Here is a 72089-nt window from a genome sequence, read left to right on the forward strand (position 1 = left end):
CCTCTTTCCCTTTTCTTCCTTCCTTCCTTCCTTCTTTCCTTCCTTCCTTCCTTCCTTCCTTTCTTTCTTTCTTACTTTCTTTCTTCTCTTGCTTTCTTTCTCTTTCTCCCTTTCTTCCCTTCCTTTTTTCCTTCCTCTTTCCACCTCTCTCTCTCTCTCTCTCTCTCTCTCTCTCTCTCTCTCTCTCTCTCTCTCTCTCTCTCTTGCTTTTCTTCTTCTTCTGCTTATTCTTCTTCCATGATGTTGCATAAACCTTATAGAGATGACAGTTTTAAAAAGAAAGAAGGAGCTGATGGGAATGTGGACTTGGCATCTAACAGTGACAGTATGAAAAGAAAAGAGTACACCTCTAGTCTGTGCTAATGAGTCTCTCCTAGGAGCCAATATCTTGTAACACTTGAAAAACTAGACAGAGATGAGGAAGGGAACTGAAAGTCATAGACTTTCATAGGGTTCATAGGGTATGAACTCTAACATCTGAACAAAGTGATGAAACATGTGAGAAACAGTAACTCACACTTCCTTGGGATAAATGCTGCACCATGGAGATGTTGCATATAAAATAAGGCCTAACCATATAAGGAACTATCATTAGGGACATTGATGATTATTAGTGGTAAGACACTCATGAATATGAGATAATGGAAAACAACAAAGGAAATGTATTGCTGGCAAGACTAGGCAGAGATGTTAACTCAACTGGAACCATAGAGCAGAGATGGGTTGATCCCATGGCTTTACAGATTCACATGATGTGTCATGATATTTTTGAGCTAATATTGCTTCAGCAGATCTTTGTGTGGATTGGCTTTGTAAAGAGCTAAGGCAATTTGCATCAAACTATGCTTCATAGAGGAAAATGAGAGGAAGCCTATTTAAGTTAGGGGTTTTTTTTAATTGCTATAAGAAACACCATGACCATGGCAACTTTTATAGATGAAAACATATAATTGAGGAGGCTAATTGACAGTTTCAGAGGTTCAGTCCATTATCATCATGGTGGTAAATATGGTGGCATGCAGGCAGATATGGTTCTGGAGCTGAGAATCCTACATCTTGACTCAGATGCAACAGGAAGTCAACTGTCACGCTGAATGAAGCTTGGGAAAAGAACTCAAAGCTCAGCTTCACAGTGGTACACTTCCTCAAACAAGGACACACCTCCTAATAGTGCTACTCCCTTTGGGGGCCATTTTCCTTCAAACTACCACAAGGCCCAATCAGTGTTGGTGTGTCTTTGGAAGGCTTAAAACATGGAGCAATAGTCCACCAAATGTGGTAAAGCAGGGAGAAGTTAAGGTTAGAACCACAATGTTTGCTTCAGGACTGAGCAACTTACCCCTCACAGTATGGTATATACTTTTCTCTCTGTCAGAAGAATATTCTGGGGTTAGAGATTGTTTATCTGAGTCAGTGTCCTGTTAGTATCCAGGTTTTGTCATTGGAGAAGCAGAAGAAAGCTTCAGCTCTATGCAAGAGACTCTCATGTATGTGGAGACTCATATACAATATGTACAGGGTTAATATAGCTGAGTCCATCTTTTTATTAGGTCAGTATTTTTTTTTCCTTTTTTAAAAATTATATTTGTGTTTTAATTTTACATAATAGCCATGGGTTCCCCTGTCCTTCCCCCTATTGCCCGCCCCCCCACCCCCTGCCTTCCCCCAAGCCCCTCCCCTCCATTCTCATCTCCTCCAAGGCCAAGACTCCCGTAGGGATTCAGCTCAACCTGGTAGATTCAGTACAGGCAGGTCTAGTCCCCTCCTTCCAGGCTGAGCAAGGTGCCCCTGCATTAAGCCTAAGGTTCCAAACAGCCAGGTCATGCACTAAGGACAGGTGCCCGGTCCCACTGCCTGGGTGCCTCCCAAACAGATCAAGCTATTCAATTGCCTCACTTATCCAGAGGGCCTGATCCAGTTGGGGGCTCCACAGCTTTTGGTTCATAATTCATGTGTTTCCATTCGTTTGGCTATTTGTCCCTGTGCTTTTTCCAATCTTGGTCTCAACAATTCACGCTCTTACAGTCCCTCCTCTCTCTCGACAATTGGACTCCTGGAGCTGCACCTGGGGCCTGGCCAAAGATCTCTGCATCTACTTCCATCAGTTATTGGATGAGAGTTCCAGCACGACAGTTAGGGTGTTTGGCCATCTGATCACCAAACTAGGTTAGTTCGGGCTTTCTCTTGACTGTTGCCAGTAGTCTACAGTGGAGGTATCTTTGTGGATTTCTGGGGACCTCTCTAGCACTTTGCTTCTTTCTGTTCTCATGTGGTCTTCATTTACCATGGTCTGTTATTCCTTGTTCTCTCTTTCTGTTCTTGATCCAGCTGGGATCTCCTGCTCCCCAAGCTCTCTTTCCCTCGAACCTTGCCCTTCATTACTCCTACTGTCATCTAGGTTGTTCATGTAGATCTCATCCATTTCTCTGTTATTGGGTGATCCCTGTGTCTTTCTTAGGGTCCTGTTTATTAGGTAGCCTCCCTGGAGTTGTGAGTAGCAGTCTAGTCATCTTTGTTTTACATCTAGTATCCTCCTATGAGTGAGTACATACCATGTTTGTCCTTCTGAGTCTGGGTTACCTTACTCAGGATGATTTTTTCTAGATCCATCCATTTGCCTGCAAACCTCATGATGTCATTGTTTTTCTTTGCTGAGTAGTACTCCATTGTGTATATGTACCATATTTTCTTTATCCATTCTTCAGATGAAGGGCATCTAGGTTGTTTCCAGGTTGTGACTATCACAAACAATGCTGATATGAACATAGATGAGCAAATGCCCTTGTGGTATGATTGAGCACTTCTTGGGTCTATACCCAACAGTGGTGTAACTGGGTCTTGGGGGAGATGGATTCCCAATTTTCTAAGGAAGCACCATATTGACAACGTAAGACAATAAGGTCAGTCTTAGGGAGAGCCAGCCTTGCATCACCTCTATGTGTGGACAGATGTAGATCTGTTCTTTGGCAATGTTACAAGAGGAGGAAACACGATGGGTAATGTATGATAATTGTGGATTATAAAGAAGTTAATAAGGCATTTCCTCCCATTCATGCCACTGTGTAGAACATTGCTCAGATGATGAAAAACTGATGCAAGTAATGAGATATACTCATACTCTGTTGGGTATTTCCCACTTGATTTTTTTTTGTTTCCCCTTAGCTGATTAATCAGCAGAATAGCATGACAATTGCATTTCCTGAAGATGGATGGCTATCAGAAACACTGTCCCCAGATTTTATGAAAGTTTTATTATGTAAATATTATGATACCTACTAGTTATTTTAAAAACTTGAAGAAGCATGTGAATTATGTAGATGGATGCCAAAGGGAGTAAGGATTGAGAATTAACTCACTAAAGTTTGGGACAGGGCATAGATGTCAAAATCTTGCAAGTCTTGTGGTTGGATTCATCTGGTAGTAAGGGTGTAGGCTGATGTCTTCAAGTTTTTGGCCTCTTATTCAAGAATGAAATGAAAGTTCACACAGCAAGATAAACTCTACTTAAACAATGTGATAGAACATGTCAGAATTCCGTGCAGGATAAGTTGATATAAGTGAAGATGCTAAAATGACTCGATTGTTGTCTAGGTCATACTTTCATGGTATTCAAAAGAATTTTAATAGGAGCATAATTTGTGTGGTTCTCTATTTTACCTTCCTGTCTTGGATTACATATGCATTATTCACAGTGTACATGTTCCTTCCCAAGATTTACCTGATTTCAACTATATTCAAGTAGAACTTTTTAAGAACATAGAGGTTTCTCCACTAAAGTTAACTTTCTAAAAGATTTATATTTTAATTGTGTGTGTATGTGTGAGTGTGCATTTTCATGCATGTATACATGCAATTGATTGAAGGTACCTATATGTGATAGTTTGAAGGTAATCACCTCTCATAATCTCATAGAGAGTGGCACTACTAAGAGGCATGGCTTTGTTGGAGTGGGTATGTTCTTGTTGTAGGAAGTATGTCACTGTGGGAGCAGGCTTGGAGTTTTCTATGCTTATGATACCACCCAGTGTGTCATTCAAGTTCTTGTTGACTACAAGATGTAGGATGTTCAGCTATTCCTCTAGCAACATATGTGCCTGTATGTCATGATACTCCCTACCATGATAATAATAGACTGAACCTATAAAACTGTAAATGAGCCACCCAATTAAATGTTTTCTTTAGGAGTTGCCATGGCCATGGAGTCTCCTCACAACAAAAGATACCTTACTAAGACATTACACATGCAGCAACCTGGGTGCTGGGAACTGAACTTAATTCCACTACAAGACCAGTCTATACCCTTAAAAACCAAGCTACATCTTAACTCCTTCTCATAAAAGTTTACTTTGAGGACAAGTTTTCCACTTCAAATATGATATTGGTTTGTTCGGTATATCAAGACACTAAGATAAGTCACCTTAGATACTGCACCCTTTTTGGACAGATGAATTTCTTCTTGCTGTCTGTCTTTCATAGTGCTAGAATTGCTGCGAACACCTCAATTTATTTATGGGATTGTGTGCCTTATTACCTATTCCAGCTGACACGCAGCACAGGTATTATGTGGGGAATGAATTATATGCAATGAGATTTAAGACATTCCAAGTGGAAAGCAGAAAACAAAATCTGTGGGTTCAAAGTTAGCAAGGAAAGCTTTTTTTGTTCTTTTGTTAAATGGATATGGTGTGCCTGTCACTATGCATTGAAGCATTTATTTTTATGGCCATATAATAATAATAATACTGCTGCTTTCCCCCTTCATAGCAGGACTATATTTTCCAGTGGGTAGTGATAACTGTAGAGACTCAGAACTCTTCAAAGTTTATATTTATATTTAAAGTGACTTATACGGTTTGGTTTAACATAGTAATTTTATTTTCATGGCAACTTTATTTGTTTATTTTTTTTAAATCTTGCTGGGTTTATACTTAAATTTTTTCTCACCTACTAAGGACTTATAAGAATGAATTCCTAAGGTTTAAATGAATCCCCAGGGGTGTCTTGGTCCTGGAGAACATGGGAATGGAGGGGAGGGTCTTGGGGGAAGATGGGGGTGGGTGCAGGAGGGGGAAGGACAGGGGAACCCATGGCTAATGTATAAAATTAAAACACATAATAATAATAATAATAATAATAATAATAATAATAATAAAGACTCGAGATCCAAAACAAAAGAAAAGAATGAATTTCCAACAAGTCCTTCACAACTCATCAACAGACATGGGAGCAACATGCACTTCCCTAGATATTCTCATATAGGTCAATTTTCCCCAGTATAGACAGGTTGTAGTTCATGTTGGTTTATTGTTTTACCAGGTGTGCCAATTTCCCTCATGTCTGACCTCAGAGCCTACCTTCCAAAGAACCTGCAATCTTATTTTCATGTATTTTTTATTTATACTTCTTTTTTTCAGAACATGTCTGAATATTATTTTTTCTTTTGTTAATAGTTATGTAAATTTTTATGTATTTAATTTTTTTAAAAAAAAATTAAAACTATTTATTTAAATTTTACAACCCAGGAACAGTTTCTACTTCTTCCTCTCCTCCCAGGCCCTCTTCCCAGACCGCTCTCTGTCCCTACCACCCATCCATCCACTCTCCCTCAATTTCTGTTCCAGGAAGGACAGGTCTCCGATGAATATTAACAAAACATGGCATACTAATTTTCAGTAAGACTAAGCACCTACACATGTATTTAGGCTGGGCAAAGCAACACAGCATGAGGAGTAGGGACCAAAAAGCCAATAAAAGAGTCATAGACATCCCCTGCTTCCACTTTTGGGAGTCCTACAAGAGGACCATGCTATACACCTATAACATTCATGCTGAGGGCCTAGGTCAGTCCCATGCAGGCTCCTTGGCTACTGGTTCAGTCTCTGTAAGTCTCTATAAGCCCTGGTTAGTTGATTCTGTGGGTTTTGTTGTGGTGTCCTTAACCCCTCTGGTGCTTACAATCCTTTCTCCCCCTTTTCTTAAAGATTTCCCAAGTTCCTTCTAATGTTTAGCTGTGGGTCTGTATCTGTTTCCACCAGTTGCTGGATGAAGCCTCTCTGATGACAAATGGGTGAGGCACCAGTCTATAAGTATAACATCATAACATTGACATCACCTGCCGCCAGTTTTATGTTTGGTTCTATCCTAGGAGTTTGGGTCACCCAAACTGTGGGTCCTAGTACTCCAGATAGGGTCAGGGGTCATCTTATTCTCTGTGCAAGGGTTTTAGGCTAGATCCTTCATTGGTTGGCCACTCTCTCAATCTATACTTCTCGACAACAATTATTCTTTGATGTTTGTGGTTTAGAAGTCAACTATTCATGGTTTGGTGATCCAGAATACATCTTGCTCTTGCAGAGAAGCTGGGTTTCATTCCCAGCACCCACATGACAGATCACAACAGTCCATGACTCCAATCCCATGGAATATTGCACCATATTCTAAACTACACCACACCAGAAATGCACATAGTACACATACATACATGAAAGCAAAACACATAAAAATAAATAAGAAATAGTCAAAAATTAGCAGTATCTGATAAGCTGTATTTTAATAATCCCATCGTTTCTGATCATGTCATGTGACATCTAAATACTCACATAAATGTGAAAAACGTAGCATTTCCAAATCTGACATGATATTTTCACAGAGTTGGTCATTAACCATCAGTATATGAGAAAGACAGATTCTAATCACACCCTAAATTCTGTGTTCTGTACAACACGAGCGAACTATAAGTGTGTCCCACTGTCACCACTCTCTTGGGCATCTTACACAACTGTTCAGAATAAGTTTGGGGCTCCAGTCTTCCTTTAGGATGATGGTCTAGCTAAAAACGAATGTCTGTTAATTTTGTCTATACAACATACCAGGAAATGACAATCAGACCTTTATAAAAGATCATAATAATCACAACAACCTCTATACCCCAAATATTGAATTAATCTAGTACTACAATATTCTGGATTGAAACAATGGACAGCAATTGGATTCAAGACTGTGTCCTAAGAATGTCAGGAGATACTGTACCTACAGAATGGATCTGATGTGAAGGGGTCATATTGAATATAAAATACTGTATACAGTCTATGCTTTAGAGTGCTCTGACTTCACACAAATAAATTGGTTATTGATAAACTAGAGTACTGCCTGGATGAGAATCCTTGATATGGTGTCTGATGAGCAGAAAAGGTGAGGGTGCTGAGAAGCATGCACTCAGAGCCACATTGGCATTGACCAGCCATGTATCTGTTCTATCCTGGAAAGAAAAATATACCATTAAGGTGAGTGAGGACACATAAAAAAACACAAAGCTGCTCACTAGGGCAAGATTTCTTTGTGTGGCTTTGGTCTCAGGAAATGATTTAGTAGATATGGATTTGTGGATATGCTGGACCCTCTGTTTATGTTTGAACAAGATTAACCTCATGAAGCCACTGGCTCACACCATGAGTCCCAAACAGATAACATCATTGGAAGCCAATAGGATTGCATATACTTTGAGAGATTGTTTGGAAGATTTTACTACTATACAATACACAAATTGTCCAAATTCAGTAAGATTTCCTTTATCCCTCATGTCAGTCACTGCACTTAAGAGAAAGATATGTGTAAGTATATACAGGGCCCAGCACAGGCCTAGGAAAGGACCAATTACCCTAGGGGCTTTGACCTTGAGCTGTGCCCATTTGGAATTACTGGGGCTGATGATGATGGCCTGAAAGACACTCAACAGGGATGTGGAACCAAGGGATACTCCTCTGGCAACTCGATGAAAATAAAAGACAAGTTTACATGAATTATTATCTAAAGAATATGTCTGATCAAAAGCAGCCATTATCTGAGGGATTCCTTTGCAGAGAAGAACCATGATGTTAGCACAGGTCAGGTGTTTGATAATCAGGTCTGTTGGTCTCACTCTGATCCCACAGTTAGAAAAAAATGAGATAGAAAAGCAAAGCTAAGTTACTGAACATGCCCATTGCAGTCTGGGATAGGAAGAAGATCCCCATGGCTAGGTCTCTGGATGCCATTGTGTCATTTTATAGGAATGACACTCAGTATCCAATCCAGAGAACTTTAGGATAGAAATGTAGGACTATTTTCTTCATTGTACATGAAATCCATGCTAGCCAAATAACCACTACTTTACATTCAGATATTAAGATAAAATATATTTAAAAGATTTTTTGTTGTTATTGTTGTTGGTGGTGGGTTTTTGTTTATTTGTTTGTTTGTTTGTTTTCCAAGACAGTGTTCTCTGTGTAGTTTTGGTGTCTGTCTTGGATCTCGCTCTGTAGACCAGGCTGGCCTTGAACTCACAGAGATCCTCCTGGCTCTACCTCCCAAGTGCTGGTATTAAAGGTGTGCACCACCTCTGCCCTACTGTTTAAGAGTTTTTAAAAACTTTAACTATGTATATGCTTTTGTGTCTTGGTGTGAGAATATTCACTTTAGTGCAAGTGCCTTTGGACCCAGTCAGGGTTACAGTCAGTGGTGAGCTACCAGATGTGTATGCTGAGACTAAACTTGAGTCTTCAGTAAGGACAGTATGACTTCCTAACCCAGAAAGTCTTCTTGAGAGCCCCCAAGTTTCTAGGTGCTAGAGCAGTTATGGGCACTGGTTGCTCTACCAAAGGATCTGGGTTCAATTCCCAGCACACACATGGCAACTCACAACTGTCTGTAGCTCCAGATCTAGGGATTCCACACCCTCACACAGATGTAAGTGCAGGCTCAAAGTATTTCCAATTGTTCCTACAAATAGACACCAGTCACAGGACTGTAGTTAAAGGCAAAGTTAGTACTTCACCTGTTGGTTTTCAGCACTTTCCACACGGCTCTATAGATGATGCGTGTTTTCCAGCTCACAGCAGCCTTGTGTGGGGGCTTCTAATGATGAGACAGACTGTTATAGGATGAGCTTTGTGACACGGCAGATTCTCTGGATTTTACCACTGGCAAACGGCAGACGTACCACAACCAACACCATTTTTGAAAGAAATTAATGTCCTCTAGGCTGTATGGTTCAAAACTGTTCTCTTCAGGGGCTCCTCGTCATAATTTCAAAATGAATGTCATTTACACTGCCATTCTTGGATCTATTTTACCAACTCTATATTTTTGAAATATGCCATTAATTCCTAGCATATGCCATTGGCATACATCTGGTATTCAACATAAATATCAAAAGGTGATGACAATGCTAATCACACATGAAACAGATCAATTTTATACAAACATTGAACTTAATAATTTGCAAAGGTTGATTCAGTGATGGAATGACATCCATGAGAACTTTCCCATTTACTATATTACAGTATGATTAACACCAGAATACAGTCCCTATTCTACCATAGTTGTGTAAACATATGCAAAACAAAATTTTATGCATGCCTACATGAATAGTGTGTAATATTTTCTTTGAGACAGGAAAACATAAGTGATATATGTATACATTGGTCCAATGGAAAATCTGGAGATCAAGGACATGTCTGCAAGGTAGAAACCATAGCAGTGGAGATATAAATATTTAGTCCTGCCCAAGTGATGCTAAAATATACAAGTCATAGAAACCTCATTGATTGACATTTGAATCACATGTATCTGATTTTGTCCACACTCTTATGCACACAAATATAGCATGAAATCACTATTACTGCTCTTGCCCCCTGAGGAGGAAAAATTACCTTTTGTCACTGTGCCACTTGACACCTGTGTTTCCGAAAGAAAACTGCCACCTGCTTCTATGACTCTGTGTCAAAGAGGCAGCTTTCAAGGAAAGCAATGATTCTCATATCTTTAGGTTCTGCTCTCTGGCATTTGTGATCATAACAGGCATTACATTTCACTGAGTAGGCCTAGTATTTGTCCAAAGAAAACATGTGTGTGTGTGTGTGTGTGTGTGTTTGTGTGTGTGTGTGTGTGTGTGTGTGTGTTGAGGAGGGGGGTCTGTCTGTCTGTATCCCTTGAATACTGTGATAAAGCGTTTTAGATGCAAAGACCTCCACCCTGCCTCCTGTGACAGCAAATCCCCCTTGCCAAAGATTTTTAGGGAGAGGAGACTAAGCACACAGGCCTCTCTGGCAGATTCCCTCCACCCGTGGAGTGTTCAGGACTCAGATGATCCACCACAGCTCTGCAAGTATCGATACAGTGCAGCATTCTGTCCCTGAAAGAGAAAGACAAGCTCAGAGAGCTGCACTTCCACAGCTGGCAGCAGGATGTCTAGCTTCTGCTAGGAAAGAAATCAAGACTCACCTATGAAAGCAAATGTCTCTGTGATAGCAGATGCTCCACAGGACCTCAGTGGTCAGAGGGACAAAAAGCCTGTCTCCATAAAGTCAAGGACACAGGGGGGCCTGTTCATATGCTGATACTTCATCTTCACTGAGGTCAAGAGGATGTCACAGGAGGCAGCCATGACACTGTCTGCTGAGGGAGTTGACTTCACCGCTGAAAGACACAGGAAAGTTTTCACTGTGAAGTGAACAGCAGAGGGACACACTAAAGATCTGGAGGAGATGTTCCTCTCCTGGGATAGTGGATCACAGAGGGAGTCCAGAATGTCATAGCAGTGGGATAGGTTCTAAGGAAGAGCAGGTGAGGATGGAAAAGAAAGTTGGAGCAGGAATTGAACTTTCTTGAGTTAGTCTTCCCCACACTTACTGAATATAAAAACAGCAAATTACCAGGACACATGCAAATACAGAACACTGACCCCAAACTTTTAGACCAGGAAGCCAAACTACCCTTCTGAAGCCTTGGTAAATAGGGTAAGGACTTTTCCATAGTGATATTTTTCTTATTTTCTGACACAATTTGTGGCAATATAATTACTCATATTTAGGACTACCCAAGGAAAGGTAATCATGCAATAATGAATAATAAATAGTTAAGTCTCCATAGGTTACCTTGCTTGCAGTTAGCATGTCTGCTACACTCATGTGTCCACCACCCTCATTCAGGCACAATATAGCCATTCTTTTGTCGTTGTGAGGATTTCTGACTCCTCTGCATTCCTCAAGTATGTGACTCAGGTGTGAATCTTGCTAAAAGTTAATGGCATTAGATAAATTTGGAATGTCCTCAACATGAGCTCATGTATTTGAGACCTGGCCCAAAGAATTAAGTTCCAACTTCTGTACATCACAAACTTACAACCCCCACTTAGGGATTTGGACTTGTGACAAACAGCTGACTTGCAACCAGTCACAGAAACAGAGTTTCAGTTACTCACAGGCAGTCAAGAGTAGTTCACAAACCCATCACATATAGTAACTAACTGCTGCGACACAACCAATGGCTTTCTCTGAACCCCTCCTTTGCATAGCTTCCCAGTGTCTGTATGTGAATGTTTTTGTCCTGCGTTTACAAACAGACATCTTCCTCAAAGCTCCTCTAGTTCTGGGAACAGCACAAGTTACAAATGCTTCTTTGCTCAGTACAACTCTGGGTTTAATAGGTTCCATAACTTTCTTTTAACAATAATTCAAAATTGACAACCAGCCTTTCAGTATTCACAAACAAATACCAAAAGAGACATAGAAAGAGAAATGGAGAAAGAATAGATGACAATGTTGTTCAAAAATTAGACACATCATGGAGCTGGAGCATTTGTTGCTCTCACAGAAGACCAAGATTTGGATCACAGCATCCACATGGTGGCTCACAATCATCCATTATTCAAATTTCATGGAATCTGGTGGCTTCTTCAAAATTCCATGAACACCAGGCATGTACATGGTGCACACATACACATGCAGACACAATATACTCAGATTCAATTCCCAGAACCCACATGAAATCTCTTGATTGTCTGTAACTCGAATTCCAAGAGACCTGATTTCCTCTTCTGACCCTTGTAGGCACACACGGAACACACACACACACACACACACACACACACACACACACACACACACACACACACACACACACACACACACACACACACACACATACCATTCACACATATCAAATAAAATAAAGAACACATGTCACAAACTTATGTGTTACAAGCATGCTGACAGTGGGTAATTCATGCATATATATGTATGAATTTCCATAAAATCTATATATATGTATATATATGGAAAAGGTTTGTTTCAGTTTTTTAATATTTTATTCATTTTAAATATCTCCCCTCCCTCCCCTCCTATAGCTCTTCTCTTCTCCCTCCCCCAGATCCACCCCTATCCAGTCCTCCAAAAAGGTAAGGCCTCCCATGGGGAGTCAACAAAGCCTGGTAACATTAAGTTAAGGCAGGACCAAGCTCCTCCCCCTGCATCAAGGCTGAGCAAAGTATCCCATCATAGGGAATGGGCTCCAAAAAGCCAGTTCATGTACCAGAGATATATCCTAGTCCAGACAGTGAGTAATTTATAAAGCACCCAATGGTATATCAGTCACAACACTATCTACCAAACAAGCTTAAGGTTAATGTACTAAAGCATTCAATCTGTTTCTGGTAATTTTTTTGTTGTCATTCAAATGTGACATTTTGTGTTCAATTCTTATTGGTAGGAGAAGCAAAAGGGCTCCACAGTCCTCTGTATAAGTAATGGCAGATGGTGAGGCTGTGAGTGTGACTCTGCCTTCTTGTAGTTATTTACCTCAAATTTTAACTGATATTTTCTCCAGAGGTACCTTACAAAATGGATAAAACATGAAGTAACATCAGTCGTAAAATAACTGTTCAGTTGGCATCAGAAGTTGTAACTATCAGTTAATTTTTTTCATTATCTTCCTCTCGCATTTGGTAGACACCTAACATTGACAGTACATACACAGGGAGGTGAGATCAATATACATATTGGTTTTTCTATGCAAGGTTATTCCATGCAGTCCTGGCTGTGCTGGAACACTATCTGTAGACAGTCTGGCCTCAAACTCAGAGATACACCTGCCTTCTCCTCCCAAGTACTGGGATTAAAGGTATGTGCTGTAGTGCCTAGCTTTGATGCAACTTTAAAATGATTTATGATGCTGGATAAGAAAATGTTAAATTTTATTCTATTAATAATTAGAGCTCATTATCTTTTTGCCCACAGGGTGTTCTTTTGGATTTTTTTCAACATTTTAAAGGTTGTTCCCAGCTGCTTCTGCAATTTTTAGTAGAGTGTTATAATTCTGAATTGGTTGTTGTCAATCATTTGTACAATATGTGTTTTGCAAACATGATCTCACTTACTTGTATATGTACTGTCAACACTTCTAAATGTGAAACAATAATCAGTAGCCAGGAAGTGTGGGCTCAACAGAGCTGAGCTGCCTCCTCCATACCTGAATACAAGCTGCACTATTACTAGGCATGCTAACTGAAAATGCTATTTGGTAAGTTTTTACTTATAGTTTATGAACATAAAATGTCTGGTCTAGACAAGGATTAGATCACCAAAACCAGTAAAAAAAAAAAAAAAAAGTGGGTGTGTTTTACTGGGAATGATATAAGCATACCTCTATACTTAGAATATTACCCCTGAGAACAACTGTGTTGTAGAGCAATTTCCTCCAAATTAAAACATTCCCTCCAGGAAGAGGGGCATTTCAGACTCACAAAGTAAACACATTTTAGAAATATAGGAAAACTCAAACATACAAGATTTATGAGGGCCCCTCCACAGCTTATAGAAGCAGCATTTAAAAAAATCTACTAAGGGGGGATATTCTGACCTACTGAACTACCTAGAAGAGATTCTCAGAACTGTTGCCCTAACTCATGCAGAGATACAGAGATGCAGATTCCTTGAGTCATCACATCCCTGTGAGGATGGACTTTTCAATGAGACAGCTGCATGTGAGTCATGCCCACTCTTGTAAGAAATTCTGCAGCCATACTCTGGTAAGGAAGTCCAATAAGAGTTTAATGGTTTACCATCTGGGACTTGGGTGTTATGGTTGCTTTGGTCTGTTTTTGGTTCCCTAATGAGTAGACTCATGTGCATCATATCATCCCCAGGAAATCTCTCACTAGAAAATGATACCCAGCAAACTGATTCCTACAATCTGTAGGGCTTCCTCATCTCTCTGTTTGGTCTTCACTCCCATAGCTTTTAAACCTTTCAATGTCTTTGACTGAAGAAGCTGGATTGCCCAGTCTTCCCTCTGAATATTTTATGAGGCAGATATTTGTCTAAAAATTAAATGCCCAGTTCCCATGTCTGAAGTTCCCTGGCATCTGAGTGTCAGTTGTTCCTACACTTTTCATTCTGTTCTATTTTGTTCTGTGCCTGTTGTGCTAACAAGCATCAGTATCTATGATCTATGAATTCCCTGTCACCAACAGAAGAGTGAGAGCTTTGACTTCTGGAAGAACCTTAAAACTACCATCACTCTTTATGTTGACTTTTGTGTGAGATTATTCCTAGGAAGAAATACCGAATTCACATCTACTCACCCCAGAAAGGGAACTCATGACAAGCCAAAGCAACAATTCTCCCAAAGCCCAATTGTATGAACCATTAAATTTTAGTTGGGGCTACTTAGGGGGGTATCCGTGAGCAGGTACTGAGAGCAGCAGCTGCCACATTGAAAAGCCCACCTCAACACATTGGTGACAATGTACAGGAGCTGCATCCCTGGAGGTATCTACATGACTTGCAGGCAGCTCAACTGGTCAGAGATCTCCTCTTGGCAGCTGGACTGGGCAGTCTTCTTCTCTAGTGTTGCTGCCACAGAGGTCCTTGTACTCACAGAGAGGCACAAAGAGAACCAGGAATGTTAATCACCCTGTGGTGTCTTCTCAATGGAGAAGATCAAATCAAATGCCACCATCCCATCCAGAAACCTAAAAGTGGAGGTTCTTAACAACCTGGTGACCTTTCTGATATCTGTGGCGGCAGGCGTCATGCCAACTCTCCAGAGCAATTATGTCAGACTCTTCCCTCTCTAAACCATTGTCCATCCTTGTAATGGACCAGCTTCAGCAGTTTCGGGAATCTGAAGGACAGGATACCTGGAAGGCGTTGTAAGAACTCAGACACAGTGCAAGCTGACAGGTCATTTCAGGCTTCCACAGTTGCTAATTAGCTTCTGCTTTTGCCTTTGTAACCTCAGTCTTTTATTTTCATGAGCAAGGGGAAACAGAAAGAAAAGGGGAAATCACCCAATACAGAGTGTTCACATGATCCAAAAGTTGTTCTTAGAAAATCACCAATATATTCTTCATCATTTTTAATTAATCACAGAAACTATCCCAGGCTTAACACCAAAGCAAGCATAATCTATTTTTGTTATTAATGATTATACAATCTTCTGAGCACTTAACCCAGAGTCTAGCAACGTGCAATTTTGCAAAAGAAGGTAAAAATAAGAACAGTGGTTAATACACCAGACAGTCATTTCCTTCTCACACAGCCTGCTCCAAATTCAAGACCTCTGCAGCTGCTTAAGTTCCTTCTCAGCCCTCTGCAAACACCAAGCCCCAAGAATGGTGGGCCACAATGACTTCAGACAAGAGATCTGTCCCTGCAAGTCAGGAACTTTTGTCCTTCTTATCCCAACACTTCCAAGGAAGACCTGATCCAGTTTTCAGAGCTTCTATGAACAGAAGCTCACCTTTCCTGGCAGCTCTTTTCAATCTAGGAACCCAATAAACTTGCAGCAATCACTCCAACCACTGCCACATTGTCTCCACACTCCTTCAGGAGGAATCAAAATATCTGGATTAAAGTTGCCATCTCCCTTTCTTGGTGGAGGCCAACATTTCCCTCCCATTCTAGGTTGCCACACTACTTGTTTATCATCCCATTTGTTTGATACTCCATCCACAGTTTTCAGCCAATACCCCTTAGGGTCTCAAGTTTTACACAATGCCCTTGGAATATCCTCAGAAACTGCATTATTCATCATGGCCAATGTGAGTCCAGTGTGTTAATGCACATCATACCATGTGCTATAGTTGACCACACATTTGGTACATTTTATCCAAGCCTGAAAAGCTTCCCCAGGCTGCAGGTTCTTTTCCATGACATGCATAACTGCCTTAACCCCAGCCTGGGTGATCATCTCTGTATAATTTCCTGTGAAATTTACTTCACTCCTTTCCTGTATCACAGAAATCACTATTGATCTGGGAACACAGAACATGAAGATCAGATAGAAGAAAAACATTAGCATTACAAGAAGTAATTATATGGAGGAGAACATGATATGTGCATGCCTTGGAACATGTAGGCATTTCTGCCTTGGTCCTCTGGAGGCATGCTAAGCAGAAGATCCCGATGGGAACGTAGGGAGGGTTGATGGTCCACAATCTCAGGCCCCTCATCTCCAACCTCTGCTGGTAGCACATCAGGCATTTTGTATGCTCTCCCCAGCACATCCTCAGGGGAGATGTCATAGTACTTGATGACCTGCTGACCTCTATGCTATCAGTCAGAGACTACACTAGATTCCAGGTCCTTTAGCTATAGAATCCACTCTCATGGTCACATGTACTTTGTAAAAGAGTCCATATGTAGTCACACCTTATGTTTTATTGTTGCTCTGGAAATAGACGAATTTTTCCTGGAATCCTTTTCCCAAATTGTACTGTGTTTTACACAGGTTGACAATGAACTGTCTTGCATTAGACTTCCCAAAGTCTGATCCAGGTCGACAAAGTCAATCTGTACCGGGTTTTCATTTTTATCTCTTCTTGCAGTTTGCTCTTATGCATGACACCTGTAGGGATATGCTCACTTTCTTATTCCCCTCTCCAAGGCAGGGAGGCAGAACTGCAGCCTTGCATAAGTACCTATGCCATCATATTTGCCCACTAGCTCTGTTTTAGCTGGCATCTGCCCATGTAACTGCTAGAAAAGTTCATCTTCTCTCCTCTCTTGTGAGATATGCTTATTAGTGTACACAGATAGGAATAAAGATCATGTCCTCCCACCACTATCATTTTTTCTAACTGTACAGGGAATCTAACTGCCTTCCAAATACTTACCCTTCCCCTCCTGAATAGGTCCAGTTCACACCTCTCATTTATAAAGGCTTCTTTTTGAAGCTAATCAAGATTAACTTGAAGAATACAAATGAACAAAATGCAGAGAGTGACTGCCTGCGGAGTGCTCATATACATCACACTCTCTCCCCTCAAAGCTCAGGGAATTTCATGACACATGAAAGGCAAAGGTTGTAAAAGACCGAGGTCAGAGACGACTACTGGGAAACAGTATCTTCTGGACACAAGAGGCAGGTACATTCCTGACCTCTCAACAGCTGCATTGGTCTGCACAAGACCCACATGAGTTCAGTCTAGTTAAAGTTTCAGCATGGATATTGGGTTGGGATCACAAGACCCCACCTCTATCTGAGAAGCTTCAGGCGATTTGACTGGGAAGAGCAAGTGAGCTTTCTTCAGGCGTTGAGTCCTGTATAGACTGCCCTTTGTATGGCTGGCAATTCTACAGCCCTACACTCATGAGCAAAATAACTTCCTACTCAGATGGGAGAGGGACAGCTAGAAAACTCCTGTCTCCTTGGCCTTCCTAACTTCACTTTGCTCACCAGACACACAGACCTGATTCTCAACCAGGTGGTTTCAGCCAATTCCTTTGTAGTGTTTTCCAGAGAAGTCCCTCAGATAACTAGAAGCCTTTCATTTGAACTGTGTCCTGGACAGGGCTGGATATAAAGTTCTCTACTCTTTTCATTGAGTAGCCAGAGGGGTTTTTTGCAGCACTACATGTCCTTGGTAGCTTCCAGGCCACCCAAAGAGAATTCCTCTAAATGGCATTCTTCTGATGGTCCTGATGAGACGGTGCCTCCCACTGTCTGCTCAGTGGGATTCAACATCTTTTGATAAACAGGCAAATAAATTTTTTTTAAAAAATGAGTATTTAAACGTTACCAATGACTAGTGCTTGAAGAGTCCCTCTGCCTACCCATGATTCCTATTCAGTAAAACAAAGTGACTCCAGGCAACTGACTTGTAACAGGCAGACTCCCTAACTCCAGAGTAGCCTTCAGGACACAGCCCTATCAATTTTCTTATAGGCATGGGACTTTGAGAATTTCCTGAGCAGGAATCCTTGACTCCAGGTGGGTCTGAGGGCTGTGAGGCATGAAGACAAGTACTTTTATCCTCTCCAAGATGACCCTTGTGTCTGAAAGGACCATCTATCTCACTGCTCATAGTGGTATTTACACCCTACCTGAAGGAGTGGCTGTGTGCCTCCCACTCCAGAGGTCTTATGCAGGCCAAATCTTATGAGGTATTTTCTCTATTGAGGTACATCTCTTTCCAAATGACTCTAGCTTGTGTCAGTTTGACATGAAAATTGCTGGTGAAATATTGTACTGATTTAAAAAAGCAGAGTAATTAGGCTTTCCATTTCATCATATTATTTATTTATTTATTTATTTATTTATTTATTTATTTACTTACTTACTTACTTACTTACTTACTTATTTATTTATCCATTTACTCCAGAAACTAGGATTCATTTATCCCAGGCTGGACTCAAACTTACTTTGCTACTGAAGAAGACCTTGAACTTCCAGATCCCCTTGCCTCAATGCCCTGAGTGTTGTGATTAGAGCTGCTGTAGAACTTGAGCCTTTTTTCTAGTGTCTCAGATGGAACCCACTGTAATGATAGACAGCGTGATGAAACTTCAGTCAAGGGCTAGAAAAAGCTACAGTTTTCTCACTTGTGTGAGGAATTCACCTTGTGTGGGAAGCTCTGTGGGAAATTATGCCCATTTGAAGCAAGTGAACATGAAGCAGATGCAACAGCTTTGTGCAGGAGAAGCCAATTCAGGACCAAAATGACATTTAAGAGCTTTGATGTTCAACAGCATAGAAGACTCTACCTAGTTCAGAAAGAAATAATGCCAAGATCAAAGAACAGGACCAGCTCCAGTAAGGCTATAGATGTTCTGCCTTCCATTCACCTCCACTAAGTCCATGCGTATTTCTATAGTTGGGCAAGCCTGTAAAAAGAGGGGAGTCATGAGAAGCAAATATCTATGGTCGGTACTACATGGATACAGGTATCATTGTATGTATATGTATATGCACATACATGCATACACAAAAGCAAAAGGGGAGTGAAGGAAGAAAGGAGACTACACACATGTGTACACAAAAGCAGAAGGGAAATGAGGGAAGGAAGAAAGGAGACTACACACATGTGTACACAAAAGCGGAAGGGAAATGAGGGAAGGAAGAAAGGAGACTACATACATGTGTACACAAAAGCAGAAGGGAAATGAGGGAAGGAAGAAGACTAGCAGGAAAGAAAAAGAGACTGGGGAACAAACGATACAAGGACTTGGGGTTTTCTATGAAAACTGTATAAATGAGGGCTGAGGAATGTGGCTCAGTTGGTAGAGTGTTTGCCTACTATGCCCAAAGCTCTGAGTTCAACCCCACTGTACAAACTGAGCATGGTGACACAAAATTATAACCTCAACACTCATGTCACGGAGGCAAGAGGATCAAGGTCATCCTCTGTAGCGTAGCAAGTTTCAGTCCAGCCTGCAATAACTGAAACCTAGTCTCTAAAGAAATGGGATAAATAAAATAATAAAGAAACGGAGAGACTGATTACTCTATTTTCTTATAATAAGTTTTGTGCTGGCTAGTTTCATGTCAGTTTAACACAATCTAGAATTATTTGGGAAGAGGGAATCTTAATTGAAAAAAAAATCCTGCATAAGATTGGTCTGTAGACAAGCCTGTGGGAGCATTTACTTGATTAATGATTGATGTGTGAGGGCCCAGCTCCTTGTGGGCAGTGCTGCTCTTATACACATGGTCCTGGATGCAGTAAGAAAGCAAGCTGAGCAAGTCATGTGGATCAAGGCAGTAAGCAACACTCCTGCATGGCCCCTGCTCCATTCCCTGCTTCCAGGTTTCTGCCAGACTTAGAGTTCCTGCCATGACTTCCTTCAGTGATGGACTTCTACCTGGAAGTAGAAAATTAAATAAGTGTTTTCCTCCCCAAGTTTCTTTCTATTATTTTATTTATATACTTATTTTGGTCTGGGTATTTTATCACAATAGAAATTCTAACTAATACAAGTGTATACATGTATTGAAATATCACACTGTACTCTGTAAGTATGTAAAATTTTACTGATCAACAGAAAGAAGAAAGTAAGGAGGGAAAGAATGAATGTAAAGGAGAAAGAGATGGATAGAGGAAAAAAGAAGGGAGGGAGGGAGGGAGGGAGGGAGGGAGGGAGGGAGGGAGGGAGGGACTAGCAAAACCTGGTTCCTTCTCTTGTGAGGTAGTAGAAGTTACTTTGGCAGGAGTTGCCTTGGTTACCAATAGCACAAGCCTAGTGCCTCTGAAAACTACGCTGTCCAGAATGCAGTTCGCCAAGGCCAATGAATGCTCATAGGCCAACGTCTGTGGGTCAGTGTGGTCACCACGGAACTTGCTTTCCCACTTGCGTAACAGTAGTTCTGAAAGCTGTGTTTAGCGTGCTGTTCCTGCACTGCCAGCTGTGCGGGTTTGGGCTTCAGAGGAGCGTGCGTTGCCACCTCTCCCTTCTGGCTGGACTAAGAAGCTGCACCGGTTTTGCGGTTCCTGCTGCATCGGCAGAATCCGATGGCGGTGGCCACTTGGAGCAACCTGGCTCAGGTAAGTGCTGCATCCTTTGGGTTTTGTTCCACCTTAAAGCTTAGTGCAGGACCAGCTGCAGAATAGAAATCCCTGGGTTCAAAACAGTGCACGACCCACAGATGGGCCCCCATTTCCAAGTCCAGTGTCAGAGCTGTGGGAGAGTGCTGAGCTGAGAGCATTCACGGCAGGAGGCTGGTAGCCAGTGTTGTGAGCTGAATGAGCACACAGTCAGATTTCAGCTTTTTTGAAGTGTTCTACTCATTGTATCCAGAGGTAGAACCGTTTGGAAAAGGGCAAGGTGAAACCCAGGAAAAGTTGGAACCATGTGCAAATTCTTATAGGAAGTACGAGCACTGGGAATTGGAGGACCAAGCGTGATGTCCATCATGAAGTTCTTTCCAGGTCACCTGGCTTATGGGCTGAGCTGGGAAAGCAGAGAAAAGAGAAGGCATGTGATGTGCTCTTGGATCCCCGACCATGGGTAGTGGCTTCTTACCACCTACCTATGCTGAGAAATTCGTATGACCATTCTACGGCCTCACTGGCGACACTGCCATTCTTTGTCTTGGGGATTGTGTTCTGGAATCTGTGTCTAAGTTTGGCCTGCTGACCTGAACAGACTCTTAAGTACAGGAGCCCTAATCTTGGCTTGGGGGCTATATGGACTGGTTCTTATCTGCTGGAAACCAGGGCAAATGAGGTGTGAAAGTGTTACCTCTTAAATAACTTCTGGGTGTATTACGGTTATTGGCCTTTATGGAGCAGAGATTGATATGGTGACTTACAAAATACATTGGTCCCTTAATCGAAACAGTGAAATGAGTAAAACAGTACAGTGATAGAGAGACACCATGGCAGTGGTAAGCCTATTAGGCCACTTAACATTCCTTTTTTATTGGTAGAAGACAGGGGAGAGGATCACCATTAATTCTTCACCACTGCTGAACCGAGCTCACCACATCTGTCCTTGGTCTTGTGGAGTACTAGAGCAGTGGTTCTCAACCTGTGGTTAGCAACCCATGATGAGCGTGGAACGACCCTTTCACAGAGGTCGCCCAAGACCATAGGAAAACACAGATATTTGTGTTATAATTTATAACAGTAGCAAAATTACAGTTATGAAGTTGTAACGAAGAACAAAAATAAATTTATGGTTGGGGGTCACCACAGCATGAGGAACTGTATTGAAGGGTCACAGCATTAGAAAGATTGTAAAACACTGATCTAAGTAGTCTCACTGTTTCACCAAGCCAGATTTGGCTAGTGCCTTTACCTTGGTCTGTTGATGTTCTGACTGGGCTGAACAAGACATTTCTTAATAATTCATGTAAAGGGAAGACTTCCCTGCTGTTACATACTGGATAAATCAATGGATGAAGGTGGAGCAGATTAGTTTTTATTTCTCTTGGGACCCAAAAGCTAGGGCATAGTCGTCAGATCTGCAGTGGCTTTCTTAGATGCTCTGTTCAGAACCCCTCCTTTGGGAGCTTCTCTGACCCAGGTTACACTTCTGGTCGGTACAAAAGGATGAGATAATTGAGGAAAAAGCTACCGTAGTCACAGAGGCGGTTGCTGTTGGGCTCTAGGTTGTGTGTTGTTTAGGTAAGGAATGTCAGGTTTACTGGTGATGATGGTGAGAGAGAAAACTGGGAGCTAGAGCTGTAAACGTGTGGTGTTCATGTTTAGTAACTAGAAGCTCAGAGGCACTGCCAACACTGGTGTGAGGTTGGGAGATGCAGTTAACATTGGAGTTTGGTTTGGGGATATGCTTAGAATCTGAGATGTTTCAAAACACCTAATTTGGGCATACCAAATGAGTGGTTAACTGCACAGCCTAGAACTATGTTGAGAGTGGATTCAAATTCAGGATGGAGTCATTCAGAAGGTAGTGTTAGAAGTATTTGTGCTAGGGTGTAATTTGGGTAACCATTAGGGGGAGTTTTTGTAGTTTACGTAGTCATATTAGTACACTTGGGAAAGAGGGCGGGGAGCACTGGTGGGTTATGTTTGGGTACCTGGGTAGTCATTGTGAAAATCACAGGTACAGACGTGGCCTTGGGGAAGGTATGATATGTACCAAGTTGTCAGAAATTAGGGGATAAGATAAGTGTGAAGTACTAAGAGAAACCAAGGCCTAAAGCTAAGATTAGTGTTTATCCAGCATGCTTTACATGTAGTAGAATTCTGTAGTTACCCTTAGTGTGTTTGAGGAGGTTCAGACAGGCCATACATTCAGGGACACAGGTGTTAGTTGAGAGAGTCAAAGGGCCTCCTGTAGAAGGGCACTGTGTCAGGCCATGGAATGGGGTCAGGAGAAGAGGAAGGCAGCAACTGAAGAAGGTACATCAGGTTCAAAAAAGTTGAACGAAGTGATGTGTGTTTGAGGTCAGCGGGTTTTCCTGAGTGGCTAAGGTTGAGATGTGAAACAGTCAAGCAGAGTCTCCTGTGGTTTTCTGTGTGGTTGCGTGCCCAGCCCCATGACTTCATGTATTGAAATATAATACTCAGTGTTAGGTATTAAAAGGGTAAAAACTTACGTGCCTGAGGTGTTTAGAGACAGAATCTTTGAGGAGTGAGTAGGATAAAATTAACTCATTAGTGTTGTCCTCCTCACCCATGGCTGAATCCTGGTGTCTTTATAAAAAAGATCACACACACATGCCCTCCTTTGTTCTTGCTTCTTATCATGTTTCTTTCTTGCATCAGGACCCTGCAGCAAGAAGGTTGTCACCAAAGAGACCTTGCACTTTCAGAGCCACAAACCAAAATATAGTTCTTTTCTTTATAAAGAAGCTTGCCTTGTATGTGTTATGTTAATGAAAATAGACTAATCCAGAGGGCTTGAGAACAGAACTGGGGCTGCCTCTGGCTATGTGGACCATCAGAGGGATCCTGTATCAAGCTGCTAAGGCCCCTCTGTGCAGACTGCAGGTTAGGGATTGCAGGTCTGTGGAGAAGGAAGCTGAGACCAGTCATCCTTCAGAACTTCTGGGGAGGGAACCTTGGGGTCATGGGTTCATAGAAGGGCTGTGAGATGGGAGAGTATCAGACAGGATGGCAGCTCTCACCAGGGGCAGCATTAGTTGGGCCTTAAAGGGAAAGAGAAGCTTTCCTTTAAGACATAGAGAAGGACAGCATGAAGAGATAGTTGTAAAGATGGTAAAGGGGTAGAAGTAACATCTACTCTGCATAGCATTATGGGGACAAGCCTGCACAGAAATCCTCTGAAATAAGGGGACCTCTGGTTTACAAATTCTGGAGGGGCTGGCAGGAAATTCCATACCACTTAAGTACCAAGGAGCCAGGTCCTCAGTTGGATCATAAGTTTATCTTGCAGCTCTGAGAGGGAGGGGCTGTGAGGCCATGACACAGTGGAGCTGATTAACTTTGCCCCAGAGAGACAGAACAAACCCACCAATGAGCAGGCTGCACAGAGGCTTTGCCTAATATTTTGGAGGAGAGGCATTTGAAGAGTGTGAGTTCTGATTCTCTGTGTATCATGATCTGAGTAATGTGAGAGGAACAGAAAAAGGTCTATGGAAAGGGATCAAGGTGGAGGTAGAAGTGGGAAGGAGGGCTTCTGAGAAATATGACAAAAAGTGAAGTGATACATGGATGGAGGGGGTGTGGATCCATGGGGATATCCTTGAGAACTTCAGAATGGTAGATAAGCTCCAAACTTTTTGTATCAGAAAGGTACAGTTTTAAAAACCCTTGGAAACTGGCTGTGGGCTGTCTATACCTTGACCAGAGTTGAAGTGTTATCCCATGTTGTATTTCCCACAGTTGGTGCTTTCAGAGAACATAGTCATGAATGGGAGCATCATGAGAGTGAGCATTAGTGTCACCAATTATCTCCTCTATGGTTGATATTAGGAAAGGGTATTCAGGGAAAGAATGACTTGGGGGAGGAGGAGGATGATGAACTTGGGATCCTAAGAGAGTTGATAATGGAAAGGTCTGTTCCCATTGTAGCAGGACTTTGTGACTTTTGAGGATGTGGCCATCTTCTTCTCCAAGGAAGAGTGGAGGCTCCTTGATGAGGCTCAGAGGCAGCTGTATCTTCATGTGATGCTAGAGAACTTTGCACTTGTAACTTCATTGGGTAAGGCCCCATATCCAGCCCATCCATGTACTTGTCAGTATCCATTTTTTTCCAGTACAGATACCTTTGCAATTTCCAGAGCAAGATTTGGGGTTCTGTTAATTTCTCTATTATCTTCTCATATTTGGAGAGATTAGCTGTATGCACTGTTCAGAACTTTGCCAGAAGAGTCTGGGCATCAGGTACCCTGTATCAGTAAAGTAAGTTTCTTGTTCTTCTGCTTCCTTTTATAATTTCTGTAACCTAGATATGTGGGGCTTCATTTCCTAATTTCTGCACCTCTTCCTAAATGATAGCTCCCCATGACTGCCAGAGTGAGAAATGACAGGCATTGTCATGATCAATATTTACATAGGGCTATGAGATGTTGCCAAAAATCTCCTGTGAGTATGTTATTTTCCATCCTGGGCATGTAATAAGCTGAGTCTCTTGGGAGACTCATCTGCTCTGTCTTATGTTTCTTTTAGGACTTGCTTCATGCAGGTTCCATGTAGATTCATGACAAGGGGCATGGAGATATCCCTAGATGCTTTTTAGTGCAGTGTAATCCCAGAGGACAATTGACCTTGTTGAGTTGCCCAGTGAGATAGGGAGACTTGTTACCTGTTGCTCCATACCACCTCCTGTGTGGCATTTTCCAGTACTCATATACATTCATTGTGAAGTATCCATAAATGCTTAAATATTCCTTGAACACATCTGAGATATCATTAACCTTCAATACAGAATTCTTGTATTGAAGACCCCAAACAATAAGGTCTTACTGAATGCTATTGATTGAGGAATAAGTTGCCTCTAATGTTTGTGATATAATTCAACCTTGTGTCCTTTGTCTCATGAGGCTTCCATCTTTTGTGATATTGACCTAACACTCCCTGACAGCCCCTTCCTTACCTCACATGTAGCTCCCTCTTCCTCACATCAATACACCATGGCCTCATGCCTTGCTATGTGAATCACAAGACTTTCCTTTTCTTGTTTTAAAATGTACCTGCAGGATTTTTACTAGAGAAGTGACTGAGTAATAGCACAGAGAGGTTGGGGACACTGATATAAGACAGTTGGTGTTCCCATGAGAAGTACCTGGTATTCAGGGGGCAAAAGTAAGAAAGGAAAAACAATAAATCACAACCACCAATTGAGTTTCTCCAGGAAAAGCAGAACATGGCAAACAGTGTAGGATTGAGCAGTTTAAATAATGACAGCAGGTTTGTGGGGCATTTGGCCTTGTCTGTTCCCTGAGCTCAGGATGATTAGAGAGAGGAATATTCATTCCATCATGAATTGTCCTAGAGACAGAAAACGTGGCAGGGAGCATGAGATGTTGATTGCTTCATTTGCATGTAAAGGCTATAGGCCCCCTGAAGCCTTTTGTTATTGCTGAAGAATTGCCTTGCTTAGAGGAAGACTCTAGTCTCTCCCCAGCCAGCAGCAATAAAGAAAATCCCACTCACCAGTCATGCTGTGTTGCCCAGGCTAAGCCTGAATGCCTGAGCTAAAACAGTTCTGCCTCAGTCTCCAAGATAGCTAGGCTAGCAAACACATGCCATCATGCCTTGCTTTTAGCAAAGTTTTGAAGATATCTAAAAGTCAAGTTGTTGCTATACTGCCCATTGGTTGAGTACTAAACCTAAGATGTGTAAAGCTCTAGGACCATGGATCTCAGTATTCCTAATACTGTGACCCTTTAATACAGTTACTCTTGTGTTGACCCCAACCATAAAATTATTTCATTGCTACTTCAAAATTGTAATTTATCTACTATTATGAATTGTAATGTAAATATCTTATACACAGGCTATCAGCAATACAGTCCTCAAAGGGGTTGCAACCCTCAGGTTGAGAAATGTTGCCCTGGGGTGATTCCTGGCACCAAGAAAAAAATAAAACATAAAAATTAAAACAAAACAAAACCAAACCTCACATTACCTACTGGGCTGTGAGTGTAGCTTAGTTTTAAAAGCTACATGCCTAGCTTTACAAGCATATATGTTGGAGGATCAGAAATTCAAGGTAAACAAAGACTTTGTGATGTGTTTGAGATGAGCTTGAGATATGTGAGAACTTATCAGAAAAATAAAATAAAAAGTAATAAAATATATAAATGATTTTTACAGAAAATATTTTAAAGCATGAATAATACACCTTCACCATAATAAATATGTTTGATAATAATTAATTTCTCTGTTTTCAGATTGCTGGCAAGGAATGGAGAACGGAAAGCTACCTTTTGATCAGGTTTCTGTAGAAGGATTGTCACTGGTCAGGACCCCAAAAGCAAGTCCAGCTAACCAAGAGTCTCACCCATGTGATATATATTTGCCAGTCTTGAAAGGCATGTTGCACCTGGTTCATCAACTTAGGCAGAAATCAAACCTTTCCCAGGAACAGAATCATCCCAACACAGAAAATACCTTGAAAAGAAACTCATATATGGCCTCACTGGTGAAGAATTGCAGAATCCGTGGGTCACAAAAGACCTTTCCCTCTGCAGAAGTTAGAAACAACTTCCCAGATGCATTGGAAATTATCCCTCTACAGACCATTCCCATTTGTGAGCAACCAAACCTAATCACTGAATGTGGAAAGGGCTTTCAAACTAGAATAGGATATTCCAAGCAGAGTGAACACAGAGACGCCTCTAACCTTAAACACACTCAGGATCACCACCCAAGATCCAATGCTGGAAAAAGACTTTCTGAGTCTACTAAATGTGGGAAAGTCCACCACCATAAAAGCTCTTTTACTCATCCCAACGGAGTCCCTGGTAGAGAAAAGTCTTACAAATGCAATGAATGTGGAAAGTCTTTTAGACAGACCTCCCACCTAAATAACCACCTCAGAATTCACACAGGTGAAAAGCCTTATGAGTGTGGTGAATGTGGGAAATCATTTACCCAAAGAGATACCCTCATTAAACATTATAGAGTTCATACAGGAGAAAAACCCTACGTGTGTGATGAATGTGGAAAATCCTTTAGGCAAATTTCCAACCTTACTGAACACCACCGAATCCACACTGGAGAAAGACCCTATGAGTGTGTTGAATGTGGGAAATCCTTCGGATGCAAATCAACTCTTGTTCGGCACCAGAGAATTCATGCAGCTGAAAAGCGTTATGAATGTGATGAATGTGGGAAATTCTTCACACACAGCCATAGTCTGCTTGAACACCAGAGGATTCACACTGGAGCAAGGCCTTATGGGTGTGATGAGAATGAGAAATCTTTTAGCCAAAGAGACACTTCCAACAAACACCACAAAACTCACACTGCAGAAAAGCCTCATGTGTGCAGCTGTTGTGGGAAAGCATTCATTTATAAATCTAAGCTTGTTCGACACCAGAGATCTCACACTGGAGAGAAGCCATTTGAGTGCAAAGAATGTGGGAAGTTTTTTCAAGAAAGCAATGGTCTTATGCAACACCAGAAACTTCATACTGGATTAAAGCCTTTTAAGTGTGGCCAGTGTGGTAAGTCTTTTGTCCAAAAGTGTCACCTCTTTCAACACCACGTAGTTCACACACGTGAGAGGCCATATGAGTGTGGTAAATGTGGGAAATCTTTTCCTCAACAGTCTACCCTCTTTCTCCACCGAAAAATCTCACACCTTGGAGAGGCTTCATGAACATAGCATGCAGAAATAGCTTCAGTCCAAGGTCTAATATCCTTTAGGTCTTGGAAGTTCATACTGTGCCCAAGAAGACATGGACCTGCAGGGGATGTTCTCATTTCCTTTTCCTTTTCTTTCTTTTTTTTTCCCCTCAGTATTAACTTTTATAATTGAACTGAAGTTGAACCTTATACTTTCAAACATCCAGGGTGTTTGTATTCTTTGGGAGTTCAGGAATGGATGGGGTTTACAGGAACTGCTCCATACATGCTGATGTGATTTGGGCTCTTGTCTGAGTTATATTCAAGCCATTTTCTGTGGTAGAAACGATCTTACATTTTTATCAGCTTGCTCATTGTGCATTGGTATCCTCAACATACCAAAGAAAGGCAAATATCTGGATGAAATCCTGAGCAAAGCCTTAAGAGGAGCATGTTTTGTTTTGTTTTGTGTTGTGTTGTTTTGTTTTATTTTGTTTTTTCCTGAGTGGTTGAAACGTGCATCTGTCATGTTTTACCAGGAGTAACCAGACTTCAGTGTGCTGGAGTTTTCCAGCATTATCTTCCCTTCTTTATGGAAACTGTTGTCTTACACTGACACTGTGGTTAATTTTTCCAGCCTTCCATTTACCAACCTCTAGTCTGTGCATTAATAAACATGTTTACTGTTGAATCTACCTGTAGTCTTTGGGATTCTTCTTCTCAATTGTAGGAGACAAAATTGAACTCTGTATGGATCAACAGCTTTTGTTGATCCAGTCACTTTGTCTTGTAGGTACAGCAGAGTCAAAAATATTTTTCATTTCTTTTGTCTTATTTTCTTCTAAGACCTAGGCATATAGAGCTTTGTGGTTTTAATTTGTGACCTCGATGCTTCCATTTTGGTGAAACCAGGGTCACTGAAGAGAGTTTATTTTTTTCTGTCCTTCTGATGATAGCATGCATTTGTTCAGCTCTTGTATGCTAATTTGTAGTGCCTGACACTGTAAAGGGGAGGTTTTCACCTGCTGTGTAAGAAGTTACATGTCTGCCTATCCAGAACTTTACATATAATGGTTACCAGGTATGATCCCTAATTGGAAATATAATACCGGGTGGGGTAAACGGGAAGTGGAAGAGCTTTACAGCAAAACAAGTGAACTCTGCCTACTGCAAAAACTCATCACAAGTCCAGTGACTGTGCCTTCTTTTGTGTCTACAGCCTCATACTGTTTTGGAATGTATGTACAGCTCTGCTGTGTAACTGTTAACTGTGAGATTGTAGCATTCCATCCTAACGCAGGAAGGAAGCTAAGACAAGTCAAAATAGTTTCAGAAAATCCTTGTAACTGAGCATTTTCCCTAGGCTCCTTCTTCCTAGGAGTAAACAAGCCAAGCTGCAAAGAAGATTGAGACCCGAGTAGCTGAGTAGAAGCAGAATCCAGGCCAACTACCTGGAAGAAGTTTAGACCAACTGAGTCACTTGGACAGGACACTTGCACTGAAAGATCAACTAAGGACCCCCGAGGCCAAGTTCTCAGCACAAAGGAGATTTATTTGCCCCAGAGGGTTAGAAGGCTGGAAATAAGAGACAAACACAGGAGATAGAGGAAGAGAGAGAAGGGGGAAGGGGGCAGGGATATTTGTCCCTAGGGGGACAAAGGACTGTCTCTGTGTAAAGGGGAGGTGGGCATGGCACCTAAGAAAATGGCAGTTTATAAAGGAAAAATAGAACACCCCCCCAGTTAGGATGAGATGTTTAATTTTAATTGGACATATTAATTAGGTGAGCCAAAGGGGCTTCTGATTGTTAGACTTAAGTACTTTGATAGCTGGACCTTGGTAGTCCGCATCAAGAGATGAAAGTGGCCAAATAAATGAATAGACCTTGGGGCGGGGCAAGCTTTAAGGAGTATAATGGTTTTTAGCAAGGCAGAGTGTATGGGAGAGAGGAGCAAGACCTGCCAGAGCCATGCTCTCCATGCTCACCATGCTCAAGCTGGCCATATTGCCTTCAACACTTTTCAACCTGTTGATTTGGCTTTTTGCTGTTGGTATTTGTTGATATTTTGTTGTTATGTTTGACTTAGGGTTTTGCTATCTAGCCAGGCTGGCCTGGAAATAGTGATTCTCTTGCCTCCAGTGTCCTACACTGGAATTACATGCTGTATATCATCATGAGGGACAAGTTAAGCTATTTGTTCCGTCCAGAGATTGAAGGATGCTAAATATACAAATACAAGAAAAACAAAGAACTTGTTCACAAGCTAAAAATTTCAGAATTGCTTAAACTCTGTTCATCTTTGTCGTAGACTGTGGTTACATTTAACCTTAGTTTATGACCAGTTGGTGGCTACAGCTGGCCACTTCTGTAGGTGGCTGGCTGGGTCTGTTTACAAAGGGCTGCACCCTCAGAAGAGGGGGAGCTATGAGGAACTTGTGGGCTCCACACAGGTCTTGTTTCTTTAGAGAGGTAATCTATACTCCTTGTGATATTCAGGAAAGTCAGCTAGCTCTCAAGTTTTTCGACATTTGTTTGAAGTTTAAAGAGCCATGTGTGATCTGTGATGCATCCTCTGAGGGGACAGTGAGGAAGAGACAATTCAAGTGCCATGAAAGATGGGGCAGGGGTGTTAGAATACTAAGAGACGGCTCCAGGATATGAAAGCAGAAATCATGGAAGTATAACACACTTAGTAATTTAGAAGAGACTACTTACAGATAGTCTCCAGCGGTGGATTGGGGGAGTTAAGTGCCTACAGCTAGTTCTGGAGGCTAGGCATGGACTTCCATCAGGATGTCTGTCCAGAATTTGGGCACAAAGTGGAGAAGTTTCTTTGCTCCCTCAGAGATAGTATCATTCTCTCAACAACCATAGCCCCTTTGACCTCCAGAGTAGCTTACTTGCAGCCCTTTGGAGTATTCTGTTGGCCCCCTGGTCGGAAAACATGGGGTGGCCCAAGATTAGAAGGAAGAACGCAGAACAGAAAACAAATAGCTGGAAGAGGCTTGTTGTCTATGACGACATTTCCCAGCATCCCGCTTAGCCTTTGTTCCAGGTGGTGAGGGTCCACAGCTTACCCAGCCACAGATGCACAACTAGAGGAACTACATTACCCAGAGTGCGTTTGTCACAGAGAGAAGAACACTGAACCAATGAGCATTTAGAACGGTGTCATTTTTTTTTTCCAGGTTTTTTTAAACTGGTAGAATGGGGCGGGACTTCCGGCTGCATTCTGTGGCGCTCGTTTTAGCGGTTTTTTGGGTCCGTTTTTGTTGACCATATGCAGGACCCCTTTGTCCAGCGATAGGGGATGAAGAATATGAAGGAGCGGTTCTAGAAGTAGCATTCATTGCACACTGGGCGCTGGCGGCGACAGCTTTGCCCAAGTCCCGGTCCCCGTCACCCTGCCATCTGCGCTCGCCTTAGTTGGATGACTGTGCCCACGTTCATGCACCAGGCTTAGGTAAGTGCTGCGACATCTGAGGCTCCTTTGCCCGCACCAAGTATCTTACAAAGTCTGAGTGAGGGAGTCCGCTCAAGTCGCTACTCTCCAAATCCTGGTTTGTGATTTAGGTTCCCTATTTGCAAAGCTACAGTGGCGAGACGGGGCAGTGTGTGACAGCCAGTGCCCCAGCTTGTGTAATTTCTTGGAGCGATATTGAAGTCTGGAGTATTTTAAGCCTGTAATAGTAAGATGGGGAGTTTTATCCTTATCCCTAGGACATAGGAATTTCTGTAGGGAAGAAGTATACAGCCTTTCAGTTTTCCAAAAAGCTGGTCCTGGTGAGAATATATAGCACAAGCGAGTTGAGTGATGACTCAGGGCCCCACAGGTAACCTTCAGCACTGAGTATTTGGGATCAGATGTAATGAAGGCACCGCCAGGTCACCTTGCTCCATGTTGGGAGACTGTAGAGAAAGACCCAAGGATTTGGATCCCTGCCATCATTCATGATATCTCTCTTACAGGTATCCATTACTGAAGAAGTGGATATGGCCCTCATGCAGGTGAGGAGAGTGTGTCAGACTGTCACTACTCATGACCTTGTCCCGGGCCAAAGAACACTTAACAAACCCAAGCACAGGGTCCTCATTCAATATTGGGAGTTCTTTGAAGTAGTTCCTAATGGTAACAGACAACAGAATGAGGTTGACTCAAGCACTGGAATGTGTAAATGTTTGGAGATGAGTCTGACATCATGCACAGATTCACCCCAAGTGTTTTCTTCTGTGGGAATGAAAGGAAGCACGTTAGGATTCAGACCTAGAATGAATTGAGATCTAGGTATCTGTTTTGGAGTGATGAGAACAATGGGACACTTAAAAAAGGAAAGAGGAGGGAGCTGACCTAATGTTCGTCCTATCAGTCTCCATGTCCCTGTGTCATGGAGAACCCAGTTGTGAGGGAGGCGGTAAGAAACCTTTGGAGGATGCTGCTCTAATAATCCAGGTGAGTGTTAACAGTGACTAGAGCAGGGTGAAAGTAGAGGAGGTGGTAGCAGTCTACATTAGTTTTGTAATTAGTGCTGCTTAGGGTCTCAGCTTTTAAAGAGGGGAATTTAGTACTCAAATATTGGTACAGCCTCCAGGATAGTGGTTCTCAACCTTCCTAATGCTGTGATCGATGAATACAGTTCCTCATGGTGTAGTAACTCCCAACTATAAAGTTATCTTCGTGGCTACTTCCTAAGTGTAATTTTGTTACTGTTATGAATCATAGATCAGAACTACATGTTTTCTGATGGTCTTAGGCAACCCCTGCACAAGGGTTGTTAAGCCCCCTCAAAGGGGTCAAAGTCCACAAGTTGAGAACTGCTGCTCTAAGAGTTTCAGATCGAGAAGGGTGGAAACTCCATCAAATGCAGGTTCATTTTCATTGAGCATATTTTTTAATCATTTTTAGCTACTTCTAAGTTATTTCAAAGACCAGTGAAGGAACACATCATATGGGTGGGTGGCCTTCTATGTCTGGAATCTGGGAAGTGGCTTGAGTGGATACATCTTAAAAAATGCTGGTCAGTATTTAGCCCAAACATGTAGCTGTGCACTGTAATCAGGAGTAGTTCTATTTCTCACAGTAGTACTAATGATAGCTACTCAGGAAAGGTGGGGCTATGACTGAGTCTTGGGGACCTAGGTAGAAGTGATAGGCATTAGAAACACAATTGTGAGAGAAGTAGACAGAGAAGTAGAGATAGATGACATGAGGAAGAGTATGATCAAAGTTTCTAAGGCATGGGGCAATAAGGCAGTCACAGTGCCAGCAATACTAAGAGGGTGGCCCAAGGCCAGGACTGAAAGGTTTCATCTCCTCAAAATTCTGTTGGTGAATTCTAACTTGTGTGGCCTTTGAGAGGTAATTAGATTATGAGGATAGGTCCTTTTTATGTGGGATTAGTGGGTGCCCTTGCAACAGCATGCCAGGAAACTAGCTTGTGCTTTTCCCACCATTTGAGAATACCAATGGAAATCAGTGGTCTATCACCATGGAACAGGATCTTCACCAGAAACTGCCAATAATGGCTCCTTGACATCAGACTTAAAGCCTTCAGATCTATGAGAAATACATGTCTGTTTATTAGCCACCCAGTGGATGGTCTGTTGTTAAAGTACCCAAACTAAGACTCCAAAAGTAGTGACTATTCTTTATGCTATAGGCTTACTGAAACTTTCTTGTGTATATGTCTACAGTATTTCATGCAGGCAGATGGGTAATTTTAGGAGCACAAATCTGCATCTGTGAGTTACTAAATATGGGGTCGAGAGCCACTGATGTTTTGAACCATTTCTTAGGAATGATTAAGAACAAAAGTAAGACTGTGATTGTCTAGGGAATGTGAAGATCGGCAGACGTAGAAGAATGCTGTGTGAGACTGCAAGCAATCCTGAGTAGCTATGATTGAAGCAAAGAACAAATGGTCTCTGGAGCAGGATCCTGGACCACTTATGACAATCAGGACGATTGTGAGGATGTAAGGGTGAAAGGTGAACTCATATCTGAGTATGTCTAAGAGGGACTATCAGGGGGACCCTGAGAAATTGTTTAACAAGAACAGATATAGGCCTACATGTCAGTTTGGATGGTGTCATTATATCTGCTGCTGGTGCTATGACACCAATACTGGAAATACTGGAATATAGTGGGATATAGTGGCATTGGGACCTGGTATTGCTTTGAGGTAGGACTATGGGGAGGAAGGAGAAGAGAGCATGGGTAAATAAGTGGGTATTCTTGGCAACATAGGGGTGAAGTTGACTATGGAATAACCTCTCTCTATTATAGCAGGGCTGTGTCACTTTTGAGGATGTAGCCATTTGCTTCTCACGTGAAGAATGGAGACTTCTTGACAAGACTCAGAGGCTGCTTTATCTCAATGTTACACTGCAGAACTTTGTACTTATAAACTCCCTGGGTAAGGCTCTTACCTTCCCCTAGCCTCTTGAGACCCTCTGCCCTCTTTCACAAGAGGCAGACTGATCTCTCTACAGCTGGACCATGAGAGCTGTTAATTTCTTCATTTTCGGTGTGTATATGGTATGTGTGGTAGCACTGAGCTATGTCTACTATCCCAAGTAGATCACTCCCTAAGTAACCCTAACACCTGCTTCTTATTGTGTGGTAAGGGAGTTGGGCACCCTAGGGTCATCCTAATTAATGGGTATCATCTTGCTTCTCTTGCCTCTAGTGGTGTCTAAAATCCTGAGCCTTGGCATCACAAGTGTTTCTCCTTGACTAGCTAGCTGGCTTTTTTATGACTGCCTTTGGCATGGCTGTACTTTTGGAACCATGTCCTATTCTTGCTGGATCCTCCATTTTCATATTTAAAAATTAGTGTTTCCTTTCCTGGGATCTACGGTGATCTTTTGTGAGATAATCTATCAGAGCTGACCATTTGTTATGTCATTTCTTTCCTCTGGACCTTGTTTCATGTGGTCGTATGTAATGACCCCATTGGGGGTAAGAGGGTGGAATCTGTTTCTTTTGAAAGCTCAATCTGGCTTCATAAGAGGCCTAGGTGTGGTATGGGACAGCTAGAGGAAGAAATCCATCCAGGTTATCATCCAAAACATCCTGTATCCATTGTGGCTTAGGTGCAAGTGCTACCAACCAAGCCTCATTTCATATTTCCTTCCCCAAACATGGTAGTTTTCTGACTTCTTATTTTATCTGTGATTTCTGGCACCTGGGTACCCCTGTTCTTGTCTCCATGCATCTCCAGTTCCTCTGTACTGTACTGTTCCTCTATAGATTCCAACATGACCTCACATATAAATCTGAGCACCTGTTATTCATTTTCAGTTGTAGTGAGTTCCCTAGGCTTGCACACAACCTGCCTTCTGCCAAGCTTACACTTAGCACTAGCAGATGATATTCTGCTACAATCTGGGCAGAAAGCCTTAGGGATTTGGATGCTACTCCATGATGAATGTCTAGCCACTGTGTTACAGAAGCTTAAGGCCATGGGTAGAAGAGTTAGATTTCTTTCCCTTGTGGTTCATGCCATCTTGGTGGCCTTCATTCAGTGAGTTCTTCACAGTTCTGTTCTCTTTAGCAACCCGATGTTGCAATGCAGCTTTTTCCTTAACCCACCCTTATAGCTCCCTTGTCTTCAGTAGAAACATTCTGTGGCTTATCTGGATGCTGGGGCTTCCTCCTCTGAACATAGTCAACAGGCATTTCAGCAATTATTCTCTTTCAGGTTGTGGGCATAGAACAGAAGATGAAGAGCACAGAGTTTCTACACGAGCATCACAGGTTTGGAGATCTGAGACAACTCTCTCTCCACCAAAAACTCACCTCTGTGAAAAGTGTGTCCCAATTCTTCAAAACATTTTGCTCCTGCCTGACCTACCTGGGCAGAACCATAGTTTAGAGGCACGTTCACAATTTAATCAGCACCAAAAACATACTCTTACAGAAAAACTCTTGAAGAACGCCAACAAGGCCTCATACTTGAAACTATGCCTATTCCATACGTCAGCAAAGTCCTTCCCCAGTTGGGATGTTGAGAAGGACCTCCCAGACATACTGAGTCTTCTGAAATCCCAGGTCTTTCCTAACAATCCAAAGTCTAGCAAAAGCAAAGAGGGTAGGAAAGACGCTCACAGTCATAAAAGTTGTAAGTCAGGAGCCTGTGGGAAGACTTCCAGTCAAAAACAAACACCTGTGCACCAGCCAAAAGCCTCCACTGGGAAAAAGCTTTATGAGTGCAGCAAATGTGGGAAAACCTTCCGTGGCAAGTATTCGCTTGATCAGCATCAGAGAGTCCACACTGGAGAAAGGCCTTGGGAGTGCAGTGATTGTGGGAAATTCTTTAGCCAAACCTCCCACCTGAATGATCACCGTAGAATCCATACTGGAGAAAGGCCTTATGAGTGCAGTGAATGTGGAAAATTATTTAGACAGAACTCCAGTCTTGTTGACCACCAGAAAATTCATACTGGAGCAAGACCTTATGAGTGTAGCCAGTGTGGGAAATGCTTTAGTCAAAAAGCTACACTTGTTAAACACCAGAGAGTTCACACTGGAGAAAGGCCTTACAAATGTAGTGAGTGTGGGAATTCCTTTAGTCAAAGTGCCATTCTTAACCAACACCGGAGAATTCACACTGGAGCAAAGCCTTATGAATGTAACCAGTGTGGGAAATCCTTTAGCCAAAAAGCTACCCTTATTAAACATCAGAGAGTTCACACTGGAGAAAGGCCTTATACATGTAGTGAATGTGGGAAATCCTTCAGTCAAAGCTCTATCCTTATTCAACACCGGAGAATTCACACAGGAGCAAGGCCCTATGAGTGTGGCCAATGTGGAAAGTCCTTTAGCCAAAAGTCTGGTCTCATTCAGCATCAGGTAGTTCACACTGGAGAAAGGCCTTATGAATGTGACACATGTGGGAATTCTTTTAGCCAATGTTCTAGTCTCATTCATCACCAAAAATGTCACAGTGCGTAAGACACCTCATAAAAGTAGCAAATGTAGATAAGCCTTCAACCCAAGGCTTAAACATCATTTAGCTCCTCCAAATTCATACTTGAGAAAAGCCTTAGACTTATAGTATTATGACACTAGAAAGGCTTCTGAGGTAGATCTTAATTCTGCCCACACCCAGGGGTGTGAGATTACTCAGGAGATCAGCCTGGGTCCTTGCCATATATGAATATTTGTGGTAGAAGCCCTCTTTCTCTACCACAGAACCAGTATGCAGTGATCACCCCATCATGCTAAGGAAAGGGCAAATTGTCAGTGCTGCTTGCCTGGAGGAACTCTTGAGTTGAGTAATTTATGGAGAATTTGTTTTCTGTTTTTAACTGTTTAAAGCATGACTACAACTCAGCTTTTACCAGGAAGATTAACCCTATTGTCTGCTGAAGGTAGCTACAATTTGCTTACCTGCATCTTTAAAAAAAAAAAAAAAAAAAAAAAAAGGTTTTAATCAGTGTCACATGACAGTTGCGGGAATGTTTCCAGTCTTCTAATTATGGTTGGTCACTGCCTTCTCATTGCTCTGGTTTATACATAGATAGATGCCTTATTCTGAAAGCTACCTTTACTCTTAGAGTCCAGTTTACTAGTGGAAGGCTGGAAAACAGACTGAATTTTCTAGGAAAGTATGGACAGCTTTTGTGGATGTCTCAACTTGGTATACCTCTGCAGGGGCAGCAAAAGGGAAAAAAAAAAAAAAAAAAAAAAAAAAAAAAAAAAAAAAACATTGCTGTCCAAGAGCTGCAGGGTCTTCGTTATCGAAGTGTATGACTTGGAAACTTTCTGTGGTTGCTCATCTCGAGGAGAGGTCTGCTATTGCCACACACTTCTGTACTTGTAGACATGGAATAAATTTGCTCTGTTTTTCTCAGAGAATGTCCTTATAATGCCCATAACACAAGGAGAGCTAGCTTGTAAGGGTCTACAAAGAATGTGCCTCAATAGCAATTATTCCATAGGCTGGTATCACTCGTGAGATGACCAGATCCAGATGTGAAGCATCATTGGCATACAAACGATGGGTATGGTAGAGTCTGCAGGCAGCCTCTACCTCTTGTAAATGTGCCTCTTGTAAAAGTGCACCCAGCATTCTTTGTTTTTGGCTGTGTTCACAGGACCTGGAGCTCTGTGTATGTACATAGCTGAGGTCATTGTCAAAAAAAAATAATAATAATCTAAGGTTTTGTGGGATAGTATGGTCTTTCTTGATTGTTTACCTCAAATCTGTTGCTATAGAGATAGGAAAATGAGATGGAGATCCTGTAGTCCAGGAATATAGCTATTGTAATCATAGTCCAGCTTCTGTATTTGCAGTCTGGTATGACCACCATCACTGTTTCTCAGTATTTTTTGCATTAACAAAGGGCTGGCTGCCCTTACCTGTGCATGAGGACAGAGTAGGATCAAAATGGAGGGTACCATGCCTTTTGGTTTCCAGAAAGTAGGAGTTCTGAGTTTTCTATTTTGAGTCACTTTTTAAAAGTTTATTGATGTATTAATGAAATGCAGTCATCTCTATGGTTTATTCTTTGAAAAGTTGTATACTCATCTTTGTGATGATAACCTTGTCTGTGATTTACCTCATAACCTTTTATGATCTCCTTTTTCCCAGACTTATAAGTGTTCAGTAGTTTATATTTGACTCATAAGAGTACAGTTTGTGAATGGAAGCAAAAGTTGCTTTTTACCTAGATATTTTTAACAATACATCATTATTTTGAGATTTATCACTGCTGCTTTTTTTTTGTACCTTATCCTTTATACTGCTATACCGTGCTTGTTTTTTTAATAACTACAACAATACCCATTGATCTTTTTATCTATTCAGCTACTTAAATTGAATCCTTTCTTGAGCTGTTACATACAAGACTACAATGGATAAAGGGATATGACTCATTATGCATATGTTTTATTTCTCTTGAGCCAGTAATTCAGAATGTGTGAATGTTTCCATTTTTAAGAGATTGTCAAACTGATCTAGAATGGTCTAGACCAGTGGTTGGTTCTCAACCTTCCTAATGCTGCAGCCCTTTATGGGAACCACTAACCATAAAATTATTTTGTTGCTATTCATAATTGTAATTTTGCCACCATTACGATTGTAATGTAAATATTTGTTTTTTGATGATCTTAGGGTGACCTTTGTGAAAGAGATGTACAACTCCAAACGGGTCACTACCCATAGTTTCAGATCCACTGCTGTAGACAGCATGTGAACTCACTTGTCCACACTCTTGCTAGTATTTGGTATGGATAATGTGTTTGCTTTGAGCCATTTTAATAGGTGTATAATAACATGTAGTCTTAATTGTTTTGGTGTTTCATGATATTAAGTATTTTTATGTGTTTATTTGCCAACTGTATGACTTTAACACCTATTTTGCCTATTTTTGAGTGGAAATTGGTGTTAATGTCCTTTTCATTAATAAAGAAATCTACACTAACAATATGTATTGAGACTTCATTCATTCTTCAATGAATTTGATAGACTGACTTTTATTTTCAAACTTCAATGGTTTGGTAGACTAATCCTTTGTAAGTGGAGCAAAATGTTTTTGAGTACTAGAAAAATATTATAGCAGGTTTTCTCTTTGATTCACAGTGTAATAGTCAAGGTGCTGTATTTTTTAAACATTGTCTGCATTAGTAACATATTCCCCGTCTCTTAAGTCTAGCTCTTTCAGTACAAGCAAATACTGGTTTGAATATTTAAATTGCATTCCCTCAATGGACAGTTCTAAACTGCCAAAGTGATATTATCAAACATTGAGTTGGGAAGAGATATATGTTCATTTTATACCCATCATATTGATGTAATAGTCAAAAATTACCTGAAGAACATAAATATGTAAGTAAAACATTAGAAAGTGACAACTTTTGATTATTATTTTACTCTTGCTTTTAAAAGATAATTTAATTGAGGTGTAATTATGTTAACAAAATTTTGTATTTGTGCATGTTTCTATTTTAATAACATACATAAAACCAGGTTTTCTAATACCCTTTTTAATCTATCCCTCTAAATATAAAATGGGTATAAGGATTTATTCAACATTTTCAATGGATATTTTCATGTATGCAAATAGTAAGGATTATGTGAAAAAACCCTATGAATCCTTACAATGAATTGCAATTAACTGTGCATATATAGATATATGCATTTTACCAAGTAGTTTTGTCTTGTGTGTGACAGTCTCCTGTAGTCTAGGTTGGCCTTGAATTCATTAGCTGAGAATGATCTTAGATTTATCCTCTTGCCTCTACCTTTCTAGCCCTGGGATTACATGCATGCTCCATCCTGCCCAGTTTATGTGGTGCTGGAGATTAAATCTATGAATGCTAGCTAAATACTCACCAGCTAAGCTACATCCTAGTCCTGAATTTTAAGATGTCTCAAAATGTTTGGGTTTTGGTTTTCTTTATTTTATGTTTTTTCTTTTGTTGTTGTTGTTGTTGTTTTTTTTCCACATTTTCTTGGTGTTACTGAACTTACCCTGTGACTGGATATTGTATTACAGTTAACAAGGGGGAATAGCACCAATAGAAAATGGATGTAAAGTTAAAATTGTTTATACAAAGGCTGGATATTCCCACAATGGTGGGGAAGCCTTGAAAACCAGTTGTTGCCCAGTCTTAAGAAGCTGGAAGACAGGGATGGGGATTTAGCTCAGTAGTAGAGCGCTTGACCCGGGGTTCGATCCTCAGCTCAAAAAAAAAAAAAAAAAAAAAAAAAGCTGGAAGACTCAGAACAATAGGGTGCATTATCCAATCCTAGTCTAAGGCTGAAGGCCTAAGAGAATCACTATAGTCTAGTTTGCCATTTAAAAATTGAAGACCAGTATGGTAGCATGGGCCTTTAATCCTAGCACTCCAGAGGCAGAGGCAGGTGGATCTCTGAGTTTGAAGCCAGCCTGGTCTATATAGTTTAAGTATGAACTACATAATTAGATACTGTCTGGAATGAATGAGTGAATAAATGTTGAATGATCTGCAGTCTGGTGTCTTCAAGTCATGGCACAAGCAAAAACATTGCCCATTGGGGAGGAATCAAGCTTGGTTGTTGTATGGCAGCATCATACTTCTGGGCTTTGTTCATCCAATCCCTTAACAGGCCTTGCCATCAACATTCAAGGGACATCTTCCTCCTTTACTTTTGTGACGTGATGCTAATCATCCTTGGAAATCCTGTCGTAAATCTTCCCAGAAAGGCCAATGGGATTCCTTAGTGGGTAAAGCTTGCCACCAAATTGATGATGACCTGAGTTCATTCCCTGAGATCTGCATGGGGGAAGAAAAAGGAAAATGACTCCTTCAAATTGTCCTATGGCCTGTATATTCATACACACACACAAAAGAAATAAATGTTTAAAAAAAATGTTCCCAGAAAGATGCTTTACCAGTTTTCTAAGCATCTTTCAATCCATTTAAGGTAACTAAGATTAACCATGGCATAAAAAAATAAATTAATAAAAGGGTTAATTAAATCTATACATAGATTTATGACAGTGACACTCCAATGCACTATAGTTAGTTTGGCTGGTTTTTGACTATTTACAGTGTATGCCTTAAGCATTATTTTTACACACTGCATTTTACTAGTATACCACAGCTTGGAAACCAAAAAAAAAAAAAAAGAAAAAATTAAGTCCTGTATTTTAAAGTTAAAAAAATGGAGTAGGAATACTTAGGAATTTATCTAAGAGTTTTAGAGCAACACAGCCTCAAGATAAACACATAGTAATCCTGCATGGCAGTTACACAGTTGACATAACAGATGTGTATGTATGTATGTATGTATGTATGTATGTATGTATGTATGTATCACAACCAAATCATATATGACAGAAAAGGTACCAAGAGCCAGCACATGTAGACTAGAAACCAGTAAGACACAATGATTAGAAGTTGATAACTATCAGCTGTCCAAAATTTCACCTGTAGATCAACTAAAGAAAGCCAAGTATGTTCCCTTAGTCATACCGCATGCCAAGACTCTTGGAAACCCACGACCAGCTTCCCTGTGCCAACAGCTGCCAAACTTGTCACTCCTATAACCTTTCCCTATTAGAAGTTTTGCATCTCCATTATTTTTGCTTCTCTGACAAAGGCAAATCACCATGATTGAGTTTTCATTAAGCCATTTGTAGGAAGTATCCTTTCTTGTTCTGATTATTTTAAATTTTTATTATTTAGATTGTGTGTATGGGAATGAATAAGTATGAGTTTCACCAGAGGTCAGATACATTGGATCTGCTGCAAGTTCGAGTTAGTTATGAGATGTGCATGTGCATCCTGATAACTGAATTCAGATCCTCACTAAAAGATGTATGTGTCCTTCACTTCTGAACCATTTTTCCAGCAATTACCCACCTCCCTCTGTTACTATGGTAGGCTCTACTCTTCAAAGTCATGTGTCAAGTGTGATTTCTTTGGGAGAAATAGGGCACAATGTCAGGCCATTGAATGGGGTCTGGAGAAGAGGAAGGCAACAACTGAAGAGGGTACATCAGGTTCAAAAAAGTTGAAGAAAGTGATGTGTGTTTGAGGTCAGTGGGTTTTCCTGAGTGGCTAAGGTTGAGATGTGAAACAGTCAAGCAGAGTCTGCTGTGGTTTTCTGTGTGGTTGCTGGTGAAAGCCTTTGTGAATGCAGTAAGTGCAGGGGATTCTTCAGGTACAAATCCCACCTCAGTAGACTCAAAAGTGATCACATAGATGCAAAATTATACAAGTGAGCACACAAAATCTCCAAGAGAGTAATCTGTCCTCAGTCAACACCAAAGAGTTACACACTGAAAAGAGTGTGGGAAATGGAGAGACTACCCACACTCTAGAAGATGGTCTCACACTATGTACATACAGTCAGTACTAAATGGACTAGGTGGGTATTAAATTGAAAATAAAGAGCACATGAAATTGGGAGAGAAAAGTGGTGGGTTAGTAGGGAGTAATTGAAAGGGAGGAAATGGGGGACTGGGTTTGATAGAAGAGTGTATTCATGTATTTTTAAGATCTTAAAGTACAGTGGGAATATGTATATGAAAACATTCAACATGCTTAGCTATGAGGGAAATGCAAATGCAAGCAATACTGATATTCTATCTCCCCCCAGTCAGAATGACTATCATTGAAAAAAACCAATGGTGAGGATGCAAGAAGCAGGGAGGAAGAACCTTTATACACTATAGGTGGAAATGTAAATTAGTGCTGTCACTATGAGTATGGAAGTTCCTCATTGAACTAACACACACACACACACACACACACACACACACACACACACTCACAATCTGCCACTCCCTGTGATCACATAGGCCCCTCCAGCTAGGGAAGAAGATAGGCTAATTACAGCTCTCCACTTTTCCCTCCATTCCTGCTTTAGCCTACCTTCCCCTCCTGCACTCATCTACAGTGGATCACACAGATCTTCCCTTGCAAACTTCCCTCCCCCAACTCCAGCAGGGATTCCCTGGGAACACACTGGCCACTCCTGCCAAGGAAGCAGATAGGCTAACTACAGATATTCACTTCTACCTCCATTCCTCTAAGTTTAACCCCTCAATACTCTCTGCATCTGGGCAACAGAACACCTGCAGCAGTCTCCCCCACCCCCATGTCATCTCTGGTGGATCCCACAGATCTTTCCCTCCTAACCTCCTTCCCCCCATGCTTTGTTTTATCTACTACTCAACTCCAGCAGGCACTCACTGCAAATAAGCCACTCTGCTGGGGATGGCATATAAGATGCCTGACATGCTGCCAGCAGAGATTGGAGATGAGGGACCTGTGGATCATCAACCCTCCCCGCGTTCCCCTCCGGATCTTCTGCTTAGCATGCCTCTAGAGGACCAAGGCAGAAATGCCTACATGTCCCAAGGCATGCACATGTCATGTTACCCTCCATATAATTTTACCTCTTGTAATGCTAATATTTTTCTTCTATCCAATCTTCATGTTCTGTGTTCCTAGATCAATAGTGATTTCTGTGATACAGGAAAGGAGTGAAGTAAATTTCACAGGAAATTATACAGAGATGATCACCCACGCTGCGGTTAAGGCAGTTATGCAGGTCATGGGAAAGAACCTGCAGCCTGGGGAAGCTCTTCAGGCTTGAATAAACTGTAGCGAATGTGTGGTCAATTATAGCACATGGCATGATGTGTATTAACACACTGGACTCACATTGGCCATGATGAATAATGCAGTTTCTGAGGGTATTCCAAGGGCATTGTGTAACACTTGAGACCCTAAGGGATTGGCTGAAAACTGTGGATGGAGTAACATATAAATTGGATGAGAAACTAGAAGTGTAGGAACCTAGAATGGGAGGGAAATGTTGGCCTCCACCAAGAAAGGGAGATGGCAACTTTAATCCAGATATTTTGATTCCTCCTGAAGGAGTGTGGAGACAATGTTGGAGTGATTGCTGCAAGTTATATTGGGTTCCTAGATTGAAAAGAACTGCCAAAAAAGGTGAGCTTCCTTTCATGGAAGCTCTGAAAACTGGATCAGGTTTTCCTTGAATGTGTTGGGATATAGAAGGACAAAAGTCACTGACTTGCAGGGGCAGATTTCTTTTCTGAGGTCATTGTAGCCAACCAATCATGGGGTTTGGTGTTTGCAGCAGGCTGAGGAGGAACTTAGCTGTCTGCAGGGGTCTTGAGGTTGGAGCAGGCTGTGTGAGAAGGAACTAACTGTACATTGACCATTGTTCTTATTTTTACCTTTTTTTGGTGAAATTGCATGTTGCTAGCCACTGAGTTAAGTGCTCAGAAGATTGTACAATCATTAATAATAAAAATAGATTATGCTTGTTTTAGTGTTAGGTTTGGAATAATTTCTGTGTTTAGTAAAAGATGATGAAGAACATATTGGTGATTTTCTAAGAAAAACCTTTGGAATCATGAGAACATTTTGTATTGGATGATTTCCTTTTCTTTTTGTTCCCCCTTGCTTCTGATAATAAAAGACTGAGGTTACCAGGGCAAAAGCAGAAGCTAAAGGAAGCTAAAGATGCTAGGGAAGCCAAAGAAACTGTAACAGAGAAGCTACTTAGCAACTGCAGAAGCTGGAAGTGACCTGTCAGCTTGCACGAGCATGGTCTCTGGGTTGTTACTGTGCCTTCCAAATATCCCATCCTTCAGACCCCCGAAACTGCTGAGGCTGGTCTCTGGCACCACTCCAATCTGGGAAGCAGGTAGGCTAACTGCCTATCTTTACCTCTCCGTCCATTTCTCCAAGTCTAATTCCCTAATGCCATCCTCAGCTCTATAGCACACCTTCTTCTATGACCGCTCCACACTCTCTACCCCCATTCCCAGTGGACTAACTGCTGTGGATATCGCTCTGTGTAAATAAAGTTCTGATTGGCCAGTGGCCAGGCAGGAAGTATAGGCAGGACAAGAGAGAAGAGAATTCTGGGAAGTAGAGGGTTGGGGAGACACCGCCAGCCGCCTCCATGAGAAGCAATGTGTAAAGACACTGGTAAGCCACAAGCCATGTGGCAAAGTATAGACTAACAGAAATGGGTTAATTTAAGATAAAAGAAGCAGATAACAAGAAGCCTGCCACGGCCATACAGTTTCTAAACAATGTAAGTTTCTGTGTGCTTTCTTGGTTGGGTCTGAGCGACTGTGGGACTGGCGGGTAAGAGAGATTTGTCCTGACTGGGCCAGGCAGGAAAACTCTAACTACAACTAACTAAGCGGATGTTTGCTTTCATTCTCCTGTGGACCTCCTAAGATAATCCCCATTCCTAAGTGTCAGTTCCAAGCCCTAGGAACATATTTTACCTAGAACACCCAGTGCTCACACCTATCAGGAACCAAGAAGATTTTTCTATAGGCAACACATAGTCACCACACCCTCCTAGGAACAGGAGAGGAAATAAAAACCAAGATTTTTTATTTCCCACCCACCCAACAAAGACAAGACCAGATATCACCACCTAGAATCACAGTTTCCTGAACACAGATGCCTAGAGCCCAGCATAAAAACACAATCAAAACATTCAAGAAAATATATCTCCACTAGAGTTCAGCAGCCCTAGCTGAGCAGGCCTTGAATATTCCAACATAATGGAAGCACAGATAAAAGAGCTTAAATCAGCCTTTATGAATATGATAGAGGTCCATAAAGAGGAAATGAATAAACCCCTTGAAGAAATCAATGGAAACACAAACTGTGGAAGGAAATGAATAAAACCATTCAAGACATGGAAATGGAAATAAAATCAATAATGAATACCCCAAATGAGGGAAATTTGGAAATGAAAAGGCCGAGAAAATATTTTCAACAAAATCATAGAAAAAAATACCTAACATAAAGAAGAATTTGTCTACAAGGTACAAGAAACTTAAGCGACACTCAATAGACTAGAATAGAAAAGAAAGTCCCCTAGTACCTGTGGAGGGACCTGCCAATGTATGTTGCTATGAGAACACACAACACAAAAGAGTTAGTGAAAGAGGTTTATTGGAAGAGGGGGAAGAGCGAAAGTGTAAAGCAGAAAGACCATTGTCCATCCAGTTCATTTTACAAGACTACAGTTACACTGATACACAAACTACATAAAAACCCAACAAAGAAAGTGAATTACACACCAATTTCCCTTATGAACATAGATGCAAAAATTCTCATTAAGACACAAACAGAATCTGAGAACACATTAAAGATCATTCACAATGATCAAGCAAGCTTCATCCCAGAGAAGTAGGCATGGCTCAACATACATAAATCAATAAATGTACTCCACCAGAAAGACAAAAACCACACGATCGTTTGATTAGATGCAGAAAAGGCCTTTGAAAAAAATCCAACACCCTTTCATAATAAAAATCCTTGGCAAATTAAGGATAGAAGGATATACTGCAACATAATAAAGGCAAACACATACCCAACATCAACTTGAATAGAAACTCAAAGTAATTCCATTAAAATCAGGAACAAGAAAAGACTGACCACTCTCTTCTTTTGTATTTAATGCAGTGCTTGAAGTCTTACCTAGAACAATAAGACAACTGAAGGATATCAAGGGGATAAAAATTGGAAAGGAAGAAGTCAAAATATCTTTATTTAAAGATGATATGATACTATACATAAAGGTCCCTAAAATTCCACTTGGGAACTCCTACAGCTGATAGATACTTTCAGCAAAATAGCTGCATACACACTTAACTTACAAATTCAGTAGTCCTCCTATATAAAGGTTTGAGAAAGAAAGCAGGGAAACAACACTTGATAACAGCCTGAAATAATATAAATTATCTTGGGGGTATCTATAACCAAGCAAAAGAAAAACTTGTATGATTAAAAAAATCTTCAAAAGAAAGAAACAGAAGAAGACATCAGAAGATGGAAGGGTCTCCCATACTCATGGATTGGTAGGAGTACCTTAGTAAAAATGGCCTCCCTAACAAAAATCTAGAGATTCAATGCAGTTCTCATCAAAATTCCAACAATATGTCTTCATATATTTTAAAGTATGATTCTCAGCTTCACATAGAAATAAACAAACAAAAACAACAACAAAAACAAAAAACCTAGGATTACTAAAACAATCCTGAATAATAAAAGAACTGCTGGAGATATCACCATCCCCCATTTCAAATTGTACTACAGAGTTACAGTACTAAAAATAGGACGGTATTGTCACAAAAACACATTAATCAATGGAATCAAACTGAAGACACAAACTTAAAAGTCACACACCTTTGCACACCTGAGTTTTTATAAAGATGCCAGAAATGCACACGAGAAAAAACAAAAAACATCCTCAATAAATTGTGCTGGTCAAACTGGATAACTGCATGTAGAAGAATCAAAACAGATCCATACTCATGAACCTGCATAAAACTCAACTCCAAAAGGATCAAAGACTACTTAAACTGGGAAGCATCTGAATGTCAAAGAACACCATCATTCAGAGAAAGCATCAGCCTACAGAACATGAAAAGATTTTTACCAACTACACATTTAATAAAGGGCTAATATCCTAAATGACTGAGAAACATATAAAGAAATGTTCAGCATCCTTAGCCATCAGAGAAATGCAAATCAAAACTAAGATTTCATCTTACATCAGAATGGCTAAGATTCATAACACCAGTGACAGCTCATGCTGGTGAGGCTGTGGAGTAAGAGGAACACTCATACATTGCTGGGGGAGGTACAAACTTATCTAACCACTACGGAAATTAGTGTGATGGGTCCTTAGGAAGATGGAAATCCATACACCTATATTTCCGGCTATACCACTCTTGGTCATATACACAAAGGATGCTTCATCCTACTACAGAGACACTTGCTAAACTACATTCATTACTGCTCAGTTCATAATAGCTAGAAATTGGTAACAACCAAGATGTCTCTCAACAGAAGAATTAATGAAGAAAATGTGGTACGTTTACACAATAGAATACTACAATTTTTTTAAAGACATCATGAATTTTGTGGGCAAATGGATAGAACTAGAAAAAAAAATTCATCCTCAGCAAAGCATTCCAGATGGAGAGAGACAAACATGCTATGTATTTGCTTATATGTGTATATTATCTGTTAAGTCAATGATAAACAAGCTACAATCCATAGGAACACAAAGAATAGGTATAGAAAGGGCTTAGAGGGAACAGGCTTATCTCTTTAGGAAATGGAAATAAAATAAATAGATATGAATGAAGGTCTGTAAAGGGAGGATCAAGTAAGTATAGTTAGGGGAGAGGGGTTGTGGATTGGGAATACAGAGAGTAGGAAGCTAAAATTAAGGGACACTTGATGGGTAGTATGAAAACCTAATACAGTGGAAGCTTTCTAAAATATATCTATATATGAAGGCGATCTAAATGAATCACCAAATAATGGTAGAGTCAAAGTCACAAGTGTCCATCTGTTGTCACCCAGTGAATTACATTTTAGGATTAGGCTCTGCAACAGTCACAGTTCAAGCCCCACTGTGCTCAGCATTGAGCATGTCTGAGACTTTAGAATCTCTTTGAGTTATCCTGATGCCCTAACTCTTTCCAAATGCCATTGGCTTCCTCAAAAAAAAAAAAAAAAAATGTGTATATATATATACACACACTTGTGAAGGCACATGGTTGTGGTTTAACAGGTTTTGGTTGTTTAAACAGGTCAAGCTTCTCTCCCCCATGAATCATCTGAAAGTTCAATTCTAATGCTGTTCCTGGAATTGCAGGTGAAATGAGGTCAGTTAGTCCAAGTCTACATTTCCATGCCCTGATGATATCTTTGCACAGGCTGTCAGTGAGACCATGCCAACTCTTTATCTTGGCAAATGGGACATGTAAAACAGTTTTTATTTTTCAAATAGGTGGCATATTCCCAAAAGGAAATAAATGTATTTCAGCTTGAGGGCTAAGGGGTACCATTTAGATAAGAGTGTTACTTCATTGGTTGGATACCATACAGAAAGGTGTTTCTGTTGACCATCTGCTTTTAGAATAGTCTGATATTCCCCTCCCAATCTGGTCATCTCCTGGGGCCCTCCTAGCTGAAATTTGTGTCTGAGGAAAGCTGAGGAAGTGTTCCATATTAGCCAACTTTGGAGCTCAAATATCCCTGCGAAACCTCTCTCTAAAAACCATTCTTCCACTTTATGTCTTGGGACAATTCTCACCGTTGAAGCTTGTACAACTGACTTAAAGATTTATATTTTACTTATTTAACAATGAAGAACATAAGAGTGGCAGTTAAATATCCTTACTGATTTTCACGTGTATGTCCATTTGAGTAACATTTGACATAATTTGTCTCAATATTTGCACTCATTGTTCTCTTGGTCTGGGCCTTCTCAGAGGAAGGAGGTTCCGCTCTTCCCAGCGAGTTTCTGGGACCTTTCCCAGAACTTCCAGCCAAGTCACACTATTCAGGTCCTGATACCACAGTCAGCGCCCATTGCGTCAATTTCTCTGAAGGAACTACATTGCCCAGAATCCAGCGCGCCCGTTGGGAACATTTCCTTTTAGGCGGGACTTCCGGAATCTTCCCCAGGTCGGGTGTCTTGGCAGCATTATGGCTCAAAGTTTGGAACCCGTTCCGAGTTGACGGGCGCCAGAAGTCACAAAAGGAGACTTACTTGACCCTGAGGGAATATTGAGCGGTGACGGAGCCAGGAGATCCCGTCTCCAGGGCCAAGTAACAGCCATCCCTGCTCGCTCTGGTGCTGCTTAGGCAGGTGAGGGCGGTGGCCATGAGGTGGGTCCTAAGTTCTCAGACCTTCACCTGTCATCCTCAGTTTCTAATCACAAATCCACAAGTGGCTGCAGGGCAGGGGACCCGTGTGAGTGGGAGGATTGCCGTTTCTGACCAGCAGTGGAATGTAGGGCAGTGTGACGGCAAAACAAAACCCCACCAGAGCAGAGGCTTGGCGAGTGCATGGAACAATTGAAAAATGGGTACCCTTTTGACCCTTGTATGCAGGAGAGATTGTAGCAGTCATTCCTGCCCTGCATCACACACTTAGGATGAATTGTATCCTCATTTGATAACTAAGGAGCGTTTCGAATGATGGAAAGAGGTGATCTTAAAAAGACTTAAATATGCATTCCGGTATTCATTCAGGAAACAGCCTACTGTGGGGTTGGGATGATACTGAAGCAGGGACTCAGGCCAGGAAGCTATTGCAACAGACTCTGAGAATGTCCTGGTAACAATTCGACTAGCATAGGGTCGGGAAAGCATGGAATGGATTCTGGATAGTCATTAAATTCTGAAGATAAGTTTGGAGAAGAAACCGTCAAAATTTCCTGGTCTTATGAAAGCAGTGAGAGAAGAACTGTTCCCCTCCCCCTCCCCCACTTCATAAACATCTGAAAGGTTGAAAACCATAAGTTAGAGTGGTGACTATTTGTCTCAGAAGGATTAAGAATCGGGTTTCAGACATGGTAAATCCAAGGTATCTCACAGTGCAACCAGCAGGAAAGCTTGCAAAATATTCTGGTCCAGCATCCTGGAGAAAGGATCCCAGGAGACCTCATAGGTGAGGCATGCAACATAGAGATTTGGCTGAGGTTGAGATTTATTGTGGGTGTTGTTTTATGTGGTGTTTAAGATGAGAAACAGGAAACTTGAGGGCAGTTTTCCATTTGGTTCAGGACCATGTGACATAGCCTTTGAATGAATTTAGGTGTCCTTCCTGTTTGAAGTGGGAGCTTCTTGATGAAGTTCAGACATTGTACTGTTGTGGTATGATACATTCTGTGCTGTATATTTACCATCTCCTGGGATAGGGGAGCTATCCTAGGCTTCTGGGATGGCACTGTTCCTCCTTTTTTAAACTATAGGGCTTGATATTTTCTTACCATAGCTGCGCCTTAGCCACTACTGTTTTACCTGATTCCTTCACAATAGGTTCTCTGGGTTCCAAGCCTTAGATATAATGAATTTTTTCCTCCATTCTCTTTGCTCCCCAATTCTTACTGTCAGGAGACTAGCCAGGACATGTTTGGAGATTAAGGGTCTTAAGGTTATCACAGCAGATCACATCCTGCATGCTTTCTCGCTGGTGGTAAGACTTTGTCCACAAGCACCCACTTCAGGGCTCCATGTTCTGTCACCTTTATGTAATATTTTTCTGGATCAGCAAATAAAGCTTTCAGTTATCATTGTCATTGTTTGTGGAACTCACTGGACTTTCCCTGCAAGACAAGCTTTGTTTTATTGTATTTTCCTCCCAGTCTTGCATGGGTGTATTTTATTCTCACCTATCCTTTCCCTGGTGATTTCTGTCTTCCAGATACTGTATGGTTCCTGAACAATGGCAAACAAGAGATTCCTGGGCACCTGACTGAGAGGGGATGACTCTAAGCTCAGCAGAAGGAGCTTGGACCAACTCAAGTAAGAACTAGAGGAGGGCATGACTTTCAAATGTTCATCAGATAGTATCAGAAACCTGTCTTGTGTCCCCTAACCGTTTGATGCCAATGCCAAACGACATACCTTTTTTTCCTCTCCATCTACCCCTTTTGTTTCTGACCCAGGGCTTTCTCCCCGTGTCTCTAATGCAAGTGTTTTCTATTGATCCCTCGTCAGTCTTCCTAGTATTGGACTGAAAGAAGATCATTGGACTAAACTAAGATCATTAAATGTATACATAATTTTTAATAGTCCTTGAATATAAGCCACTCATTTTAAATCACACATTCCTGGGCCAGGACTTACATTTATGCATAACTCTGACCTGTTACTAGCAGCCTTTCCAGAAGTTATTTTTAGAGAAATAATAATGAAACTATGTTTTTTCTTATACTAGCCTCATTCTTATATCTTTATCTCACAGCCTTCTCTAGTTTTTGTTTACTGGATTCCAACATTCCATAAAGTACTATCAAACTGATCATTGTCTTGTGAACAATCTTATGAACTTAACCTAGACTTATGAGCTAGCTAGTTTTATCTGACACAAGCTTGAGTTATCTGAAAGGAGTGAATTTCAATTGAGAAAAAATGCCTCCATAAGAATCATCTGTAAGGCATTTTTTAAATTAGTCATCATGGGGAGGTGCCATCCCTGGGCTGGGGGTCCTGGGTTCTGTAAGAAAGCAGACCAAAGAGCCACAGGGACAATCCAGTAAGCAGTACCCTTCATGGCTTCTCTATCAGTGCCTGCCTCCAGGTTTCTGCCCCATATGAGTTCCTGTCCTGATTTCCTTTAATTACGAACAGTGCTGTGGAAGAGTAAGCTGAATAAACTCCTCCCCAACTTGCCTTTAGCCAAGGTATTTTGGCAGCAGTCGTAACCCTGACTAAGACAACATGTCTTTCAGAGTGTTCATACTGGTGCTTTGTCTGCCTTCAGGTTGCTGGTGTGCAGCAACGGATGAAGCAGAACCTTCTGAACCAAGCCATTTCTGTTGGAGTCCCACATGTTAACATTCCCAAGGCAGGTTCCTTCTTCACTCAGACAACTTGCCCATGTGGCATATGTGGCCCCATTTTGAACATGCCCTGCACTTGTAACTTACTAGTGCAGGGCATGTGAGAGACAGTTCTGGTTAAGTGAAAACTTTTGCCAGAACCTAAAGCATAATAATGTCGAGAATTCTTTACAAAAGAATGAAAGTAGAGCCTCATTATTTAAGAATTTCAAAGCTCATGTAGAGCCCTACTCTTTAGAGAAGCCCTCTGCATGCGAGGTGCAGCAGAGGAACCTTCAGGACAGTTTGATTGGCCGCCAACAAAAGGTCCCCTGTAACAAGAAGAAAGCAGAGAGGACTGAGAATGGAGAGGACTTCCATGTCGGACAAATGCATTACACATGTGGTGAGTGTGGCAAAGGTTTCAACCGCAAAGATACTCTTGTGCAGCACCAGAGGATCCATAGTGGAGAAAAGCCTTATGAGTGCAGTGAATGTGGGAAAGCCTTCAGCCGTAAAGCCATACTCATCCAGCACCAGAGGATCCATACTGGAGAAAGGCCTTATGAGTGTAGTGAATGCGGGAAAGCCTTCAGTCGAAAAGACAACCTCACTCAACATAAGAGAATCCACACTGGAGAAATGCCTTACAAGTGCACTGAATGCGGGAAATACTTTAGCCATCACTCCAACCTAATAGTCCACCAGAGAGTTCACAGTGGTTCGAGGCCTTATAAGTGCAGTGATTGCGGCAAAGTCTTCAGACACAAATCGACACTTGTTCAGCATGAAAGTATCCACACTGGAGAAAACCCTTATGATTGCAATAATTGTGGGAAATCCTTTGGGCACCGATACACCCTCATTAAACATCAGAGAAGTCACATGGAGTCAAAGCCATTTGAGTGCACTGACTGTGGGAAATTGTTTAGTAGCAGCTCTGATTTTATAGCACACCAAAGGGCTCATACTGGGGAAAGGCCTTTTGTGTGCAGCAAGTGTGGGAAAGATTTCATCCGAACCTCCCACCTTGTTCAGCACCAGGCAGTTCACTCTGGAGAGAGGCCACATGAGTGCAGCTAGTGCAGGAAAGCCTGCAGCTGAAGCTCCCACCTGAGTCGGCACCAAAAGATTCATGCAGTGAGAAGACTTTAGCAGTGCTTGCAGCACAATAGTATTCAGTCAGACGTTGAACCTCATAGTGAGCAGTCGTGACTGGGAGGTGCGTTCTGAAAGACAAGTATGTAGGAAGCTTTCAAGAACTACAATGTACTTTCTGACTAGCTTGAGTAACAGTAACACGCCAGAGTTCTTTCTCTTAGTTCATATGGCTGAAACCATCTAATCTCTTCCATCTTAGTCTCTTCAACAACCTCAGGAAAGACAAGACTTATTACTCTTCCTAGTTCCTACAGTAATTGTGAAGTACATGATAAGAGTATAATTCCGTAGTCTGTCATATTTGACTGGTAGAGTTGTGTATAGCCAAGAAGATCTGAGCTATGTATGCTCTTTATTTGGCTTGCAGAAATAATTTCCTTCTTGGGTGTTGTTTTTGTGTAAAGTATTTTTTATTTGCTTATTTGAGCCAGTATTTTTATTTTGCCTGCGCTAGCCTTGAACTTCTCTTTCCTCAGCTTCCTTAGTATCGGAGAGTTTAGACATGTGCCACTATCCCCAGTTCTTTATGAACTTTGTAACATAATGGGCATTCCACATCTTTAAGTCATCCAACCAGAACAGTACTTGACTACTATTCCTTTGGTTTCCAATAATAATTGCCTTAGAATTTACATTACTTTTAATCTTAGGGGAGGTTGGAGTGTAGTGGAAACAAAGTTAGGATCTGACAAGCCAAAGAGATAAACAGTCTTGTGTTTTAAATGGGACAGCGGGTTGCTGAGGAGCAGTTCTGAGTCCAGTTACTGTGTTATCTTCTATTGTTGAAAAACACTTCATAGAAAATAATCACAAGTATTTGGAGGATCTGACTTGACTGGATTTCAGAGTGATTTGAAGGACCACAAACTGGTATTGTGATAATCTGCCATGTGTTTGGGAGTGGAATGGATCATGTGTCATTTCTAGCTCATGCACTGTATCTCTTTGCACAGTTGAGGAGACCTATGTGGTATATTCTCCAAGGTCAGGATTGGGATACATGCTACCTGCTGTATATCGCAAAGTGCCACTAAACAAAAGTACAGAAATGGTGGATGTGAATATATGGAATTACAGATTAGTTTCAATTAACTACAGGGGAAATTCTCACTGTAAGAACATTCCTAAATATTCTACTCATGAAAGCTGTGTTGTGTCAAAGGATTTATAGAACTCTTCAGAATAAAGTGCTGTGTCATTTAGGACCAAGGTCACTAGTTCAGCATAGGTTTTTTTGGACTCCTATGCCTTCCTGAGATCTTTGCAAAATGTCTTTGCTGTATAGACAGTAAACAAGAGAGTGAAATGATCCAAGAATGTAACTTTTTGTGTATCACCAGAATTCTTGGGTAAAGTGAAAATGACCTTCGTTGCTTACCACTGGGGAACATGGCTTCCTAAGGCATTTGTAGTGATATGGTAGAATTACTATATTAATGTCTACTTGTTTGATTCGTCAGTTGAAGGGGTGGTCTAAAATTTTAAGTGGATTATTTTTATAAGCTTTATGGAGTGTAGTTAGCAAATTCTATATTTTTTTTATAGTATTGCGTATAGTTGTGTAGTTTGATATTATATGTGTATATACTGTAAAGCCATTCTAGCAGTGATTTTGAACATACCCCAGAGCTCCAAAGTTATCATGTGTTTCTTCAGGATTCTTCTCAATGTCCTTCATGCCCTTTATTCAATCCCTAGGCAACCACCAGTTTTACTGTACACAAATTCTTCAAAAGGTTTGTCAGTGTAACTTCCAAGTGTTTATGTACATTTTGCCTGCTGTTAGTCTGAATAACTAATTTGACTTGTATTTGTGTTATATGTATGAATAGCTCATTTATTATTGACTACTGGAAGTATGAATTTACCACAATTACCCTTTATCATATTTATCATTTTTATGACCCAAGCTCTAAATATTAAAAACAGCAATTGCAGATATTCATGTATGAATTGTTATATGGACATTTAACTGAAAACATTTGCTTTTTCGAGACAGGGTTTCTCTGTAGCTTAGGAGCCTGTCCTGTAACTCACTCTGTAGCCCAGGCTGGCCTTGAAGTCACAGACATCCACCTGCCTCTGCCTCCTGAGTGCTGGGATTCAAGGCGTGCACCACCACCACCCAGCTAGAACATTTTTTAGACATAAGTATTGTAGTAAAAAGAATATAATGAAGTGTGAAGAGAAAAGACTGAAGATGTGATTTGGGAAACTGCCAACCCATCTTAATCACAAAAGTAACTGAAATTAAGAGGTTCATTGTCAGAAAGCATGTTCTGAAGAAGTAACTGAGGATGTGGCCGCACGGCATTTATTAATAGCAAGATCAAGAAGTCAGAGCAGTCTATCACACAAAGCCTGTGACACAGGCTTCAGTTAATACAACCATAGAGGATTTAGGACATTGAAAGGAATTCTTCAGACATCTCAGCAAAAATGTGTGGGACCATTAAGGACCTAAACTCTGGGTAAAGCTTTTGTGATGTACTGGAGAATGAAGAGTCTACAAAGTTTTATACCGATAAAGAAAAAACTGTCAGCTTGTATCTAAAACGACAATGCAGATAAGATTGAAGGGTGTCCTAGCTTGCTTTTCATTGCTGTGATCAGTACCACAACCAAAAGCACCTTGAGGGAGGAAAAGGTTTATTTGGCCTATAGGTTACAGACTATCATCAGGGGAAGCCAAAGTAGAAAGTCATGCAGCAACCTGGAGGCAGGAACTGAAGCAGAAGCCGTGGGGAAAGGCTGCTTACTGGCTTGCTCCTTGTGGCTTAATTAGCCTGCTTTCTTCTACAATGCAGGACCACTTGCCTGGGGTTGGCTCTGCCCACAGTGGACCATGGCCTCCCACGTCAATCATTAATTAAGAACATGCACCATAAACATGCCCACAGGACAATATGATGGAGGCAATTCCTCATAGGAAGTTTCCTCTTCCCAGGTGATTCTAGTTTGTGTCAAGTTGACAAAAACTCTCCAAGACCAAGATTTTATGAGCTCTTAACATTTTGCACATGAGAAACAGGCTGACAGCTTTGAGCTAAAGACTTGGTTAACTTTGATGGTGATAATGTGATTGAACAGAGATATTCCTAGACACTGATACCTAGTTGAGTTTGCCAAACTGGATTTCAAATTTTCTTGGCATTGGAAATTTGTTTTAGCCCCTTCCATTTTTCTCTCCCTGTAGATGTAAGTCTAAACAGTCTTATTAAATAAAACAGAGAGCCAAATAAAGAGTGAAAACCTCAAGAGGTCACGGCACTAGTGAATAGCCTTTAGCTTACCAGCCACTGCCATCCTTCACCTGAAAATAGAAACCTACTTCCTATGTGTCTGTATTTTTTATTGACATTCTATTCTGCCTTCTAATTGGTTCTAAACCCAACCACATGACTTCTTCGTCAATGTCTGTCTATAAAGACCTCCAGGTCTCTATGGTTGGTACTTGGATTAAAGGCATGTGTCACCAAGCTGGCTATGTCCTTGAACAGACTCTGCCTGCCTGTGATCAGATTAAGGGTGTGTGCTACCACTGCCAGATTTCTGCTAAATGGCTTGCTATTAGCTCGGACCCCCAGGCAACTTTATTTATTAACATACAAATAAAATCTCATTTCAGCACAAATAAAATATCACCATATTTTTATTTGTGAACATATGATTAGTTTGCTAGTTTTAAAGGGTCACAGGTGAAGACAAATTGTGCTTTGGTTGTTTCCAGGTTCGGATTATTACAAACAAAGCTGATACGAACATAGCTGAGCAAATGCCCCTGTGGTATGATTGAGCATTCCTTGGGTATATGCCCAAGAATGATATAGCTGGGTCTTGGGGGAGATGGAACCCAATTCTCTAAGGAAGCACCATATTGATTTCCAAAGAGGCTGTACAAGCTTGCATTCTCACCAGCAGTGGAGGAGAGTTCCACTTGCTCCACATCCTCTCCAGCATAAACTGTCTTCTGTGCTTTTGATTTTAGCCATTCTGACAGGTGTAAGGTGGTATCTCAGAGTCGTTTTGATTTGCATTTCCCGGATACTTAGGGATGATGAGCACTTCCTTAAATGTCTTTCAGCCATTTGAATTTCCTCTGTGGAGAATTATCTGTTTAGTTCTATAGCCCATTTCTTAATTGGACTGTTGGGCATTTTGATGTCTAATTTCTTGAGTTCTTTATATATTCTGGATATCAGCCCTCTGTCAGATGTGGGGTTGGTAAAGACATTTTCCCATTCTGTAGGCTGTCACTTTATCTTGTTGACCGTGTCCTTTGCTCTACAAAAGCTTCTCAGTTTCAACAGGTCCCATTGATTGTTTCTCTCAGTGTCTGTGCTACTGGTGATATATTTAGAAAGTGATCTCCGGTGCCAGTGCGTTCAAGAGTACTTCCTACTTTCTCTACTATCAGGTTCAGAGTAGCTGGATTTATGTTGAGGTCTTTGATCCACTTGGACTTAAGTTTTGTGCATGGTGACAGATATGGATCTATTTGCAGCCTCTACACATTGACATCCAGTTATGCCAGCACCATTTGTTGAAGATGCTTTCTTTTTTCCATTGTACATTTTTGGCTTCTTTGTCAAAAATTATATGTTCATAGGTGTGCGGGTTAATGTCAGGTTCTTCAATTAGATTCCATTGGTCCACATGTCTGTTTTTATGCTATTACCAAGCTGTTTTTATTACTGTAGCTCTACAGTAGAGCTTGAGGTCGGGGATTGTGATGCCTCCAGAGGTTGTTTTATTGTACAGGATTCTTTTGGCTATCCTGGGTTTTTTGTTTTTCCATATGAAGTTGAGTATTATTCTTTCCAGATCTGTGAAGAATTGTGTTGGTAATTTGATGAGAATTGTCTTGAATCTGTAGATTTCTTTTGGTAAGATTGCCATTTTTACTATGTTAATCCTGCCTATCCAGGAGCATGGGAGATCTTTCCATTTTCTGAGATCTTCTTCAATTTCTTTTTTCAGGGACTGAAAGTTCTTGTCATATAGGTCCTTCACATGCTTAGTTAGCGTAACCCCAAGGTATTTTATATCATTTGTGGCTATTGTGAAGGGTGATGTATCTCTGATTTCCTTCTCAGTCTGTTTGTCTACTGTATATAGAAGGGCTACTGATTTTTTTGAGTTGATCTTGTATCCTGCTATGTTGCTGAAGGTATTTATTAGCTGTATCAGTTCCTTGGTTGAATTTTTGGGGCCACTCATGTATACTAACTTGTCATCTACAAATAGGGAGAGCTTGACTTCTACCTTTCCAATTTGTATCGACTTAATCTCTTTTTGTTGTCTTATAGCTCTGGCTAGAACTTCAAGTACTATATTGAATAAGTAGGGGGATAGGGGACAGCCTTGCCTTGTTCCTGATTTTAGTGGTATTGCTTTGAGTTTCTCTCCATTTAATTTGATGTTGGCTGTTTGCTTGCTGTAGATTGCCTTTATTATGTTTAAGTATGTTCCCTGTATTCCTGATCGCTCCAAGACCTTTATCATGAAGGGGTGTTGGATGTTGTCAAATGCCTTTTCTGCATCTAGTGAGATAATCATGTGTTTTTTTTTTTCCCTTGAGTTTATTTATATGGTGTATTACCTTGACGGACTTTCGTATGTTGAACCACCCTTGCATCCCTGGCATGAAGCCTACTTGATCATGGTGGATAATTGTTTTGATGTGTTCTGGGAGTCTGTTTGCCAGAATTTTATTGAGTATTTTTGCATCAATGTTCATGAGGGAGATCGGTCTGTAGTTCTCTTTCTTTGTTGCATCTTTGTTTGGTTTAGGAATCAGGGTAATTATAGCCTCATAGAAGGAGTTTGGTAATATACCTTCTGCTTCTATTGTGTGGAACAATTTAAAGAGTATTGGTATTAAGGCTTCTTTGAAGATCTGGTAGAATTCTGCAGTGAAACCATCAGGTCCAGGGCTTTTTTTGGTTGGGAGACTTTTGATGACTGATTCTACTTCCTTAGGGGTTACTAGACTATTTAAATGGTTTATCTGGTCTTGATTTAACTTAGGTATGTGGTACCTATCCAGAAAATTATCCATTTCTTTTAGATTTTCCAGTTTGGTGGAACAGAGGTTTTTGAAGTATGACCTCATGATTCTCTGGATTTCCTCATTGTCTGCTATTATGTCCCCCTTTTCATTTCTGATTTTGTTAATTTGGATGCTCTTTCTCTGTCTTTTGGTTAGTTTGGATAAGGGCTTGTCTATCTTGTTGATCTTCTCAAAGAACCGACTCTTTGTTTCATTAATCCTTTGTATTGTTCTCTTTATTTCTATTTTATTGATTTCAGCTCTCAATTTGATAATTTCCTGGCGTCTGTTCCTCCTTGGAGACTATGCTTCTTCCTGTTCAAGGGCTTTCAGGTGTGCTGTCAGGTCACTAGCATGAGATATCTCCAGCTTCTTTATGTGGGCATTCAGTGCTATGAATTTCCCTCTTAGCACTGCTTTCATGGTATCCCATAAGTTTGGGTATGTGGTGTATTCATTTTCATTGATCTCTAGGAAATCTTTAATTTCTTTCTTTATTTCTTCCTTAACCCATTGGTGATTCAGTTGAGCATTATTCAGTTTCCATGAGATTGTAGGATTTCTGTAGTTTTTGTTGTTATTGAAATCAAACTTTAAATCATGGTTGTCGATAGAAAACAGGTTATTCCAGTTGTTTTGTATCTGTTGAGATTGACTTTGTGTGTGGCCAAGTATGTGGTCGATATTAGAGAAGGTTCCATGGGGTGCTGAGAAGAATGCATATTCTTTTTTGTTTGGGTGGAATGTTCTGTAGATATCAATTAAGTCCATTTGAGCCATAACATCCGTTAAGTCCATTATTTCTCTGTTAAGTTTCAATTTGGCCGATCTGTCCAGAGGTGAAAGTGGGGTGTTTAAGTCTCCCACTATTAATGTGTGGGGTTTTATATGTGATTTAAGCTTTAGTAATGTTTCTTTTACATATGTGGGTGCCCTTGTGTTTGGGGCATAAATGTTCAGAATTGAAACTTCATCTTGGTGGATCTTTCCTGCAATGAATATGTAATGTCCTACATCATCTCTTTCATTGATTTTAGTTTGAAGTCTATTTTGCTGGATATTAGGATGGCTACTTCAGCTTGCTTCTTAAGACCATTTGATTGGAAAGTCTTTTCCCAGCCTTTAATTCTTAGGAGGTGTCTGTCTTTGAATTTGAGGTATGTTTCTTGTATGCAGCAGAAAGATGGGTCCTGTTTTCATATCCATTCTGTTAGTCTGTGTCTTTTTATAGGTGAATTAAGACCATTGATATTAGGGGACATTAATGACCAGTGATTGTTCGTTCCTGTTGTTATTTTTAGTTTTTGTTGGTAGTGTGTGTGTACTTCTCTTCTTTAGGGTTTACTGCTGTGGCGTTATCTATTGCCTGTGTTTTCATGGGTGTATCTGCCTTCCATAGGTTGGAATTTTCCTTCTAGTGCTTTCTGTAGGACTGGGTTTGTGGATAAGTATTGTTTAAATCTTGTTTTGTCTTGGAAGGTCTTGTTCACTCCATCTATGATGATTGAATGTTTTACTGGTTATATTATTCTAGGCTGGCATCCATGGTCTCTTAGTGTCTGCATTATATCTGTCCAGGTCCTTCTGGCTTTCAAAGTCTCCATTGAGAAATCGGGTGTTAGTCTGATGGGTTTGCCTTTATAAGTCACTTGGCCTTTTTCCTTTGCTCCTCTTAATATTCTTTCTTTATTATGTACATTTTGTTGGTTATTATGTGGCGAGGGGACTTTTTTGGGGGGTCTAGTGTGTTTGGTGTTCTATAGGCTTCTTGTATCTTCATACATTTCCTTCTTTAAGTTGGGAAAGTTTTCTTCTACGATCTTTTAAATATATTTTCTGTGCCTTCGAGTTGGTAGTCTTCTCCTTCCTCTATCCCTATTATTCATAGGTTTGGTCTTTTCATGTTTTCCCAAATTTCTTGGACATTTAGGGTCATGATTTTGTTGGCTTTAGTGTTTTCTTTGACTGATGAATCTATTTCTTCTACCGTATCTTCAACACCAGAGATCCCCTCTTCCATCTCTTGCATTCTGTTGGTTATATTTGCCTCTGAAGTTTCTGTTCATTTAATCAAATTTTCTATTTCCAGCATTCCCTCTGTTTGTGTCTTCTTCATTTTTTTTTTTCTATTTCCCTTTTCAGTTCTTGGACTATTTCCCTCATCTGTTTCATTTCTTTTTCATGATTTTCGTTCAAGGACTCATTGTCCTTTCCTCTAGTTTTTTTTTTTTTTTAATAGCATTCTTTCCATTTTTTTGTTTGTCTAGTCCTCCACTTCATTTTTGATTTCTTCTATATAAGGCTCTAGCCTCTTCATGATGTTACTTATAAGGTTATTTTCTTCTGCTTCTTCCATTCTGTGATGTTCAGGTATAGCTGTTGGAGAAGGGCTAGGTTCTGATGATGCTGTATTGCTCTTTATTTTGTTGTATGTACTTCTGCCTTGACATCTGCCCATCTCCTCCTGGGTTGGTTCTTGGTCTTATCAGTGCACTTGGTCCAGACAGAGCTGAGAGATTTAGGAAGCCTCTCTCTGGTCCAGATGGAAGCTCTGGTCCAGATGGGAGCTCTGGTCCAGATGGGAATGCTGGCCGGATGGGAGCTGGGGGCTGGACTCTGAGTCTCAGGAGGTCCCTGGGGTCTCTGGATGGGAGCTGGGGACTTGAGTCCAGATGGGAATTCCAGGGTAGGAAGGAAGCTGGGGGCTGGTTTCTAAGTCTCAGGAAGTGGCTGGGATCTCCATATCTTGTCCAGATGTGAGCTCCCAGGCAGGATGGGAGCTGGGGCCTGGTTTCTGATTCTCAGGATGCGCCTGGGGTCTCAGGCAGATGGGTGTGGAGATATTAGCATCTGCCTGCATTGCTAGAACGTGGGCCTAAGTTGGGCAGGTCTTTCTGGGATGGCTGGTGCCCAGGGATGGGTCCTAGAGGTGGAGGCTTCTCTTACTATAACCCCAAGCACTCACCTCTGGTCCAGATAGGAGTTCTGGGGCAGGATGGAAGCTGAGGGCTGGTATCTAAGTCTCCAGAAGTGACTGAGGTCTCTGGCAGATGGGTGTGGGGACAGGGTGTGGAGGTTGTAGGGTCCACCGGAGGGTCTTGGAGAGGGGGAACCTTCCCAGCAGTGTTAGCAGGTCCTGGCCTATGGCCAGAACCTGGGGCCAAGTTGGGCAGGTCTTCCCCCAATGGCTGGTGCCCAGGTCTGGGACCTAGGTGTGAGCCTCTCTGGGTGTGAGTCCAGGCACTCACCTCTGGTCCAGATGGGATTTCCCAACACCCATATGTCTTAAAAGACCCTTGGTCTAGTGACAGCTATCATCTTGTCTACAACTTTGCATTTACTGGACTTGAGTTCATAGCAGTCAGTATTTATGCAACATACTTTCGAAATCTTGGTGAATGCTTTGTAATATAGACCAATATCTGGGGTCACAAAACCTTTCAGATGTCTCACGTGGTCATTATCAAAACAATATCTATATCCTCCATCTTTCTCCCTCTGTAACCTACAGAAAGTCAGCATACATCCTTCATCTCTCTCTCTCTCTCTCTTTTTTTTTTTTGGATAAAATATGAAATTTGATCCGGGAGGTGGTGGTGCATGCCTTTAATCCCAGCACTTGGGAGGCAGAGCCAGGCACATCTCTGTGAGTTTGAGGCCTTCCTGGGCTACCAAGGGAGTTCCAGGAAAGGCACAAAGCTACACAGAGAAACCCTGTCTCAAAAAACAAAACAAAACAAAAAACCAAAAACAACAACAACAACAAAACATGAAATTTGTCATTTTGATTTAGGCTAATCTTATTTAACATGATGATATGCACCTATTTTCTTTCAGTGACACCATGCTTCTTTTTAAGGCTGAATAAAGCTCTGTTGAATCAATATAAATATTTTCTTTTCCAATTCACCTGTTAATGCATGTCTAAGCTTTTATGAAGAGTGTTGCAATAAACGCAGATGTAAGATTATCTCTGTGGCATGCTAACTTAGATTCCTTCTGCTGTATACCAGAAAATGATATGACACATAACAACTTCACAGTTGCAGATATATAACTTAGCATTACTCTACCACACAATAAAAGAAAGTTTGTTATAACATTAAAGTTTTAGCATCTACAAGTATTCACATTTCTGCACAAAGAGATGAATATATCTGTGTAGATATATATGTATGTATATACAATCATCCTTTTATTCCACATCCTTCATCTCTTAACATCTATAATCCTTATCATCTCTGTTATTCTATCCTGTGAGGTCTTTGGGTACATCTGTGTTTAATACAACCACATCAGCAATGATCTTCCTAAACTTCAGCTCATTATTTATAATTTTGTTATTCCATTCTCTTGTTCTGAGCTTCTTGCCAAATCACACACTTTATCCTATCTCCTATATCCTCTGTATCTCACCCCTGAATGCTATGGTGCTCAACCTTTAGGCACCTTCAACTCTCCCATGACCCTAATGTAGACTCTTGACCCTTGACCCATGACGCAAAAGCCCTTATAATTTTCTTTATATTAATTTTAATCAAATCATGTCCACTGCATCTCAAAGAATTTTGTTGTGTTCGCATTTCCTCAATCCTCATATTTACCATACACTCCCAGAACCAATTTTCTTTACTTTCATGGCTTAAATATAACATGTCTGTTAAAAAAAAAATTTTGTTTGATATTTTACCTCAAGTGTGGCAATACCGAGATAGACTATGCAAACATTAGGAAGTTAGACATAATTTGGGGCAGTCAGTGAAGGAGGTCACTCTGAACTAAAGACCATTCAGCATGATCAAAATCTAAATTCAGAGTCTTTTTTAAGAAAAGTTCCTGACTGTCTGAAGAGAAATAGTTCTCATAGATCATCCTTTGTCATATGTGTAGTTGGTAAAAATATTGTCCCATTCTGTAGCCTGTCACTATATACAAATGACAGTACCTTTTTCCATGCAGAAGCTTCCCAGTTGCATGGAATCCCATTTATTAATTGTTGATCTTTAGTGCCTGTGTTCACACTTTTTTTTCTAGAAGGTCTTTTCCTGTGCCAATTAGTTCAAGGCTACACCCCACTTTCTCTTCTATTGGGTTCAATGAATCTGGATTACATTGAGGTCTTTGATCTATTTAGAGTTGCCTTTCTTCAGGGTAATGAGAATGCATCTATTTGGATTCTTCTACATGCAGATATACAGGTTGACCAGCACATTGGTTGAAGATGCTATCTTTTTCAATGTATATTTTTGGCTTCTTATCATACATCTTGCAACCATGGGAGTGTGCATTTATGTCTAGGACTTGAATTTGATTCTATTTGAGGCAGATAAGGCTGAAAGCACTGGGCCATGACTTAAGCAAACAAAGAGCTGTGACATGTGCAGTAGCATCCTGACCCAGAGCAGCCTGAAACTGGACCCCCAAGATGACAACTACCAATGTAAGAACCAGGGCCAAGCCAAGAAATGCCATAGCAGCTGGAAGCAAAGCCCACCAAACAGCACACACATAAATACCTCAGTTCTTTTTTTAATAGAGAAGATTTCTTGCATATCTCCCAGAGTCTGTGTCATTGGTTCTGCATCTGTATACTGACTGCCCTCGGGATCAGTGACAGTGGGACCCCAGCTGCAGAGCCAGCAACATCTATTGATCAGTGTGTCTATCCTAGTACCTATATCATCCCATTATTATTACTATAGCTCTGTGGTACAACTTAAAATCAAGAATGGTGATAATTCTAGTAGTTCTTTTATTTGTCAGGACTGTTTTTGCTATGCTCAATTTTTTTCCATATGAAACTATGAATTGTCCTTTCAAGATCTGTGAAGACATGATTTGGAATTTTGTGACAGTTTGCATTGAATCTGTAGACTGGTTTATGTAGGATACTACATTATTCCCACAAATCCATGATCTTTCAGTCTACTGATATCTTCTTTAATCAGTTGAAGGTTTTATCATACAAGTTTTTCACTTGCTTGTTTAGATATAACCCAGATATTTATATTAATTTGGCCTATTGTCATGAGTAATGTTCCACTGATTTCTCTCTCACTCCATTTGTCATTTACATATAAGATGACTATTAATTTTCTTGGTTATTTTTTTATCAGAGACTTTGCTGAAATTGTTTATCACATGTAGATGTTTCCCAGTGGAATTTTTAGGATCAATACTACAATATTATATGCAAATAAATATACTGTGCCTTCTTCTATTCCAATTTGTATCCCCCTGATCCTCAGTTGTCTTGATTGTTCTAGCTAAGACTTCAAGTACTATATTGACTAGGTATGGAGAAAGCGGAAGACTTTGTATTGTTCTTGATTTTAGTGGAACTGCTTCAAGTTTCTCTCCATTTAAGTTAATGTTGGCTATGAGTTTGGTTTAAATTGTCTTTATTATGTTAAGATATGTCCCTAGTATCCATAATTTTTTACAACCTATGTCCTATGTCATGCAGGGAGGTTGGATGTTTGTCAAAAGCCTTTTCTGCATCTAAAGAAATGATCATGTTGTCTTTTTATTTCAGTTTGTTTCTATGGCAGATTACATGTATTGATTTAAATATACTGAACTGTCCCTATACCCCAAGAATGCAGCCTGCTAGAACATGATGAATGATTGTTTGATGTGTTCAGAGATTCTGTTTTCAAGTATTGGATTGAGAATTTTTGCACTTGTGCTGAAAGGGAAGTTGGACTGTAATTCTCTGTTTTTGTTGGGTCTCTCTCTGTGGTCCTTGTATCAGGATAATTGTGGACTTATGAAATGAATTAGAAATGTCCCTTCTGTTTCTGTTTTGTGGTATAAGTTGAGGAGTACTGGATTAATTCTTCTGTGAAAACCCAGTAGAATTCTGTGCTAAAACTATTTTGTTCTGAACTTGGAGGATGGGTTTAAACAATGAGTAGAGGTAGGAAAGTTAGGAGGGGAAGATTCTGTGGTCCACTTGATGTGGGGTTATGAGGAGGAAGGTAGATTTCATGCAGACAACTATAAAGATGTAGAGTGTACTGGTTTGAATTCATTACTGGTAGCCCCAAAATACTCAGTATGTGACAGAGTCACATTAGGGAAAAAAAAAATCAAGAAGCTCTTTCCCTTGGGATTTAATCAAGAACAAGTCCAGTCATAAATTATTTACTTCTACCTCCTGTTGTCTTCCATCATTCTCTGTCTGTTTTATCAGCCTGAATCAGTGCCTAACTGAATGATGACTTGTGGATCTATCTTCCCTGAATGTTTCTGTCTCTCTGCGTGCTTCACAAAAGACTTTTCTCTGTATTGATTGAACAGCATAGAAGCTTCACATGGAGTAAGGAATGAGAGATACTTTACCAAAGTATTTAAAAGAATTTTTACAAGGGATTAAGACACTGACACCAACTGTTTTCAGCTGACTCAGATAAGAAACAGTGCTGTAACATCACTGACATAGATATATCTACCTATATCTGTATCACTTCCAACATTTATTGTGTATATTTGTTTCATAAGGTTGATTTCAAATTAGCTGTTTTAATCATTTATTACTATAATATACATATGCACCAGCATTATTCTTGTGTGAGGGCATAGAAGATTATACATTAGCTTAGGTTGTTAAAACCGATTACATGAGAAATCTAAAGCAAGTAAGGTTGATTGTTACATTGTTCTCTCTCTCTCTCTCTCTCTCTCTCTCTCTCTCTCTCTCTCTCTCTCTCTCTCTCTCCCTCTTTGGTTTTTTGAGACAGGGTTTCTCTGTGTAGCTTTGCGCCTTTTCTGGATCTTCCTCGGTAGACTAGGCTGGCCTTGAACTCACAAACATCCACCTGGCTCTGCCTCCCGAGTGCTTGGATTAAAGGCGTGCACCACCATCACCAGGCTAAACTATGATATTCTTTTTTTTTTTTTTTAACCAGAGCTGAGTACCGAACCCGGGGCCTTACATTTGCTAGGCAAGTGCTCTACCACTGAGCTAAATCCCCAACCCAACGTTGTTCTCTTAAATGCAGGTTCATCACAAATACTAAGCATATAGTTGAATAGCAGTATTGAATCTAAAATGCTCAAAGTACATTAACTCTGCCTGTGAGGTCCAGTAAAACTTCCAGTCTCTTCAAATGTAAGAGTCATTTTCATAATGATACAATCAAGAAGTATAGTGTAGTTGTAACTTCACACTTTGCCTTTGGTCCCTGTTCCCAAGATTATAGTCCCTGCCTGGTTCTATTACAGGGACTCTTAACTTCAGACACCACAGGAGAGAAGAATGACTTTACACTTTTAGCCTGCCCTTCTGTGATGCTCACTACTCAGCTAAAAGTTTCTGTTGCTTATTTTTTTTTTTTCAAAGGTGATGTAAAGTCCTTCGGCATAACTACTGTTATGGTCCTTCCTGTGACATTGTCCTGTCATCCTCTTAGGGTATAAGCACTGTGAACATTCAGTCTTCATCTTGGGAGTTGCTATCAACTTTGTAGCTATATGAGGGTTGTAGGTCCCATTGGCAACTGAGTCCCCATCCAGCAGCCAGCTTCACAGATGCATCCTATCTGCATAGGTGAGTAGCTTTTCTTCAGGTACCAAGTCTTCAAAGGTCAGGGCAGTCTCTGGAAGGTGGGTGAGTTCAGACTTCCAAAATGATCTTTGTCTTTCAGGAAAGGGCTACTGCACAGGTTGAATTTTCATAGTGGGAACAATCAGCCAGAGACCTGACACCAATGTGATATGATGAAGGCTACAGGTGAGAGACTATGATGGATTCACACTTGAAGCTCTTTTCCAAGACAATGGCCTCCTATCTGCTTCCAGGAAGGAGGGGTCCTGGTGACTAAAACAGTTTATTACCTTTTCTAAGATTTATCTGTTCTACTTTTAATTTTGTAATCTTAGGCTTGTGCAGTGGGTTGGTAAAACTCTCCCAGAATTTAGAGGGTTATAAGAGCAATTTGAGAGTTGTTTGATATCTTCTGCATATTTACACCTCAGATTCTGCTTTCCACTGAGCTTTATATGCATGCAGATTTTTTTCTTTATTGGAAATGTCTGTGAAGATTGGCATAGTGAGAATTTAATATCCTTCTTAGAGGGCTGTTATCTGGGTTGTAAAAAGAGGAGCGAGTGGTAAACTGATGTCTCAATATTTGAATTTCAAGTCCATGGGCATTTGACTAAGTGAATAATTACAACCTCATGTCACTTAGGTCTGAGCCCTCTGATATGTGAATTTCCCTCAGACATGGATGTTCATGTCCCCCTGAATTTGATTTCTGTTTGTTTGATTTTTGAGACAGAGTTTATTTATGTAGTCCTTGATGTCCTGAAACTTGTTCTATAACCAGGCTAGCCTCAAACTCATAGAGATCTTCTGGCCTCTGCTCACTAGGGGCTGGGATTAAAGACATGTGTCACTAATCCCAGCCCTAATATTGCTTTTGAATCACACAGATATGTCAATTATTATTATGCTATGTGTTAGGTACCCATTGCATCATTGGCTGACAATATATTAGTATCTGTCAATTTCTGTAACACTTACAATTGTATTAAAGTATATGACCCACAATTCAGAAGGCATGCTCTTATTGTTCAATAATTCCATACAGCCCCTATGTGCTTTAATTTCAATGCAAAAAGGTGAAGAATCTCACTAGTGATCCTCCTATTGAATAAACAACTTCATTGCATCTTGTTGTAAATATATTTTTTTTTCTATTTCCATGTCTCTAGACATGTTTAAGTTTGATAGAGTTATATTCTAAATAATATATGCCAAATTAAAAGGTTAGAAATTAATGTTGAAAACAGTTAAAAGCCAACATAAACACATATAGGTACATGCAGACATATATAAATGCAATTACATGTATGTGTTTGCAAAAGGAGAACTCAAATGTAATCATTCCTGACAGCTGATAGTCACTATTTTCTTTGATTTTTTCTTACTCTCTATTTTTTATTCTGAAATTGTATTGTTTTTATTATTCCCTATTATTCATTCTCATTTTTTATCTTGGAGAAATTTATAGGTATTTTGATCATTTTCATACTTACCCCACTTCACACAGTTACACCATGTTTCTTTACCCATGCATGTTTGGGCTTTTTAAATTTCTTAATGCATAAAGCATAGTGTAGTGGATAGGCATCCCAGCATTGGCCTGGAAGTTCCAACCCCCACTGAGGCTTCGGTAATGGTCACACCCACAAGGCGGGGCAGAGGAGGAAGCGGAAGACGAAGGATCGGGAAGGACTCGCTCTCTTGGTTCCGGGACGCGGGACGCTAGAGGTGGACCGAGCAGAGTTCTCCAGAGAACGCTGCCGAACTACCCTATACCTTTGCCAGACTCTGCGACCTACCCCTTCATTTGTAAGTTACCCCACAAAATAAACCTCCCTTTTAACTACGTGGAGTGGCCTTAATAATTTCACCAATAGCATAGCTTGTGATGCCCACATGGTATTGGGTGTGTGATCATCTGCTATGTCATTGTCAAGCTACTAGGGGCACATTTCCAAAGGAAGCTGAAGCCACCTAGTAGTTATCAGTTGTCAATAGCATCTTAGTTAGGAGTTACTATTTTCTGTGGAGTCAGACAGTCTCCTTTCTTCAACCTTTTACTTGTTACTGGGAGCATGTTAACCTGTAGTGTTTCTGCAACTAGGACATTCATCTGATCATTTCACTAGTGCACTGTGGATATTAAACCAGCAATTAACTGTAAAGTGCTTGGGAAATGCTAAGACCTATTAATGGCATAATGAAGCTTAATTTTTACTACAATGTCCCAGTTAATTATCTGTAATTCAAACAATACCAATTCACGGAGACCTAGCCAACTACTTACTAGAAAGACACATTTTAACATTAGCTATGAATGTAAGGTAATATTGTGTTTGCAGTCCATTGTTTGGCATGCTAAGAAAAATGAAGTCCAACTCATTTAACAGGTGTGCTTTAGACATGTTTTGCATTGATCCAGGGCCATGACAGAATGAACTCCAGGGGTTGGGGATTTAGCTCAGTGGCAGAGCGCTTGCCTAGCAAGCGCAAGGCCCTGGGTTCAGTCCTCACCTCTGGAAAAAAAAATGAATGAACTCCAGAGACCTGGCTGTGGGGGTCTTCTTCATGTCACAGACTGCACTGGGAATGCTGGGGAACTCAGCCTTGTTTTGTTGTTTTATCATTGCTGACTTCTCTGGAATCAGGGCAAAGCCCATAGACCTGATTGTCAAACACTTGACCTGGGCCAACTTAATGGTTCTCTGCAGAGGAATGCCACAGACCATTGCTGCTTTTAGTCAGACTTTCTATATAGATTGTGTTTCATGTAAGGTTACCTTATATTTTTATAGAGTTGGCAGAGGAGTATCGCTTGCCTCTACATCCCCTTTGAGTATCTTTCAGGCCATCACCATCAGCCCTAGTAATTCCAGGTGTTCAAGCTCAGAACCCCCAGGATTATTGGTCTGGGACTATGCTGGGCCCTTCAGCTGTTGTTATATATTTTCATTCCTGTATATACAAATGACATTAGCAGTGGAAGAAATGTTATTGGGATACATGATTTTGGATATTGTATTTTATAAATTCTGAGAGACTAATCAGCACACTTATAGTAATCCTAATGGCATCCAATGATATAATCTTTGTGGGACTGATGACATGGGCCAGTGGCTACATGGTGTTTATCCTGCTCAAACACAAGCAGAGGGTGCAACATATCCACAGAGCTCTGTCTCCTCGGACATCGCCTGAGACCAGAGCCACC

At 40.8% G+C, this 72089-nt stretch overlaps 3 protein-coding genes and 1 pseudogene across 4 annotated transcripts; 3 read left to right on the plus strand and 1 right to left on the minus strand.

Moving 5' to 3' along the window:
• Nucleotides 1-7126: 7126 nt before the first annotated feature.
• Nucleotides 7127-8033, minus strand: LOC118596876 (annotated as a pseudogene).
• Nucleotides 8034-20401: 12368 nt separating this feature from the next.
• LOC118587011 (zinc finger protein 416-like) lies at nucleotides 20402-34169 on the plus strand. 2 transcript variants are annotated; one of them, XM_036192673.1, is made up of 5 exons: nucleotides 20402-20581; nucleotides 24539-24668; nucleotides 26863-28140; nucleotides 31549-31725; nucleotides 32232-34169. In XM_036192673.1, exons 1-4 carry the CDS (start codon nucleotides 20549-20551, stop codon nucleotides 31686-31688), a joined length of 1581 nt encoding a protein of 526 aa, XP_036048566.1. In that variant the 5' UTR covers nucleotides 20402-20548; the 3' UTR covers nucleotides 31689-31725; nucleotides 32232-34169. The 2 variants fall into 2 exon arrangements, with proteins under 2 accessions (XP_036048566.1, XP_036048476.1); XM_036192583.1 differs by lacking the exons at nucleotides 31549-31725; nucleotides 32232-34169 and having other exon boundaries at nucleotides 26863-28956.
• Nucleotides 32214-37947, plus strand: LOC118596918 (zinc finger protein interacting with ribonucleoprotein K-like). Its single transcript, XM_036207993.1, has 3 exons — nucleotides 32214-32270; nucleotides 34549-34675; nucleotides 35963-37947. Exons 1-3 carry the CDS (start codon nucleotides 32214-32216, stop codon nucleotides 37213-37215), a joined length of 1437 nt encoding a protein of 478 aa, XP_036063886.1. The 3' UTR covers nucleotides 37216-37947.
• A 12293-nt stretch (nucleotides 37948-50240) lies between these two features.
• Nucleotides 50241-56262, plus strand: Znf134 (zinc finger protein 134). Its single transcript, XM_036192809.1, has 3 exons — nucleotides 50241-50434; nucleotides 51995-52095; nucleotides 53057-56262. Exon 3 carries the CDS (start codon nucleotides 53505-53507, stop codon nucleotides 54195-54197), a length of 693 nt encoding a protein of 230 aa, XP_036048702.1. The 5' UTR covers nucleotides 50241-50434; nucleotides 51995-52095; nucleotides 53057-53504; the 3' UTR covers nucleotides 54198-56262.
• Nucleotides 56263-72089: the final 15827 nt, after the last annotated feature.

This window comes from Onychomys torridus, chromosome 1 (genome assembly GCF_903995425.1).
Source record: "Onychomys torridus chromosome 1, mOncTor1.1, whole genome shotgun sequence".
In the NCBI taxonomy this organism is placed as follows: domain Eukaryota; kingdom Metazoa; phylum Chordata; class Mammalia; order Rodentia; family Cricetidae; genus Onychomys; species Onychomys torridus.

Bases quoted from the DNA above. Each gene is read 5' to 3' on its own strand.
- Znf134 (XM_036192809.1), top strand. From the start codon at position 53,505: ATGCATTACACATGTGGTGAGTGTGGCAAAGGTTTCAACCGCAAAGAT.
- LOC118596918 (XM_036207993.1), top strand. From the start codon at position 32,214: ATGATATCTCTCTTACAGGTATCCATTACTGAAGAAGTGGATATGGCC. The intron at 32,271-34,548 runs GTGAGGAGAGTG...CTATTATAGCAG, and splicing joins TGGATATGGCCCTCATGCAG to GGCTGTGTCACTTTTGAGGA. The intron at 34,676-35,962 runs GTAAGGCTCTTA...ATTCTCTTTCAG, and splicing joins TGTACTTATAAACTCCCTGG to GTTGTGGGCATAGAACAGAA.
- LOC118587011 (XM_036192583.1), top strand. From the start codon at position 20,549: ATGGCGGTGGCCACTTGGAGCAACCTGGCTCAG. The intron at 20,582-24,538 runs GTAAGTGCTGCA...TTCCCATTGTAG, and splicing joins CTTGGAGCAACCTGGCTCAG to CAGGACTTTGTGACTTTTGA. The intron at 24,669-26,862 runs GTAAGGCCCCAT...CTCTGTTTTCAG, and splicing joins TGCACTTGTAACTTCATTGG to ATTGCTGGCAAGGAATGGAG.